At 44.2% G+C, this 71,822-nt stretch overlaps 3 protein-coding genes and 1 long non-coding RNA gene across 6 annotated transcripts; 3 read left to right on the top strand and 1 right to left on the bottom strand.

Annotated features, from left to right (window-relative positions):
• The first annotated feature begins 20,544 nt into the window (after nucleotides 1-20,544).
• LOC106605138 (rhomboid-related protein 2-like) lies at nucleotides 20,545-28,167 on the top strand. Of its 3 annotated transcripts, none has more exons than XM_014200487.3 (8): nucleotides 20,545-20,607; nucleotides 22,099-22,353; nucleotides 23,587-23,735; nucleotides 25,946-26,058; nucleotides 26,464-26,564; nucleotides 26,668-26,728; nucleotides 26,856-26,917; nucleotides 27,678-28,167. In XM_014200487.3, the coding sequence occupies exons 2-8, from the start codon at nucleotides 22,117-22,119 to the stop codon at nucleotides 27,852-27,854; spliced, it is 900 nt and encodes a 299-aa protein (XP_014055962.2). In that variant the 5' UTR covers nucleotides 20,545-20,607; nucleotides 22,099-22,116; the 3' UTR covers nucleotides 27,855-28,167. The 3 variants fall into 3 exon arrangements, with proteins under 3 accessions (XP_014055962.2, XP_014055963.2, XP_014055960.2); XM_014200488.3 differs by lacking the exon at nucleotides 20,545-20,607 and adding an exon at nucleotides 20,615-20,760; XM_014200485.3 differs by lacking the exon at nucleotides 20,545-20,607 and adding an exon at nucleotides 20,711-20,994.
• A 5,192-nt stretch (nucleotides 28,168-33,359) lies between these two features.
• Nucleotides 33,360-34,853, top strand: LOC106605137 (gap junction alpha-9 protein). The gene has a single exon (XM_014200483.3). The coding sequence runs from the start codon at nucleotides 33,360-33,362 to the stop codon at nucleotides 34,851-34,853; it is 1,494 nt and encodes a 497-aa protein (XP_014055958.1).
• Nucleotides 34,854-35,802: 949 nt separating this feature from the next.
• Nucleotides 35,803-52,852, bottom strand: LOC123743121 (uncharacterized). Its single transcript, XR_006769908.2, has 3 exons — nucleotides 52,739-52,852; nucleotides 36,249-36,377; nucleotides 35,803-36,136 (listed from the first exon to the last, which is right to left on the bottom strand). It is a non-coding gene; the product is annotated as an uncharacterized LOC123743121 (long non-coding RNA).
• A 1,203-nt stretch (nucleotides 52,853-54,055) lies between these two features.
• On the top strand, nucleotides 54,056-69,428 carry LOC106605136 (ras-related GTP-binding protein C-like). The gene is made up of 7 exons (XM_014200482.3): nucleotides 54,056-54,479; nucleotides 56,575-56,778; nucleotides 62,483-62,682; nucleotides 64,381-64,495; nucleotides 67,320-67,462; nucleotides 67,725-67,873; nucleotides 68,264-69,428. Exons 1-7 carry the CDS (start codon nucleotides 54,297-54,299, stop codon nucleotides 68,413-68,415), a joined length of 1,146 nt encoding a protein of 381 aa, XP_014055957.1. The 5' UTR covers nucleotides 54,056-54,296; the 3' UTR covers nucleotides 68,416-69,428.
• The last annotated feature ends 2,394 nt before the right edge of the window (nucleotides 69,429-71,822 follow it).

Raw genomic sequence — 71,822 nt, 5'->3', positions numbered from 1 at the left:
CAGTCTCTAGAAAGAGAGTCAGCCATTAGACCAACCTTTGAAACTTATGATCAGACAAACCAAACAGAGAGCAACCATCCAGAGGAAAAAGACGGAGGACACAACAGAAGCACTTGTGGACAGGAGACGGAGCATCAAGAGACTGAAAGAGAAAACGTTGAGGACAGAGAACATTTTGAGAACACAGAAAACGTTGAAGATGGAGAAAACGTGAATGTGTCAGGAGACTTTTTCGAACTCCGTGAGGAGCTGGCTACCTTAGCAATGTTATCCATGACAAGGACAAAGAAAATGGTGGATCCTCAACGGACCGACAAAGGCAACAAGAAAGGAAGATATCTGGTTACCAAGGACAACATAGAGAGGGAAACAGACTTGTCTACAGAGACAAACAAGAAGACCGAAGAAGGAAAAGGATACATGGTGAAGACATATAGGAGAAGTGTGATCGTCTGAGAGGTGAAGGAGAAAATGGAGGATGGGTATTTGGAGATGGAGATCTCCAGCAAGAGTTTGATGTGGTTGATGAGGTCCACCAGACGTTTGGCTACGCCGTGACTGAGGAAGAGGAGGAGATGGATCTAGAGGAGATGCATCCAAAGATGTATCCTGATGCAGGTAAATAAATTTGAACCTGAATCAGTTTGAACCTTCCTTAATTTTCACTTTTGAGCAAAACATACAGTGTACAAAACATTAGGAGCCCCTTCCTAATATTGAGTTGCACCCGCTTTTGCCCTCAGAATAACCTCAAAGCATTGACTCCAATGCTTCCCACAGTTGTCAATTTGGCTGGATGTCCTTTGGGTGGTTGCCCATTCTTATTACACACGGGAAACTGTTGAGCATAAAAAACCCAGCAATGCTGCAGTTCTTGACACACTCGAACCGGTGCCCCTGACATCTACTACCATACCCCGTTCAAAGGCACTTAAATATTTTGGCTTGCCCATTCACCCTCTGAATGGCACACATACACAATCCATGTCTCAAGGCTTAAAAATCCTCCCCTTCATCTACACTGATTGAAGTGGATTTAACAGGTTGACATCAATAAGGGATCATAGCTTTCACCTGGTCAGTCTGTCATGGAAAGAGCAGGTGTTCCTAATGTTTTGTACACTTAGTGTAGCAGTAGATAGCTGCTTGCAGTTTCTTTTCATATTTTAATCTAGTTTGAGCTTAAATAGTGTTCAGTATTTTACCTCTTTTAAATGTTTATGGGTGTGCCCTCTTTCTTTGTAGCTTGGCAGGAGGTTCCCGGCACCAGAGAAGTGGACCAAGCGAGTTCCGCCATGGCCAGCTTCAGAGGCCTCACCCACGACCACATCCCTCAGAAAATCAAAATGGCGACCGCTGCCACCAAGATGGCCGACATGAGTCTCCCAACCCCTCAGGAGGCAGAGCCTTCCACGATCACATCATCACGAAGGGTTCACCACAGGAGTAACAGGAAGCTGGGAGCCAGAGGAGGAAGTGGAGGTGGACGTTCTTGAGTGGTCACCGGACATGCAACCAGGAGTGTGGGGGGGCGGGGCTTGAGCAAGGAGTCACAGAACTGACCGAGGAAGACGAGATAGACGTGATGGGAGAGGAAACGGACTGGTAAGTGGGATGGTGTACTCTTAGGGACGTGTTAATTTTGAGTCCATAAAAAAAAGAATACAACGTTGTCATTGGAGAATGCATATGTGAATTCTTCAACATAAAGGCTAGCTTTCTATGTGTGTGTCCTTCATTGGAAACAAATTATTTGCAACAGATTCTTAAGTGTGTTTTTGAGAAGAAAGGCTACCATTTCTATGCATGATGAGACTAACTCACAAAATGAGGGCGAGTCTTGCTATGAAAAAACCTTTGTTGATTGTGATATTTAGTTGTTTTTGTTGTACAGTTCTTCAGCAGAGAGCCTTATGAGCCCTAGACTAGAGACTCTGCAAACGCAGCTACTCTTTTGTTACATTTCAGGGCCCGTATTGACAGCGTCTCAGAGTACAAGTGCATATCTATGATCAGTTTTGCCTTTTAAATCATATTGAATAACAGGGGCATGCCTACTCTGAGATGTTTTGTGAATACTGGGCCCTGGTGTCCATGCTGGTTATTTTTTGTACCTTCAGGAACAACACACGTGTATGCCTCCAAATCTGAAGGTTAAATAAGCTGGTGGTCAGGTGTGTTTGTTGGCCGCTGAGAGTGATAGTTTGGACGGTTCGATTTTGGAGCGAGCTCAGTCTGGAGCCGGCACAACGCAGACATGGACCCAGAAAATCACAGCAACTGGTGGCGGAACTACAAGTGGAAATGATGGCTGATCGGTAAGACTGTACAATCGGTAAGACTGGCTAGCTAGCAATGGAACATTAGTTAACTTGTTAACGTCATTTCTCCACTGAAATGCTATAATGTGCTAATTACAGTGTAACATGCTAATAGCATTTGCATGTAGCTAGCCAGCCTAATGACCTTAATTAAGACTTTCGTGTTTATTTTTCTTGCAATGGTGGTCAGATAAAAGCATCATGTTAGATGGATTTGACTACATTGATGTACATGCATAAGCAAAAACAATGTGAAGATCTTCATCATTACTTAGCTAGCTAAGTAAGTAATGTTATTAAGAGCTCATTCAAATGGAACTGATGAAAATACGGATATACAGGGGGCGGAGATTGGTGTGCCTTGTGAGTGGATAACCCGCCTCTACCATCCATTCTATTGGCCAACGTGCAATCACTGGAAAATAAACTGGATGATCTCTGTTTGAGAATATCCTACCAACGGGACATTAAAAACTGTAATATCTTATGTTTCACCGAGTCCTGGCTGAACGATGACATGGAGAATATAGAGCTGGCTGGGTTTTCCGTGCATCGGCAGGAAAGAACAACTACATCTGATAAGACAAAGGGTGGGGGTGTGTGTCTATTTGTCAATAACAGCTGGTGCGCAAAGTCTAATATTAAAGAAGGCTCGAGGTATTGCTCGCCTGAGGTATAGTACCTCATGATAAGCTGTAGACCACACTATCTACCAAGAGAGTTTTCATCTTTCTTTATTCTTTATTATCCCTACTCAACTCCTCTCCGTTCCCATGGATGCCAGCGCACTGGACGGCCGTTCCATTGGAAGAGTCACGCACAGCACAGTTCCCATTAATTTGTGGGTATCTGGAAACCACAGTGTGTCTATACAGCTTCTCCTCATTGAGTCTCCTCACATCCCTATTGTTTTGGAATTTTCTTGGCTCCAGAAGCACAACCCCTTATATTGACTGGACCACGGGCTCAATACTGGGTTGGAGCCCGTTCTGCGATTCACATTGCCTAAAGGCGGTGCAGCCTTCCCCGGAACGTCTGCCTCCAGGGTTGAGTACGGCCTTGGATCTCTCTGCCGTTCCCGCAGAGTACCAAAACCTCCTGGAGGTTTTCAGCAAGGCTCATGCTACCTCCTTTCCTCAACATCGTCCTGACGATTGTGCTATTGACCTCCTCCCGGCACCACACCGCCTCGAGGCCAGCTATATTCCCTGTCTGTTCCTGAGACCAAGGCCATGGAGGAGTACATCGAGGACTCTCTGGCTGTTGGGAGCGTTCGTCCTTCTGCCTCTCCTGCTGGCGCAGGATTCTTCTTTGTGGGGAAGAAGGACAAGACCCTGCGTCCATGTATTGATTACCGGGGCCTCAATGACATTACGATCAAAAATTGGTACCCTCTACCACTCCTCTCCTTGGCTTTCGAACCTCTCCAGGGGGCTACCATTTTTTCCAAACTGGACCTTCGGAATGCCTACCACCTTGTGAAGGAGATGAGTGGAAGACGGCTTTCAACACTGCCAGTGGACACTATGAGTACCTGGTCATGCCGTTTGGACTCTCCAATGTGCCCGCTGTCTTCCAGGCCCTGGTCACCAATGTGCTCCGGGACATGTTGAATCGTTTTGTTTTTGTCTACCTCAACAAAATCCTGTTTTTCTCTCGTTCTGCCCAGGAACACATTCTCCATGTTTGACAGGTCCTTCAGCATTTCCTGGTAAATCAGTTGTTTGTAAAAGCTGAGAAGTGCGAGTTCCACTGCTCCACCATCTACTTTCTGGGATACATCATCGCTGAAGGGAATGTTCAGATGGATCCGGAAAAGGTGAGAGCTGTGGTGGATTGGCCCGAGCCCATGTCCAGGGTGCAGCTACAATGGTTTCTGGGGTTTGCTAATTTCTACTGGCGTTTCATTCGGGGCTACAGCAACCTGGCGGCTCCCCTCTCTGCACTCACCTCTCCCAAGGTACCGTTCACATGGTCTCCAGCAGCGGACAAGGCTTTTGGGGATCTAAAGCAGCAATTCACTACTGCCCCCATCCTCATCCATCCAGACCCGACTCGTCAGTTTGTGGTTGAGGTTGACACTTCCGACATGGGCGTAGGGATTGTCCTTTCCCAGCGATCCGTTCAGGACCAAAAGCTTCATCCCTGTGCCTTCATGTCCCATCGTCTCAGCCCTGCGGAAAGAAACTATGACGTTGGGAACCGGGAACTCCTAGTGGTTAAGATGGCTCTGGAGGAGTGGAGGCCCTGGTTGGAAGGGGCGGAACATCCATATTTTTGTTGTTGTTGTATTTTTCACCCCTTTTTCTCCCCAATTCCGTGGTATCCAATTGGTAGTAGTTACAGTCTTGTCTCATCGCTGCAACTCCCATACAGACTTGGGAGAGGCAAAGGTCGAGAGCCATGCGTCCTCCAAAACACAACCCAACCAAGCTGCACTGCTTCTTAACACAATGCCCATCCAACCCGGAAGCCAGCCGCACCAATGTGTCGGAGGAAACACCGTACACCTGGCGACCGTGTCAGCGTGCACTGTGCCCAGCCCGCCACAGGAGTCTCTAGTGCGCGATGAGACAAGGATATCCCTGCCGGCCAAACCCTCCCCTAACCCGGACGACGCTGGGCCAATTGTGCGCCGCCCCATGGACCTCCCGGTCGGGGCCGGCTGCGACAGAGCCTGGACTCGAACCCAGAATCTCTAGTGGCACAGCTAGCACTGCGAGGAACATCAATTTTTAGTACAAACAGACCATAAGAATGTAGAATGCCTTTGCACTGCCAAGCGCCTCAACCCAAGGCAAGCTCGTTGGGCCCTGTTATTTACCAATTCAATTTCACCATCTCCTATCGCCCAGGGTCCAAAAATGTGAAGCTGGACGCTCTCTTCCATCTGTACAGTTCCACTGCCACTCCCTCAGTCTGAGACCATCCTCCCTGCCTCATGTTTGGTGGCTTCGGTTGTTTGAGTATTGAGGCTCTGGTCCGCAAGGCACAACGGACCAGAGGGGTCTGGCTAACTGGATGTTCGTTCCGGATTCAGCCCGGCCTCAGGTCCTGGAATGGGCTCACTCATCCAGGCTGACCTGTCATCCTGGTGCTCGTCGTACCTTGGCTTTCCTCCGACAATGCTACTGGTGGCCCACCATGGCTACTGATGTCTTGGCCTTCGTCGCCACATGCGTGGTGTGTGCTCAAAGCAAGACTCTGTGGAAAGCTCCGTCTGGTCTCCTTCAGCCACTCCCTGTCCCTCATCGCCCCTGGTCCCATATTTCCCTGGATTTTGTCAGTGGGCTTCCCTCGTCAGATGGTAACACCACCATTCTGACGGTGGTGGATAGGTTTTTGAAAGCCATTTCATCCCTCTTCCCAAGTTACCTTCAGCCAAGGAGACGGCCCAGCTGAAGGTGCAGCATGTCTTCCGAATCCATGGACTCCTGGTCGAAATGGTCTCGGTTCGGGGTCCTCAGTTCTCATCCCGATTCTGGAAGACGTTCTGCATCCTTGTCGGCCAGTCTGTCCTCCGGGTTTCATCCCCAATCACACGGCCAGTCGGAGCGAGCCAATCAAGACGTGGAGACGACACTTCGGTGTCTCGTTGCTAGTAACCCTACCACCTGGAGCCAGCAACTGGTCTGGGTGGAATATGCTAGGAACACTCTTCCCTGCTCTGCTACTGGACTCTCCCCCCTTTGAATGCTCCATGGGGTATCAGCCTCTGTTTTTCCTAGAGCAAGAAGTTGAGGTCAACATACCTTCAGCCCAGATGTTCGTCCACTGCTGTCGGTGTACCTGGAAAAGAGCTTGGGTGACTCTTTTCAAGACCACCTCCAGATATCGTCGACAAGATGACCGTCACCGAACTCTGGCTCCCCGCTATCGGGTCGGGCAGAGGGTATGGTTGTCCACACGGGACCTGCCCCTCCGGGTGGCATCCCACAAACCTTCCCCCCATTTTATTGGTCCTTTCCCCATGTCTAGAGTCTTTAGTCCCACTGCTGTTCACCTGCTGTTACCCCGTACCCTCCATGTTCACCCTATTTTTCATATGTCCAAGATTAAGCCCTTGTCTCACAGTCCGTTGTCTTCTGTTTCTAGGCCCATCCCTCCCCCCGTGTCATTGACGGTCAGCCAGGGTACACGGTGACACACCTCCTGAGGGTTTGACCACGGGGCAGGGGTTTCCAGTACCTGGTTGACTGATATGTGAGACGTATTAAATCTAATTTAATTTGTCACATGTGCCGAATAAAACAGGTGTAGACCTTACCGTGAAATTCTTACTTACAAGCCCGTAACCAACAATGCGGTTCAAGAAATAGAGTTAAGAAAATATTGACTAAATAAATTAAAGTTAAAAATGTTTTATAAAACCAAAAAGGAACACAAGAAAATGACATAACAATAACGAGGCTATATACAGGGGGTACCGGTACCGAGTCAATGTGCAGTGGTACAGGTTAGTTGAGGTAATTTGTAAAGTGACTATGCATAGATTGTCAAACCCTAATCTGTTTCACCTGACTCTGTGCTTGTCTCCACCATCCTCCAGGTGTCGCCCATCTTCCCCATTAGCCCCAGTGTATTTATACCTTATATCTGTTTGTCTGTTGCCAGTTCGTCTTATTCGTCAAGCCTACCAGTGTTTTTCCCCTTGCTCCTGTCTTTTTCTAGTTCCTGTTTTCCGGTTTTGACCATTCTGCCTGCCCTGACCATGAGCCTGCCTGCCGTTCTGTACTTTGTCACACCACCCTGGATTATTGACCTCTGCCTGCCCTGACCCCGAGACTGCCTGCCGTTCTGTACATTTTTTACTCTGATCTGGATTACTGACCTCTGCCTGCCCTTGATCTGTCGTTTTGCCTGCCCCCTCTTCTAGTAATAAACTTCTGCTACTTCAACACTGTCTGCATCTCGGTCTTCTCTGAAACATAATATAGATAAAACAGCGAGTAGCAGCAGTGGAAAAACAAATATAAATAGTCCGGGTGGCCATTTGAGTAATTGTTCAGCAGTCTAATGGTCCTAGACTTTGCACTCTGGCACTGTTTACTGTGCAGTAGCAGAGAGAACAGTCTATGACTTGGGTGACTGGAGTCTTTGACACATTTTTGAGCCCTCTGACATCGCCTAGTATATAGGTCCCGGATGTCATGAAGCTTGGCCCCAGTGATGTACTGGGCCTTACGCACACTACCTTCTGTAGCGCCTTACGGTCAGATGCCAAGCAGTTTCCATACCAGGCGATGATGCAACCGGTCACGATGCTCTCGATGCTGCAGATGTAGAACTTTGAGGATCTGTGGACCCATGTCAAATCTTTTCAGTCTCTTGAGGGGGAAAAGGTTTTGTCATGCCCTCTTCACAACTGTCTTGGTGTTTGGACAATGATAGTTTGTTGGTGATGTGGACAACAAGGAACTTCAAACTCTCAACCTGCTCCACTACAGCCCTGTTGATGTTAATGGGGGCCTGTTCAGCCCGCCTTTTCCTGTAGTCCACGATCAGCTCCTTTGTCTTGCTCACATTGAGGAAGAGGTTGTTTTCCTGGCACCACACTGCCAGTTCTCTGACCTCCTCCCTATAGGCTGTCTCATCGTTGTCAGTGATCAGGCCTAACACTGTTGTGTCATCAGCAAACTTAATGATGGTGTTGGAGTCGTGCTTGGCCACGCAGTCGTGGGTGAACAGGGAGTACAGGAGGGGACTAAGCACGCACCACTGAGGGGCCCCAGTGTTGAGGATCAGCGTGACAGATGTGTTGTTGCCTACCCTTACCAGGTGTTTAGTCCCAGGGTCCTTAGCTTAGTAATGAGCTTTGTGGGTACTATGGTGTTGAACACAGAGCTGTAGTCAATGAACAGCATTCTCACATAGGTGTTCCTTTTGTCCAGGTGAGAAAGGGCAGTGTGGAGTGCGATTGTGTCATCTGTGGATCTGTTGGGGGCGGTATGAGAATTGGAGTGTGTCTATGGTTTCCGGCATGACGGTGTTGATGTGAGCCATTACCAGCCTTTCAAAGCACTTCATGGCTACCGACATGAGAGCTACAGGGCTGTAATCATTTAGGCAGGTTATCTTTGCATTCCTGGGCACAGGCAGTCTTTTTGAAACATGTAGGTATAACAGACTCAGTTAGGGAGAGGTTGAAAATATCAGGACAGCCAGTTTGTCCACACATGCTATGAGTATACGTCCTGGTAATCCGTCTGGCCCCGCTGCTTTGTGAATGTTGACCTGTTAAAATGTCTTGCTCACATCGGCTATGGAGAGCGTGATCACACAGTCATCCGGAACAACTAGTGCTCTCATGCGTACTTCAGTGTTGCTTGCCTCGAAGCAAGCATAAAAGGCATTTATCTCTTCCGGTAGGCTCGCGTCATTGGGCAGCTCGCGGCTGGGTTTACCTTTGCAGTCCATAATATTTTTCAAGCCCTGCCACATCTGACAAGCGTCAGAGCCGGTGTAGTAGGATTCAATCTTAGTCCTGTATCGATGCTTTGCCTGTTTGATAGTTCTGAGGGCATAGCGAGATTTCTTATAAGCGTCCGGATTATTGTCCCGCTCCTTGAAAGTGGCATCTCTAGGTCGTATACTCATCAATGCCATTGGATGAATCCCGGAACCTATTCCAGTCTGTGCTAGCAAAACAGTCCTGTAGCGTAGCATCTGTGTCATCTGACCACTTCTGTATTGAGCGAGTCACTGGTACTTCCTGCTTTAGTTTTTGCTTGTAAGCAGGAATCAGAAGGATAGAATTTTGTCAGATTTGCCAAATGGAGGGTGAGAGAGAGCTTTCTATGTGTCTCTGTGTGTGGAGTAAAAGTGGTCTTGAGTTTTTTTTCCCTCTGGTTGCTCATGTGACATGCTGGTAGAAATGAGGTAAAACGGATTTAAGTTTGCCTGCATTAAAGTCCCTGGCCATTAGGAGCTCAGCTTCTGGATGAGCATTTTCCTGTTCGCTTATGGCCTTATAAAGCTTGTTGAGTGCGGTCTTAGTGCCAGCATCGGTTTGTGGTGGTAAATAGACGGCTACGAATAATATAGATGAGAACTCTCTTGGTAGATAGTGTGGTCTACAGCTTATCATGAGGTATTCTACCTCAGGCGAGCAATACCTCCAGACTTCTTTAATATTAGACATGCAGTTATTGACAAATACACACACATCCCCACCCCTCGTCTTACCAGACGTAGCTGCTCTGTCCTGATGATACATAGAGAAGCCAGACAGCTCTATATTATCAGTGTCGTCATTCAGCCACGTCTCAGTTTTTAATGTCCAGTTGGTAGAATAGTCTTAATCGTAGATCATATTACGTTTCAGGTAAGACTCAGATGCAGACAACGTCGAAGTATCAACAGTTTATTAATCTAACAGGGGCAGGAAAAAGACAGGTCAAGGGCAGGCAGGGGTCAGTAATCCAGATAGGTGGGGCAAAGGTACAGGACGGCAGGCAGGCTCAGGGTCAGGGTAGGCAGAGGTCAGTAATCCAGATAGGTGGGGCAAAGGTACAGCACGGCAGGCAGGCTCAGGGTCAGGGCAGGCAGAATGGTCAACACCAGGAAAACAAGAAAACAGGAACAATCGAGTGACAGGAGCAGAGGGAAAAACGCTGGTAGGCTTGACAAAACAAAACGAAATGGCAACAGACAAACAGAGAACACAGGTATAAATACACAGGAGATAATGGGGAAGATGGGCGACACCTGGAGGGGGGTGGAGACAATCACAAAGACAGGTGAGACAGATCAGGGTGTGACAGATCATCCAGTTTTTTTTCTTCAATGATTGGATGTTGGCCAATAATTCGGAGGGAAGTGATGGTTTACCTACTCGTCGGCAAATTCTTACTCACCCTTTTCCTCCATCTTCACACTGTTGACAGAGTTTTGGGCCTTGTCTTGACAAAACAGTATATCCTTTGCGTCGGACTCATTAAAGAAAAGATATTCGTCCAGTTCGAGGTGAGTAATCGCTGTTCTGATGTCCAGAAGCTCTTTTCGGTCATAAGAGACGTTAGGAGCAACATTATTTACAAAATGAGTTCAAACAATGTGAAGAAAAATAGCACAGTTGGTTAGGAGCCTGTAAAACGGCAGCCATCTCCTCCAGCGCCATTATAGTTATGCAAAACAGGCGGGGGGAAAAAAATATATATTTTTACTAAACAGGCGGGGCTCAAAACAGGTTGGGCTCTGCCAGACATGCCCTGAATGACGGGTCACCACTGGTCATGTTGTCACATCCTGACCATAGAAAGCTTTTATTTTCTATGGTAGAGTAGGTCAGGGTGTGACAGGGTTTTGTCTAGTTTATTTATGTCTATGTTGGTTCTAGTTTCTTTTTTCTATGTTGGGGGCTTTGTCTAGTTTATGTATTTCTATGTGGGGTTCTAGTTTCTGTATTTCTTGTTTTGGTGGGGATGATCTCCAATTAGAGGCAGCTGGTCATTGTTGTCTCTAATTGGGGATCATATTTAAGTTGTTGTTTTTCCCACTAGGTTTTGTAGGAGATTATTTTGAGGAAGTGTATGTTGCACCTCTTCGTCACGGTTTGTTGTTTTGTTTATTAAGTTTATTTGTATGTCTTGCATAGATTCACAGTTTAAATAAAATGTTCAGCAATCCTTCACATCCCTTTAGCTGGAACTGCTATGCCTTTCTCCTTATTTAGCTACTGAAATTAAAATACAATTACAGCACGCATTATGTTAACAAGCTTTTAAGGGAAAATATAATAGTCATATTTTCAGGGTCTACTTTAGGTGCTCTCATTTTTGACTAATTATTGATGGGAATAAATGGGAAAAATATAGTTTAAAAAAAATCCATTGCTTCGTTTTGTATCACATTCCAATGATAAAATTGGTGGGGACAAAAATGCAATTTTAGAATGTACCCCCCATCCTCAGTGAAAGTTGCGCCCCTGCACAGTATTATACCACGACTACCACAACTAATATAATCTGGTCCCTGTGTAAATATAACATCTGAATACTTATGTAAATATCACATTTACATACGTATTCAGACCGTTTACTCAGTACTTTACTTTATTGAAGAACCTTTGGCAGCGATTAGTCCTGTGTCTGGAGAACAATCACCTACCTCTGGAAACACCTCCGCTGCTACCTGACCTTGTAATGCAGGTATAAAGGACACACACAGACACACAACTTATATAATCTGGTCCCTGTGTTTATTACACAGTATTATACCACAACCACCACAACTAATATCTGGTCCCTGTGTTTATTACACAGTATTATACCACGACTACCACATCTAATATCATCTGGTCCCTGTGTTTATTACACAGTATTATACCACGACTACCACAACTAATATCATCTGGTCCCTGTGTTTATTACACAGTATTATACCACGACTACCACAACTAATATCATCTGGTCCCTGTATTATACCTCGACTACCACAACTAATATCATCATGTCCCTGTGTTTATTACACAGTATTATGGGTGCAGCTTTGGTAATGTCCCCCCCTCCAGTGAAAGTTGTGCCCCTGCACAGTATTATACCACGACTACCAAAACTAATATAATCTGGTCCCAGTGTAAATATAACATCTAAATACTTACGTAAATATCACATTTACATAAGTATTCAGACCATTTACTTACTACTTTATTGAAGCACTTTTGGCAGCGATTACAGCCTTGAGTCTTTTTGGGCATGATGCTACAAGCTTGGCACACCTGTATTTGGGGAGTTTCTCCCACTCTTCTCTGCAGATCCTCTCAAGCTCTGTCAGGTTGGATGGGGAGCGTCGCTACACAGCTATTTTCAGGTCTCTCCAGAGTTGTTCGATTGGGTTCAAGTCCGGGCTCTGGCTGAGCCACTCAAGGATGTTCAGAGACATGCCCCAAAGCCATTCCTGCATTGTCTTGTCTGTGTGCTTAGGGTCGTTGTCCTGTTGGAAGGGGAACCTTCGCCCCAGTCTGAGGTCCTGAGCGCTTTGGAGCAGGTTTTCATCAAGGACCTCTCTGTACTTTGCTCTGTTCATCTTTCCCTCGATCCTGACTAGTCTCCCAGTCCCTGCTGCTGAAAAACATCTCCACAGCATGATGCTGCCACCACCATGCTTCACCGTAGGGACGGTGCCAGGTTTCCTCCAGATGTGACGCTTGGCATTCAGGCCAAAGAGTTCAATCTTGGTTTCATCAGTCCAGAGAATCTGGTTTCTCGTGGTCTGAATCCCTTAGGTGTCTTTTGGCAAACTCCAAGCAGGCTGTCATGTGCCTTTTACTGAGGAGTGGCTTCCGTCTGGCCTGATTGCCATAAAGGCCTGATTGGTGGAGTGCTGCAGAGATGGTTGTCCTACTGGAAGGTTCTCCCATCTCCACAGAGGAACTCTGGAGCTCTGTCAGAGTGACCATCGGGTTCTTTGTCACTTCCCTGATCAAGGCCCTTCTCCGCCGATTGCTCAGTTTGGCTGGGCGGCCAGCTTTAGGAGGAGTCTTGGTGGTTCCAAACTTCTTACATTTAAGAATGATGGAGGCCACTGTGTTCTTGGGGACTTTCAATACTGCAGACATTTTTTGGAACCCTTTCCCAGATCTCTACCTTGACACAATCCTGTCTCGGAGCTCTACGGACAATTCCTTCAACCTCATGGCTTGGTTTTTGCTCTGACATTCACTGTCAACTGTGGGACCTTATATAGTGTCATGACACTATCCTTGGTGAGGATCAAAAGTACCCATCAGTGAGGCAAATGTTTGAGGATAGCCAGACCCCCATCCCCCCTCTCTCCCACAGGAGAGGAGAGGGAGGGAGGGGGAGTTTGGCCTGTTTTATGACTTAAATACCTTGCAGAAACTCTCCCTTTGGCTCTGCAGAAATGGAAGGCTGAAAATCCTTTGTCACACAGAGAGACTCTAACATCCAAAAGTGGATAATGAAACATTATTTCTGACATTAACCTGTCTGGACTAGGGGCAGTATTTTCATGGCCGGATGAAAAACGTACCTAATTTAAACCGGTTACTACTCTGGCCCAGAAACTAGAATATGCATATTATTAGTAGGTTTTGATAGAAAACACTCTGACGTTTCTAAAACTGTTTGAATGGTGTCTGTAAGTATAACAGAACTCATATGGCAGGCAGAAACCTGAGAAAATTCCAAGCAGGAAGTGGAAAGTCTGAGAATTGTAGTTCTTCTTTTGATTCTCTATTGAAGCTACAGTGTCTGTGGGGGACGTAGCACTTCCTAAGGCTTCCATTGGCTGTCTAAAGCCTTCAGAAAGTGTTTTGAGCATTTTCCTGTCACTGGGCAGATAATAGGATCTCAGTTACTGAGTGGTCTGCCTGGCAACAAAGGGATTAGATATGCGCGGTCACACGAGCACGCCATTCCTTCATTTTCTTCTTGAATGAATATACTATTGTCCGGTTGGAATATTATCACAATTTTACGTAACAAATACCATAAAGATTGATTTTAAACAACGTTTGACATGCTTTTAACTACGGTAATGGAACATTTTGACTTTTCGTCTCTCGTTCCGCGCTCGCGTGTTATGCCTTTATATAAGTGATCTGAATGCATGAACAAAACGGAGGTATTTGTACATAAATATGGATTATTTCGAACAAAAACAACATTTCTTGTGGAAGTAGCAGTCCTGGGAGTGCATTCTGACGAAGATCAGCAAAGGTAAGAGAATATTTCTAATACTAATTCTGAGTTTAGGTTGCCCCGAACTTGGCGGGTGTCTGAATAGCTCACCGTGATGGCTGAGCTATGTACTCAGAATAATGAAAAATGTGCTTTCTCCGTAAAGCTATTTTAAAATCTGACACAGCGGTTGCATCCAGGGGTAGTCTATCTATAATTCTTAAAATAAATGTTATGTCAACGTTTATGATGAGTATTTTTGTAAATTGATGTGCACATTCACCGGACGTTTTGGTGGGAATACATTTTCTGAACATCACGCGCCAATGTAAAATGCTGTTTTTGGATATAAATATGAACTTTATCGAACAAAACATACATGTATTGTGTAACATAATGTCCTAGGAGTGTCATCTGATGAAGATCGTCAAAGGTTAGTGCTTCATTTAGCTGTGTTTTAGGTTTTATTGACACATGTCCTTGCTTGTGTCAATAAAGAGTAAAGAGCAGGAGCAGACGTGACAGTACCCCCCCTCTAGAACAGCTAGATTCAGGCAAGAGTGTCCAAGGTGGTATTGAATGTGTCACTGTCAGTCACCTTGATTACTCAAAATGCTCTTGACCTGTGCACCTACGTTGTAAACTTTAATTCATAGGCTAGGTTGTAGCAACCTCATGATGGGTACAGGGAACATTTGAATTGAATTGAAGATAGGGAACTGCATTTGGCTTTCTGCCTCACGGATGATGCTCTGGCCTGTTTGATATTGATTAGCCCCGAGGACAGACGTGATTATGGGGCTTTAGTGGGAGCACTGAGAAGGAGCTTGGACAGTGTATACAGCCCGGGCTGCTGCGCTCCGAACTGAGTAATAGACGCAGGTAGCCTGTAGAGCCACTACGGGTGCTATCTAATGACATTGAGAGCCTCTCTCGGCAGGCATATGCTCACATGCCCCCCTCCGTGCAGAGCGAGCTAGCGCGGGACCAGTTCATACAGGCGCTCTCTCCTACGGAGCTGCTCATACAGACCCAGCTGGCTCATCCTGAGTCATTGCAGATAGCCTTGGAGATGGCTTTAGAGAGGGAGCTGGTGTGGGCTGGGGCTTCAGCTGGGGCTTTGGTGGGGGTGCAGGGAGACAGACCCACTGTGCGGGCTGGGGGGCAGAGCAGCCCAGAGATGGAAAAGCCTGCATGGGTGGCTGAAATGACTGAACTCATTCGTGCGGTGTTGCTACAGGCTGCACGAAACACACGCCCAGGTCCCAGGGTCTGCTGCGGGTGTGGCCAGCCAGGCCATCTGCGCCGGGATTGCCCCATGTCCCCCAGAGCTCAGGGAAACTGCTCAGGGTCCGCATAGACCGGGGAGTGCGGACCCCTGGCTCTCTTTCCCAACCACCATCATCTTCAGGAGGAGCCCACCGGCACAGACGGCAAGGCTCCACTTCCCCCAGAAGCAGACGAGGGCAAGCTGATGTGTGTCATGTGCCTGTCACTGTGGAGGGGGTGCCCTGCTCTGCCCTGGTGGACACTGGGTCCACAGTAACCCTGGTGAGGCCGGATATTATGCCAGGTTGGACTCAGTTTGAGTTCACAACTGTGCAGCTCCATACAGTCACAGGCAAGCTGGCAACCATGAAAGGGAAGATTGACTCTGATAGTAGGGGGCAGGTCTGTGCGTCATCCTGTGTGGGTGTTGGCTGTGCAGGACCCTTGTATCCTGGGGTTAGACTTTCTTAGGAGCACAGGCTGCCAGTTAGACCTAAATGGGGGCACAGTGAGCTTCCGGCAGTCACCATGCCCCCCCCCCCCCCCCCCCCCCCCCGAATGTCACATTCACTCAACCCAACAAACCCTTTACTCCAACAGTTAAAGCAGCCGAGACTAATGGCTGCCCCCCCTCCCCCACATTAGTGTGTGACTTTCCCCAGCCCCTCTGTCACCTACGGCTGTGTGTTACATTCCCCCAGCTACCTCCACGACACATCCCTCCGTGAGCCGGGCCGCGCCCCCCCAGCCCAGCTACCCCAGATGGGAGAGGAGAGGACACTGTCTGCAGTGAGGGAGATGTGGGTAGGAACTGTGTTGGTCTTGACCCCGAGCAGCAGGAACGGTTGTGGCAGTTGTTGTTGGAATTCAGAGACAGCTTTGCGCTGAGTGAGGAAGAGGTGGGTCAGACTCATCTGGTGCAGCCTGAAATCGACACAGGTGATGCTCGGCCCATCAAGATGCGTTCCCGCCATATCCTGCTGGCACGCCAGGAGGCAACAGACAAGGCTGTGCTGGAGATGCAGCGGGCAGACTTCATCGAGCCCTCAGACAGCCCCCAGTCGTCATGGTTCCTAAGAAGGGGGGCAAGCTGAGGTTCTGTGCGAACTACAGGCGGCTGAATGAGATAACCAGGAAGGACTCATACCCCATACCCCGTATCGATGAGTAGCTGGACCTGGTTAGGGGGTCCTCCTGGTTCTCCTCATTAGACCTCAGCAGTGGCTACTGGCAGGTGCCCCTCTCCCCAGAGGCCAGAGCCAAAACTGTGTTCTCTACCAACAGAGGAAACTGGCAGTTCAAGGTCCTGTGCTTCGGCCTGTGCAACACTCCAGCTACTTTTCAGTGTTTCATTGACAGGGTGCTGGATGGCATCCCCCGACAGCAGTGTCTGGTATACCTCGATGACATCCTGGCCCATGGCAGCTCCTTCCAATCAGCCCTGGGGGCGCTACGACGTGTGCTGGAGCAGGTGGCCGCAGGTCTGAAGCTCCACCCCGAGAAGTGCCACTTTATGAGGAGAAAGGTGTCCTTCTTGGGCCACCGAGTTGGGAAGGAGGGTATCAGCACCATGGAGGACAAGGTGGGGGCTATCCGAGACTGGCCCACCCCCACCGAACAGCATCAGCTGAAGAGCTTCCTGGGCCTGGCCTCGTACTACACGAGGTTTGTACGGGACTTCTCAAGCGTCGCTGCTCCCCTGAACCGCCTGCTGCCGAAGGACAAGGCCTTCACTTGGACAGTGGAGTGTGAGGAGGCCTTCAACACCCTCAAACGTGCACTGATCGGGACCCCGTGCTCGCCCCCCTGACCTCACCTTGCCCTTATCCTGGACACAGACACGAGCAATGTGGGCATGGGTGGGGTGCTGGCTCAGGTGGGACCAGAGGGGGAGAGAGTGGTGGCACACTTCAGCAAAACATTTGACAAACATGAGCGCCGCTACTGTGTCACCCGGCGGGAGCTCCTTGCTGTTGTGGCTTCCATCAAACACTTCAAGTACTACCTGGGTGGCCTGCCCTTTACTGTACGGACTGACCACTCTGCTCTCCAGTGGCTCATGTCTTTCAGAGAGCCAGAGGTGCAGGTGGCACACTGGTCGGAGGAGCTTCAGCCGTACGACTTCACAGTGGTGCACAGGGCAGTGGCATGCCACTCCAATGCTGACGCCATGTCCCGTCGGCCCTGTACTGCAGACGGGTGTGCGGAGAGAGGGACGTGAGAGAGAGCTGTGTGCAGAGGAGGGGGTCTGTGCTACAGTGTGTTGGGTGAGTGGGCCTGTCTGCTGTGAGCTGCAGACTGTCGATGTGGCTGAATGGGGCAGCAGCAGGGACAGGACACAGACCTACAGCCGGTGCTACAGTGGGTAGTGGCGCAGCTGAGGCCACTGTGGGAAGAGGTGGCAGCGCTCTCTCACTGGCGACCAAAGGGTTGTGGTCAAAGTTTGAGAGACTGCGGCTGGCTGATGGCGTGCTACAGCGGGCATGGAAGGAGTCAGTTACGGGAGAGGAGAGGTGGCAGGTGGTGGTCCCAAAAGCACTGCAGGAGGCTGTGCTCCAGAGTAATCATGGGGGGGGTGGGGACTGGACACTTTGGGGTCACAAAAACACTCCGCCGCCTCCGTCAGGGCTTTTACTGGGGGCAGCACAAAAGGGATGTGGAGGACTTTTGCCGCCGCTGTGACAACTGCACAGCGAGAAAGGGCCCCCCAGGCTGCTCTCATGCTCAGCTCCAACAGTTCCCAGTGGGGGCTCCCATGGAGAGGGTGAGAGTGGATGTAGTTGGGCCGTTCCCCACCACAGACAGTGGAAACCGCTGGCTGCTCACGTCCATGAACTATTTCACAAAATGGCCTTGAGGCCTATGCCCTGCCTGACCAGGAGGCAGAGACCATCGTCGACGCCCTGACAGCGGGGATGTTCAGCAGGTTTGGAGCTGCGGAGTCCATCCACAGCGACCAAGGCAGAAACTTTGTGTCCCGTGTGTTCACCACCATGTGTGAGAGGCTGGGTATTCACAAGACCCGCACTACTCCTCTCCATCCTCAAAGTGATGGCCTTGTGGAGCACTTCAACAAAACGCTTGGACAGCAGCTGGCCATCGTCTCTGCCAAACACCAGTGTGACTGGGACAATCAACTGCCTATGGTCCTCATGGCATGCCACTCCGCTGTCCAAGACTCCACCTCCTGCACGCCTGCCCTCCTCATGCTGGGGAGAGAGATCCGCACCCCTGCAGAGATGGCGTTTGGTCGGCCCCTGGATAAGCCTCATGTTCCCCCGGAGCCAGAGTATGCCCGCAGACTCCAGGACTGCCTGGAGACAGCCTACACTTTCACCAGAGAGCAGCTGGTGAATGCCGGTGTGAGGCAGAAGAGGAACTATGACGTGCACACCCTTGGAAGGCACTTTGTGGCTGGGGAGCTGGTCTGGGTCTACAGCCCCCTAAGAAAAAAAGGCAGATGCCCCAAGTTGGACAGCCACTGGGTGGGACCCTGCAGCGTCCTGGAGAAGGTAGAGAGGGGAGGTTGTTTACCGGGTGCAGCTTTCTCCCAGAGGGAGAAAGGTGGCACTGCACCGGGACAGGTTAGCCCCATACAGACGGGCCTCTTCTTCCCAAACCCCAGGGACCCCCACAATTCCCCTCTCTGGCAATGACATTCTCCAGGCACCCACCCAGAGGTGCTGCAGACAAGGCTCCAAACAGCCCACTCCCCCAGTCTCCCTCCCTGTGTCACCGCATGGTTCCCCAGAGCCAAGGATTGTATTACCTGTTCCCACATCCTTGTCCCCCATATCCCTGCCTTCATCCCCTGGTTCCCAGAGGGGCAGCCCACTGCCACGGACGGAGCACCCTGTTTCAGATCTGGACACTCTGCGTCCATCACGGCCACGCAGGCAAAGGAGACCTCCGGGTCGCTTCAGAGACTTTGTTTGTTCCCTCGGGGACGAGGGACTTTGTGGTGAGGGGGGCTGTGTAGCGACCTGCACAGACAGCTGTGTGTTATGTGTTAGGCTATTAGTTGGTTGTTGTGTTGTACTTACCAGTACCCAGTGTTCGCGGGGTCCGACATGCCAATCAACCCTTTCTGCCAATCACGGGAATGCCTGAGCATTGGAATGTTAAGACCAGGTTTAGACATTGTTCTCTCTCTTACGTCTGGCCTTCACAAGAGAAGGTCACGGTTGTTTTATTGGGTGTACTTCATTTATTTGGCATGGGCTATGGCCAAACAGTAGCCTGTGTGAAGTTGGGTTAATAAACCGTAAATTCGTAAACTCAATCCACTGTCTGGACAATTGTTCCTTTATGATCTAGCCAGGTCATTACAATAGATTAAAAAGTTATACTTTAAATGCAAATGTTTAATAGCATTCTTTTTCATAACAAATCAATGCATTTTTAAATACATTGTGGTTAAAGTAGAGTATGATTTCATGTAATCAATTAATTAGAATTGTTTTAACACCAATCATAGTCAAACTATTGCAAACTGTTTCACTTGAAAAAATACAAAACATATTTTTTTAAAGAGCCGTTTGGGAGCCAAAAGCTCTTTTTGGTGAACTGAGCCGAACGAGCCCATCACTATTAAGGGGAAGTGTGTCTGCACTCGTGCGACAGCGGCAGGTGCGCGAGTCAAAACTTTACCAGCGTCATAGCATACATATCCGTGAATCGTTGTGACATATCGAATAGGATTGCTAGTGTAATCAATGTGTAATGACTACGTAAAAAATGTATTAACGTGTTAAATTATTATGTGACGTGCAGTCATATTCAGGTCCTGATTGGTGAACGAGCTCATTTGACATGTCAAATAGTGTTATTTGACGTTTATCTTTTTTGACAAGCGGGTCTTTGCGTTCCATATCCGAATGCATTGTATGACTTGAGTAGTTATCAGGTTGGGGGTAACTATTGTGACAATTCCAAAATGTCTAATTTAACACTACTTCCTACCCCCATGGGCACTTATGAAGTTCTGAGAGGATTGGTGTATATGTGAAAATCAACAAGCAGCCCAATAGTCAGTACATGTAAAACTTCAACAACAACAAAAAATTATTATGGGTGTCTCTCTTTTGTAATGGTCTCTTATACCCTCTAGTGGTACAACTCGTATTGTGCAGAAATTGCATTGAGAGGATGCTTGACAGTACAAGCTTTTCCTTTGGAACAATTAAAATATTTGAACACCAGAATCGTTGATAAACAAGTATATGACTCGTTTGTCTGTGGTCCACGAAACAACGATGCATATCACACTTTTAATAATATGTTGTTGATGGAGGACATTTCATCAATGGGGACCTCCAGCCAAAGCCTCAAGCCCATGATGGCGTCACCGGTCTCAGGTGTTACCGGAAGCGCAGGTGAGTTGTTGCAAAATGTCTGCGAAATTTGCGCTACATTCAACTTTTTAGATTTATGAAATGAGATTCAGTAGCCTATTCGTTTCATGTGGGGGTGCTTCAGTTGTTTGTTTGGAAAAGGAAGGAAGTTCGTAACAGGAAAAGCGAAGGGAGGTCTGTAATTATCTCAAGTCATTTATCAGAATTGACGGTCATTTTCCAAAGGACAGTAGTCAGGATTTTACGCGCCTTGGAATGTCCGGACTGTTTTAGAATTGCTTGAAAATATAAAACAAAAGAAAAAGTATCAAAGAGAAACTTCTACAGTAATTGATGTATTTTAAGATGCTAGTGGAAAGGTTGAGTTGAATCATTTTACACGACAGCTCTACCAATCAGTAACGTTACGTAAGTTACTTCTAAACTTTCTAAACACCATTGCCTGCTATATAGGCCTCTGTTATTATGGGAAATGTGTAGACCAACTTCTGTACTGAATGGGACATGATCATATGTGTGTGGGTTAAGTTTACATGGTTCATATACAGGTAAATTGGAGAAAAAAAAGCCACGTTGTCAAAAAAAGGGCTTAGGAAAATTCACTTTGAAATTGTATTGACCGCGCTTGTATTTCTGTCATTCATATTGACCCTACAGTGGCAGACTCCAAAGTAGTCCAATATATCAGCCATTGATGTATTAGGCCAGGGTTCCCCAATGGGCGGTCCGAATGTATTTGCCCCCCCCCTTAAGTTTTCTGAGAAGGTCTATATATATTGTAAAAATTGTAATTTAAAAAAATCTGTTACCAAGTATTCCCACACATTAATAGAGAGGCATATGTGATTGTATCCCAATGTAATCAATGTTTTAATTATTGTTTTTGCCAAATACTATATCTGTTTGGGATTCTTGCAGTACATTTTCCCGGCCCCATGACCATCAGCTCAAGGAAAAATCGTCCCACGGCTGAATGTAATTGGGGACCCCTTTATTAGGATAATTCCAAAAAGCATCTGCTCTGTGTTCCAGGAAGATTTGTATAGCTACTGTAATTGTCCCTAGAGACAACAATTGTATACATCAAAGCTGAACTTCAGCTCTTTCTCATGTTTATCACAGCATTAAATACCTCACTAATGTGTCGTTAACCCTGTAGCTACTCAACCAATAATTCAGAAGACAATATCTCACCCTTTGTTTTGTTAATCTGACGCAAACCCAACCCATTTAACACAACATACACTCTTAACAAATCAATTACTGTTACATTGAATGGTGCATTCCTCACCTTTTTATGGTTTTATTCCCCAAAAAATCCTCTGCCTATGGTCTAGTTTCCCAGACACAGATGAAGTCAAATTTAATCAGTGTCTAGGAAACCAGCCCTCAATGTGTGTCTATCGACACATACTGAAAAGACAATGACATACTTTCATAGAGATCTGAAATGTATCGTGTTCTTCCTGTCAATTAATTTGACTGTAGGACTCATCCACTCTATTTGTCTAGGCTACGATCTGAGGAGTGATGGACATAGACATTGAAGAGCAGGACCCCCTCGCTGTAGACCCTGTAGACAGAGATGGGAGACAGATGGGGGATACAGGACGTTATGATGACGGGAATAGGAAGGTTGGATGCTGCGAGAGGTTCCATCGCTCCATCTCCAAGTGGATGCTTCCGGAAGAACTCCACGAACAGTACCGGGAGCGAGCCAACTGCTGCCCCCCTCCCATCTTCATCATCCTCATCAGCATCGGCGAGGTGAGGGTTAATACGCATCATGGTTAATATGCATCCTACTAATGGCAGCGCAGCATTGACAACAAGTAGCCTCTTTTGCATGTGCATACGTTGTTATGATTGTGTTGTTATACCTGAGTGAATTTTCGTTTTCAGGAAATGCTCTGGACATGGTATTTAAAGAGAGAGGTGCAGCTGATATTATACATCCACCATGGTTCATTGGACGAAGCCTATGGGAAAATGAATGTTTTTTTATTTTTATTATAAATGCCAGAAATAAGGTCTGTGATAAACACAGGCTTAGGAGATCTTATACGTTTTGTTCTATAAGATAATCTTAATCAGCTAACGTCACTTTTTGTGAATTTTGAAGCACATAAAGCACAAAGGCTTCATAATTCATAAAGGTCATTTTAACTGACTGATATTATCTCATAGAATAAAACGTCTCTCCTAAGCCTGTGTTAACCTCAGACCTTATTTTCTATGTTTATCCCAAAACCCTATTCTTTCCCCATTAATTTCCCCCTTAGGAATGGCTGAACGAACCAGAGGTAACTCATTTCCGTTTTTTTAGGACTACAATCTGGCGAGCTCGATTAAATGGCCAAACATTGGTATTTGTGTATTCAAACTCTCTGAGTTTGGATGTGGCTAAGGTCCAAACTGAAGAGCTCTTGTACCAGACATTCCTCTCTCTCCTTCTGCTGTGGGAGGTCTCGGCCAGCTTATCCATCTCAATGTCTGAATTCATCCAAGATTCTTAGAGCAATCCCTAGACCTATGCGTTGGCTCAATGAAAATAGAGTTTGAGCACAATTAACATTGGGACCAAGGTTTAAGGTTATCCTCCCAAGGAATGTGATTTTAATCATACACCACGTACACTGTGTCCATGACATTTCAGATATTTTAGTAGTATGGTGAGCTTGTTATGGCAAAATAATTGAGATGTGTGTTTGATATTAAAGGTGAAATGAGTTTGTGAGTAGAAAAATGTGCGATGTCTACGCAGTTTGTTAAAGGAATTTGTCTAGGGTTCTCTCTGCTCTTCTCATTAACTTTGTTGCCATTGTGTGTTATCAGTTTGAAGTATGTTTGTATTTTACTATAATGGTCTGCTCTGACCATACTGCAACACTATGTAAAAGGCTGACTAATGGCTACATTTAAAGCAACTGTTTAGCCTTTCAGGACCCCTCCTGTCATTATGTTACTAGTCACTGATCTAATCTGTGTCTGTCTGGACAGTTAGCAGTGTTTATCTACTATGCGGTGTGGAAGCCCCAGAAGCAGTGGGTCACCCTGGGCGAGGGCATCTGGAACAGCCCTCTCACTTACAAGTCTGACCAGCGGGAGGAGGCGTGGCGCTTTGTCTCCTACATGTTTGTCCACGCTGGGTAAGGGTCACTTCACCTCACACAGATGCCCAAGCCCACTGGAGATTTACCATTGACCAAACTTTTTAGTTCAGGACTAGGCTTAATCCACAGGAGGCTGCTGAGGGGAGGACGGCTCATAATAAGAGCGAATGGAATGGCATCAAACACATGGAAACCATGTGTTTGAAACCATTCCACTGATTCTGCTCCAGACATTACCATGAGCCCGTCCTCCCCAATTAAGGTGCCACCAACCTCCTGTGGCTTAATCTGTGTCCAAAAGAGTAGAGCATTGCAGATCATTCTACTTGCCACATCTCACTGAAATGATTCACTCTCTCCCATATCATCTGTTTATACAACACTTGGCCACTGCTAAAGCAGTTCTGGGTTCTTCAGAGTTTGAGGTCACGATTCAATCCAAGTGAAAGGCTTTAAAAGGCAATTTCCCAAATGTTCATAGAGCTTGCATTCACTGTAAATGCTGTGGATGTTGGCCCAAGCAAAAATGACCTTTAAAAGTTAATTGCAGTGTGCACGTTGTTTGTGTTTCTTTGAATCCTGGCCTGAGTCTTTCCACAGGTTCTGATTCATTGGTAAGACATTCACTCGCCTATCCACTCAATCATACTCTCACACTGGCGGTGCTAAGGGGTAGCAAGACAGTGGCGGAAGCCCCCTCTAGAATAGGCCTATGTTTTAAATTGTCAATATATAACAAAAGTTAACATATTTCATTCAAATCAATCAAATGTATTTATAAAACCATTTTTACATCAGCCGATGTCACAAAGTGCTAAATCCACAGGATTTCTCTCTCTCAAAATCCTTTTCTCACGAACGAGCTCCAACTGCTCAGCAAGATGGCACAGCCTACATAACGCAGTGCCTCCTCATTGGCTCAGCCAAAATCTCATGAATTTGAGTGGCTGAAAAATCCTGTTAATTGAGATACTGTATATTCGGACTATGTAAAAGTTGCTTATAGCTAGCTATACCCTATGAAAGTCTTGCCTACTTCCTCATGCAAGTCCTGTACTGTTTTTGAATGGGCTTCAATCTTATATTATCAAATTCATGAAAATGTACAATTCTCTTCGTATTCATAGCTTAATTTACTTCTACCTGATGCCTTTTATGAAGATTTTAGATTGTATTTTTTTTCTCCAGAATTGTGGAATAAGGAGTTTTTACCTGAAATAATTTAAGAAGATCTTCTCAGGTAAAATAATGTTTTTGAGGATGTGTTGAAATGTACTTTGCTTGCAAATATGTGCCAACCTAGCCATCAGCTAGCGTTAGCTAAAAGCTAAAGGTTTTGCAGTTAACATTAACTGTGTTGTTTCATATAGGCAGCCTGACCTTACATATCCACATAACATGATGTGGGCGACGAAACAATGGAGCCTCATTTCATTTTTAGTGAAGTGGGCGGGGGGGACAGTTGGGTGACGCGAGGGAGCGTGAACGGGGTGGGACCAAAGTTGTGGAAAGCTGAACTTTATGCATATACTCCGCGATATCCTGTCGCTTTTGACCAATAAAAGCTGACTATAGCTTCTAGCCCCTACTGGATTGGCTGTTGACGTTTGCTTTCTAGTTTTTCTAGCAGCCACATAAGGGTGAAGCTGGTGGTTATTTGATTTAACGCTGATATATCAACAACAAAAATATTTCACCTTTATTTAACTTGGCAAGTCAGTTAAGAACAAATTCTTATTTACAATGACGGCCTAGGAGCAGTGGGTTAACTGCCTTGTTCAGGGGCAGAACGACAGAGTTTTACCTTCTCAGCTCGGGGATTCGATCTAGCAACCTTTCAGTTACTGGCCCAATGCTCTAAGCACTAGGCAACCTGCCGCCCTATTAGATACTACTAGCTGTAAAATATTTAATGCTAGAATGCAAAGTTGTTTTCACTTTGGTTGGCAATTTTACCAGCTGACACTTCTACTTCTGAGATTTTTTTGTGGCTTCAATGTCAATGATTGATTAACTTCTCTTTGACACTGGCCCCAGTGTACATGTATCCCGGGGCGAAGAGGCTACCATTGTACAGATAGTATCTAGCTAGCTTGAATTTTAGCTTGTGTGTACGTACTTCATAGATTGCAAGCACCCCTTTGCAATGACCAAGCTACCCCAGTGAAAAATTCCTGGCGCCACCACTACTCCTAAGTCTCAACTCCCATGTCTCCATCTCCTCTCTATGTCTTCCTTCCCCACAGCGTAGAGCACATCCTAGGCAACCTGGTGATGCAGCTACTGCTGGGCATCCCGCTGGAGCTGGTCCACAAAGGCTTTGAAGTGGGCATGGTCTACATGGCAGGCGTCCTAGCAGGTGGGCATCGACATACACCCCCTTTTTCCATTGACGCACAGTCAGTTAGACACAGTTGTCTTCAAAGGTCTGTTACGACTGAATGAAGTTGCTTTTAAGTTGACTCTGTTTTAGCTAGTGACATGAATAGTATAGCATATGATTGGTTAACCAACACAATGTGCGCGACAGGTTGCCTTAGTTATTATTAGCTCACTTGTTACATACCTCATCTCGATTTTTGCTGATCATGACTGTACAATGCTAGCAACTCACAGGCACAGAGCTGTGTAGATGGTAATCACGTTTCACACTTAAGTCTCTGACATTCTTTCGCTTCACAAAAGTTCGTTTTTTCCTGTTTGGGTTTCATAGCTGAAATGTCTGTAATGCTATAGATGACCTTCTCATGCATGTTGTCCTCAGGCTCCCTGGCCAGCTCCATATTTGATCCTCTCAGTGCTCTGGTAGGGGCCTCTGGGGGGGTATATGCCCTCATAGGTGGATACTTCATGAACGCTGTTGTGGTGAGTTCTGGCTAACTGCTGATTCTACTATTTTAGCAGATGACTTTTTTTCTCTCTCATTATTTCCCTGTTCTTTCCTCTTGCGTGACTCCCTGGCCTACAGAACTTCAGAGAGATGATTCCTCTCCTTGGAGTGTTTCGTATTGGAGTGATTGTGATTATCGGTAGGTCCCTTCCCAGATCCACTCGTAATATTTTCCCACCAGTGCCTCAAGGTTTGCTGTTCCAGCAGCGCCCACGCTTCTGTGGTTGTATTTCAGTAACTAAACGTTCAATGTTTTTTTTCTCAAGTCGGGACAGATGTCGGATTCGCCCTTTACAGAAGGTTTTTTACTCACGACGTTGGCTTGAAGGTAAGACATCTTTTTTATTTTTTGTCCTGCATGCCCTTTCTCTTCTTAAAATGCATGGCATTGAAAGATTTTCCACAGACAGATAAGTATTGTTTCAGCAGAGAGCAATGCTTTTTTAGAACAGTCTTTAGTTCACAACTGGAGAGGCTCTTATGCGAAGTCCAACCCTAGACCAATATAACAGTGAGTAGATCTGGCTTTTATCAGTGTGCCTAAATAGAAAACTAGAGAGAAAAAAACTGCAGTAGCAGTACCACCCAGCTGCATAATACGGCTTACAGTTACACAGGACTGACTAATCTCTAAACCAGATTGCCCTCTACACACTCTGTCACACACACATCCTGTCTGTTCCCCCTGAATTATTGCACCCAAACCATTCCTGTCACTAGACTGTGATGAGTGTGATCCTTGATTCTATTCTCTCTGCTTTAGGAGAAGCTGAGCATGATAAGGGTTGCAGCTGTTTGTCTTTCCAGCAGCTTAACTGACTGGGCTATAAGCTACTAATCTATCACCTGCTTCCACTCTCTCATCTTGCTTTTATTTCATGTTTTCTTAGTCTTTGTGAGAAGTGCGGTTCCAAATTCACTGTCTGCATTTAAACTGGTCCTGCTAGTTGTACTGGCTGTCCACCCTTTGCATACTAACCACAGCGACAGGGCAGAGGATGCTAATTGTAAGGCTGTAGCACAGCATGACTTTGTTGGTTTGAAGGGAAAATTAGACTGAAATTAGACTTCTCCCTGGTCTCCCTCAGGTTTCGTTTGTGGCGCACATCGGAGGAGGGGTGGCTGGGATGACCATTGGTTATGTGTTCTTCAGCGCCTACAACCAGAAGCTCCTGAAGGACCCGCGCTTCTGGCTTTGCATAGTTGGCTACGTAGTCTTCCTCTTGTTCGCTGTGCTCTTCAACATCTTCCTTTCCCCTGCATAATTTCACACTATACAAATGAATGCATTTTGAATAACAGAAATAGGGCATTTCATCGACTTGGAAGGTTATCTAAAAAATGTAAAACCTCTACTGCAGGAGAGAAGAAATTTAAATTGAAAGAGGGATTCCTTGTTGAAGTGTAGTATTTCACTCAGCGCAAATGATCTTTCTTACATGGGTTTTTTAGTGATGTTGATAATGAAATGCATTATTGTTTTGTACCGAACTCAATATACCTCAGTTCATTGGCGTTACGGGTATTTTTTTTCCATATGATGTTTGTCCTGATTAGTCAGTGAGGTAGGACATTATTTCAAGCAGGTCCTTTCCTCTAAGTTTTAGATTGGTCTACAAGTGTGTGTGTGTTTAGGTGTGTTTTTGGGGAATGTTCAAGCCATCAGGAGCAAGTGTGTCATCTGTTGGTGAATGGCGTGTCAATTCGTAAACAAGCCATGACAATGACCCAATGCCAGGTTATTGTTTCACTTCCCTGTTGACAGGATGAGACACTGTCTGACAATAGCACATATCCTTGGCTAAGCCTCTTTCAAGTATAATTTATTGAAGGCATGATTTCAATTTGTGTTTCTCTTTAGCTTTTGCCAGCAGTTTGAATTTATCAGTCAAGTCTGTTAATCCTTTGGTTGTTTATGATGTTTGTGTACAGTGGAACAGTAGAGGGCAGCACTTTCCATTGTATATTAGGCATTGTCTACATCATTTCCATTGTGCCACTGTGTATTAGTCTACGTAACTGTTTAGTATGACAGTCCATGAGGAAAATGAAAAGGTCATTGAAAAGGCCTCATCTTTAGGCCATCTGTATGGCATATTTTTATTGGTGATATCTTCAAAAGCTTTCCTAAACTTATTTGTGGTGATATTTGTTAGTTGGTATGTGAAACCAAATGGCAGTTCAACAAATCTCTAAGAAACCTATACATACTTTAGGTATTTATTATGTAATTACAACTTGTACAATGTACTTTCAAAGTAAATGTCAGGTAGATAGCATAACATTCCAATTGTAAATGACTTGTTTTGTATTTTAAGCTCTTTTTTTTTATCTCCAGACTCAATCTTGTATCTTTTCATCACTTTTACATTAAATAAATGTTATTTTACATTTCCAAAATCCCTTCGGATCTTAGATGTGTTGACAAAGCCATGCATAATCTGATCTCTGTGAAAATGATTGGATTATGAGTTTTTTTGTTGTGTAAACTCTATTTGGTGTTATACGACTAATGTTTTGCCAAGATGAACTATCTTAATTCATCTGGCCTATAGCAAGCCAGACATGGGGATTAGTGAATGGGTACGGAGCAGAATATTTGCTTGACTGATGTCTGACCTGACCTAGGGTGCCACGCTTCTATTATTAGCTAACAGTGGCTTTAAAAAAAAGACAATTGATCGTACCCCAATGACAGCCACCACTCTAGCCAGTTTATGTGGAACATTCCATAGTTCCAGACTCGGAACATCAATACAGTGCCATTATTTAATTGTGTGCTAGTTAGTGCTTCCTTGTCTGTTTTGTGGACACTTAAACCATTGGTTAAGAGGGATAATGAACTTCAGAAAGTACTGATAAATTAGTAATGGCCAAGTTGTCATAAATATTGGTTCTTAAATTCAACAAACTGTTGGAAAATAGGCTAAATAAAATCCTCAAACAAGGTTCACCTAATGTGAATCCCTGACTATAAATGTGCTTGAATCAGACTCATTTGGAAAGTGAATCAATCCCCCTAGTGTTGCCAAATGATTTGACCAATATTCTAAAGAGAGACCATTTCAGGGCAGTACACAGGGTTCTCAGGTGAATGGTATAGTCAGTCTATATTGGGTACCAGTCTGTTTGGGATTGAACAATGATAGCTCCTGTATTAAAGTAGAGTAAAGCAGAACCAGACTGGCACACCGTCTGCTCAGCAATAATCCACCCAGGATTTGGGGTTAAGGTTTTGTACTGAGAACCAATATTTTCACATTTTCCCTTTGTGCAGGTCATTAGTTAGAGCATGACAATCTGGTTTACTCATCATGGGGAGATACTAGTAGAAACTGTTTGGATTTGGGCCAGTAGATATGTTTAAAAAAATATATATATTTTACCTTTATTTAACTAGGCAAGTCAGTTAAGAACAAATTCTTATTTTCAATGACGGCCTAGGAACAATGGGTTAACTGCCTTGTTCAGGGGCAGAACGACAGACTTTGTACCTTGATTTTTCAGCCAAATTTAAAATGAATGAGTGGGAGGTGCTTTGGAAAGTGTTCGAGATAGACATTAGGGATTGCATTTGAAAGAATGTGTTCGAGTACTCTCATGAAAATAATTTTCAGTACGCTCATATTAGTTTTAAATGAAACGGGTTTGAAGGAAAAATGTATCCTGTATGCAATTGGTTGTGCCAATTACTGGATGTTCTGAAACACAACTGAAAAGAAAATGTAATGTATTTTCACTGCACTTGATACACTCCACAAACTATGAACAGAGTTTGAAATTGTGGCAGTGCTTATACATTTAACCGGCTAAATATACTGAACAAAAATGGGAGCCAGGACCTGCCAATCAGAATGGGTTTTTCCCCACAAAAGGGCTTTATTACAGATGTAAATACTCCTGTTTCATCAGCTTTCCGGGTGGCTGGTCTCAGACAATCAGACAAGGTGAAGAAGCTGGATGTGGGGGTCCTGGGCTAGCGTGGTTACAAGTGTTCTGCTGTTGTGAGGCTGGTTGGACGTACTGCCAGATTCTCTAAAACGAAGTTGAAGTGGCTTATGGTAAAGAAACGAACATTACATTCTCTGGCAACAGCTCTGATGGACAATCCTGCTGTCAGCATACCAATTGCACGCTACCTCAACTTGAGACATCTGTGGCATTGTGTTGTGTGACAAAACCGCACATTTTAGAGCGGCCTTTTATTGTCCCCAGTACAAGGTGCACCTCATACGGCTTAATATGCCACACCTGTCAGGTGGATGGATTATCGTGGCAAAGGAGAAATGCTCACAAACAAGGATGTAAAAAAATGCCTGCACAAAATGTGAGAAATAAGCTTTTTGTGCATATGGAACATTTCTGAGATCTTTTATTTCAGCTCATGAAACATGGGACCAACACTTGACATGTTGCATTTATATTTTTGTTCAGTATAGTTACATTTGTAAATTTGATTATTAGTAATAGAATATAAACCTTTAATCTAGTACTCGCGCCCATCCCTAATAGACATCAATTGCACATCACACAGATTGGCAAACTCCTATTGGTGTTAGTCTACATATTGATAGACAAAATTACATACCCATGTAACTGCACTGTGCATTGACCAAAGTCAATTATCAAAATCTCATCGACATCCATTCCTTTGGAAATAATGATAGTATGATCTGGTTAAAGGAAACCACAAAGAAAGTTGTGTTTTCTGACCATGACATGAGACTATATGTAGGCTAACACATACAATGATAATTAATTTTGTAACTGCTTTATAAACACGTTTGTAACTGTTTTCAGGTCGAGTTACAGGACCCAGATTATGCCAACTCCTGGACAAAAAAAAAACGGACAAAGTTTTGATTATTCCCTTAACATCTGTGGTAACCAGGTTTAGGCTCAATTTAAATTGAGGCAGTCAATTTAGAAGTAAACTGAAATTGCAATTCAATGATTGAAAAAGGGAATCTATTTTTCACTACTTCTCAATAAACTGAAAAGGAGAAGCTATTTATGTAAAAAGTTGTAAAATGTTCTGATTTTAAATTCAACTCACTTCCTGAATTGACTGACTTCAATTGCAACAAGCCAGAGTAATTGATTTCTTGTAAATTAATAAAAAATATTGTGTCAACTGCCAGAGACAACTTAATTACAGAGGGGAAGCACCAGAGTATGAAATCGGACATGACCCATTGATTGCATTACAAGAGTAAAAAACTATAGATCTGAAAGAGTTGTGGTACAGTGCCATAGCGTTATGTTGTTTGGGGGGATACCAGAACCAGTAACTGATTTCAAAAGAAACTCCCATCACATTGCCTATATATACCATGATCATCAAACATCAGATAAACTGCACCAAACATCTCTCACGGGGGCTATGGAGTCTCCAACAGCCTATAGAATCTACAGACGGTAGACAAGAGTGAACCTAATAAGTAGGCCATCTGTCCAGTACAACACCTTTCCATGCTTCACTCTTATATTCCTGGCTATACATTCAAGCCAAACTGGACTGTTCAAATTTAAGTTCAGCTCGTCCTTTGGGAGAAGCCAAATATCTTTTTAACCAAGTAAAAATTCCACTGTTTCTTTTTAATTAAGGACATTATTTAACTAACCTATAACCCTGAATCAATAAATGGCAAGCATGAATAGGCTGAAACAATTGCTGTATGGCTATGATTTATGTTGTACTGTATTGGTAGAACTCTGATTATTGATTTTATCTCGCTGATTGACCAGAATCTGGCACTGGCAGCTGTCTCAACTGTTCAGTCATACATAGTGTACTGTCAGCACTGGCAACCCTGGTAAAATTTGGGTCACAGAAGTTCAGGTGATGCGCATCGACAGATGTGGAGGGGGCACAAATGATTTTTTTAAAGCTTTTTGGTGGCCTCATCGCGGCTGGATGACCCTCGGGGATTCAAATCACCGGCAGTCTGTCCATGCTGCTGCAAGGTAAATGGAAATGACTCTGTCATTGATTTCTCCCATTGTTTATAAGTTAAATCACCAAGGGGAATGCCTTTATTTTTGGCAAAGCAGGACTACTGAAAGGAGCAAGAGAGGCAAATAATAAACATGATAATCGATGGCTTGCTTCTTCGTACATTTTGATATCTGCTTTACAAATATGTGATGCTCCATATTCATGATAAATTTACATCTGTCTTCGATGTACATTTCCTTTTTTTCCCCTGATAAAGGTATGTTGCAATTCATTATTTGTATATCAATGACTTAACCAAGTTTAGTTTTAAGTTGTATTTATTGATATGAAAGGACTGATGCATTATTTTAATTGGTAACTCAACCTTTGTGGGATTAAAATAGTCTGTGGAATAATATATTTTTCATAGAGTATTTGTTAATGAAATACAGATTTTAAAACAAACTGCATAGAAAATAACATTTACATGTAATTTTTACGATGTATTTTTGAAGATACTAGTGTATGAAAGTTCAGTTGCTAATTGTTACACACCAAATTGTGGCTTGAAAGTTGGCTGAATGGTTTATATATATAGATATTAATATGAATAAATGTGTATTTCACAAAAAAAACTAAATGCTTTTGTTCATTATTGGGGAGGAATGCCCCTCCAATTAGAATTTCTGAGCAACATTTCTGTCCATTGAGGGGTCTTAGGCTCAAGACCAATCCAAAAAGGCAAAAGTTCCATATAGCTTCTTTAAATGACAAAATTGCCTCAATCCTCTCTCTGCCTCCTAATCACAGACACAACGATGCCCATGTAAAGATGGGGGATTGGAATTTCCTAGGGGGGATATTGGAGGAGGTGCATATCCACTCCACTATGGTGGGAAAGATCTGGCTCACCATCCTATTCATCTTCCGCATGCTGGTGTTGGGTGTGGCGGCCGAGGATGTGTGGAACGATGAGCAGGCCGACTTCATCTGCAACACGGAGCAGCCCGGGTGCCGGAACGTCTGCTATGACCTGGCTTTCCCCATATCCCTCATCCGCTTCTGGGTCCTTCAGGTCATCTTTGTCTCATCGCCCTCGCTGGTGTACATGGGCCATGCTCTCTACCGCCTCCGAGCCCTGGAGAAGGAGCGGCAGAAAAAGAAGGTCCTGCTGCGTCGCGAGCTAGAGCTGGTGGACGTGGAGATGGTGGCGGCTCGGAAAACGATTGAGCGAGAGGTGAGGCAGCTGGAGCAAGGCAAGCTCAACAAGGCTCCGCTGTCGGGGTCCCTGCTGCGCACCTACGTGGCCCACATCATTACCCGCTCCGCCGTGGAGGTAGGCTTTATAACGGGCCAGTACATCCTCTATGGCTTCCAGCTCTCCCCTCTCTTCAAGTGCGAGCGTGAGCCTTGCCCCAACGCGGTGGACTGCTTCGTCTCCCGGCCCACAGAGAAGAGTGTCTTCATGGTCTTTATGCAATGCATTGCTGTAGTCTCCCTCTTCCTAAACATCTTGGAGATCATGCACCTGGGCTACAAGAAGGTCAAGAAGGGCATCCTGGACTACTATCCACACCTGCAAGACGAGCTTGACGACTTCTACTCAAGCAAAACCAAGAAAGACTCCGTGGTGCATCAGACATGCATTGCTTCCTCCGGCTGCAATCCCACCATGGCCTCCGCGCCCAGTGGCTACAACCTCCTACTGGAGCGGGCCCAGGACGGTCACACCTACCCCTCCCTTATCAACCCCTCTGCCTTCCTCCCTGTTCAGGGTGAACTGGCTGGTAAACGGAGCGTGGAAGAACTCAAAGATGCTGCACATAGCCCGACGGAGCACAACTCCAACTCCAATAATACCAGCAGTGACAGTCGCTCACCGCCCTGCGACTCAGTGACCCCGCCAAAGCAGGAGGAGCCAGAGGAGTCTGCACACCTTCCCCCTCACAGCGAGGAGGAAGAGAAGAGGGGGAGCCCAGACTCTCCCAGGCGCCCAAGGGACCCATCTCACGCCTCCTCCTGCCCGACATTGCTAGTAGGCGCCGGAAGGAAAACATGGAGGGTCAATGCTCCCTCAAATTGTTCCACAGTGGTGGAGGGCAAAAGCTCAGACACAGATTCTTATGGGGGTGCTAAGGCCAGTGGTGGGTACCAAGCCCGGACTGCATCAAAATCGGAACCCAAAATGCGTCCCTCCACCCCAGACTCACTGGGGGACTCAAGTTCAGGGTCACAGCACAGTCCGAGACCACCCTCTTCCAATCGCCGACAATCATCCACAAGCAACGCAAGTAGTAGACGAGCCCCTACAGACTTACAAGTTTGAATGCTAAGAGTAAAACCTCATCTTATATCCCTCATCAGACAAAAAAAAATACTTTATTTAAAACACAGGGATCAGAAGAACATGACACGAGTTGTGACATTGGGTTAGGGTTCGGAGGGAGATCTGTTGCAGTAGTCCAGCAAAATGGATAGATGTGTTTTATAAGATGTCACCTCTGTTTATTGCTTACTGTACTGTTGATCTTCTATGTGGTAGTTTATTTTTGTATTCACCAGCTTCAAAGCCTCATACTTTGTGATGACGTAAGACACAGTAGATCAAACATTGGGTGTGGGGACTGGCTATTGGGAATATTGACCTGCTTTTAAAAGTGTTGTGGCTAAGAGAGAAAAACAGTACAGATCACACAGCAGTGACACCGAAAAATGCTTTCTGTAGATTTCAGTTCATTTTAAACACCATTGTTTAGAGAGAAACCATGAAAATATGTCCTCATGGCAGCCCAATTCAGAATTTGGTTTCATTAATTGATTCATTAACAGCTCTGAAAAATATCTGATATGAAAAGATCTGATTGATCAAAAGACCAATTAGTGGAAAAAGATCAGAATTGGGCTGCCTGTCTAAACGCAGCCAAAGTAGCTAATTGACCACTGAAAATAGAGTATGTAGACTAAATAATGTATTTGTATATTGCATGAAAGAATGACCTAATTTCATATTTATAAAAGCTTATATCTAGATTTTTATTTTGCATTAACTACTGTATGTCCATACTATCGTCGTAAAACCATGTACGACGGTTACAATGGCCTTCCATGTTCTTTTAGGCACAGCTTTTCTGTTCAGGGTTGTGGGGTATTTCAGTTTTTTATGCATTTAAGTAACGCCAGCAGAGCCTCTGTGCACACAGTACAAAAAAGTGATATCATGTAAGATTTATATATTGTAACAAATATGTGAACGTGATTAAAAAAGGAAAACACCATTATGTTACTGTTTGTTTACTAGAGACAAAGCATTGGTGTACAGTAGGCTAAGTACACTGAAAGCAGAAAAGGGGGGTTTGCTTTTATGAGAGGGAGACAGTCAAAGGACAAAAGCTATTATATTTCAATATATCAAATATACAAAATAAGTTAAATATTTAAACATAGTAGAAAAGAAAAAAATAAAAGAACAGAGGTGCATAAAATCCCTTGCCTCCAGTTGTTGGTTTCGACTTGCCATAAAAATCTGAGTTTAACAAAATTACTTCAATAAAGCCGAGGCACTTCCTATTCGGCAGCTCCATCCTCTTGTGTAGGCTCATAGCGTTGAAGCTAAGGAAGTGTGTAAAAACAGAGATTAAATGATTTTGTTAGTTTTGAAAAGTTCAAGCCTACCATGTATAGATCATCACACTCAATGAAAAATAATCATAGGCAGGCCTACCCTGTTCTTGAGTCCTTTGTTCTCCTCAGCTCACACCTTTGCTTCATGTCTCTTAGCTCCTGCTGGAGTGCCTCAGTGTCTGCAGACTCCTGGCCAGCCACACCCAAGTGCTGTTTGAGGAAACTGGATCTTAATAAAGAAATTACAGTGTGCTGAGGGAGGAATTCAACTCATTCTCAACCTTAGTCATTGAAAATGTGTTATTTTTATATTTTAGAAAAGCATCCCATCATGAGCTGTGACAGTCAACACTTGTTCTGTCATCTGTGTGAGCACGTCAGGTTGCTAGACCACTAAAGGCAACAGAAAGGTCAGACTCTGAATGGGAGGAGGGGTCTCATCACCTTCCAAAAACATAGCTATGCATGTCTACATTATGTAGGAAATATTCATTACAAAAACTATCTGGCCTCTCACTACAGAGCACCAATAGAGAACACGAGGTATCGTTAGCAGTAAGACTAACTAGTATCTATAGGCTTAGATACTACAGGAGGCTGACTAGGACTCAGAGGTCACTACAGGTTAAGTTAGTAATAGGCCTCTCCTAGGGTAGGTTACTGCACAGGGAAAGGTATACACCCCGGCTGCAAGTAAAAGTTACAGAGTTTAAAAGGAATAAGTAGATCCCACTCAAAAGCCCCACACCCAGTGAGGACAAGCTCAGTAGACAGGACACAGGGAGTAAGAATACAATAAGATGGTAGGTCCGGTCTATCCTACGCCAGTCAGTAATAACATACAGGCTGAGCAAAACTACAGGCAGCGGAGTGACAAACCACACGTGTGCCGCCGGGTTTATTAATTAAAAACGGTGAACTTTCAAACTGTGACATTTGGCGCCCAACGTGGGGCCCGAGTGGAAATCGAAATCTAACCTATAACTGCAGATAAGAGGTATACAAACCAAAGCTCTTGACATCCACATTCCTCATAGAAAGTAAAGCTTCTCACCTACCTAAAAAATAACTATGGCAGAAGGAGGTCCGGAAGATGAGGATCTCAGGGAGCTCCAGCATCACACCTACCGAACCATGTCAGCATCTAGGCTGACCAGCCATAGGCCACACTACCCAGAGACAGGTAACCACCTGGTGACCTCCTGGGCTCCGTGGAAGGAACTAGACAAGCGTTATAGGGAGGCTATTAAGTTGGTAGTGGGCAGCACAGGACGACAGGCGTTCTGGAGTAGCGGAGCACCTCCCGTTCAGTGGTTCGGGAGGTATATAAGAATAACAACAGTTAGGAACTGGACTATCTTCGCGGTAGTACCAGGGCCTGACGAACCAGCCGCAGAACTCCTCGTGGAGGTGGCGTGCCTGACGAGATACATGGGCGTCCACCACCTGGAGTGATGGGGCTCATACCGACCAGAGAGGGTGAGCACTAAGGTTGGTTAGGGAGAAAATGACGAGGTTAGGCCAAGGGAATGGGGGAAATATCTTTGACTCTGCAACAGCTGAGGTGGCCTTCGGGGAAACACAGGAAGAGTCAGGCGACGAGGGCTCAGGCAGCCTAAGACGCTCCCCGTTGGCTAACACCGTTTATCAGCCACGACAGAGCGCAGAGAACCCCGAGACACCATCAGCCCCCCCCAGCCAAACCTGTACCCAGAGTTGACGGCCGTGCACCCGGCCCTGCAACCAGTACTAGACATCATACAAAGTGCCAGGGCACAGTTAAGCCGGCAGGGCACCCTAACGACACTCGGGGCAAGGGCAAGAACACCCCGGCCCGAGCAGGAGGTGGACAGAGAGTCCACAGGTAGGGTCAGCCAAGAGGGAAGCGACCCAGGAGGAAGTGATGCTGAGGAGGAAGAGGTAGCAGGGGGAAGAAGGGAACCTCAAATCCCCGATAGATTCCCAGTGCCCGAGTGGGCACCCCTGCAGCCCCAGCCAGACCATATCAGGCCCTTCCCGGATGCACCACAAACCTTCCCAGGGCCACCAGGGCCCACGGGACTAGACAGTGGGTCCCTATTAGGGTGGGGACCCCTTAGGGAAAGTGACCCCCGGGATGGAGCCCCGGAACCTAGCCCCCACCCACTAGACAGGACCCTAGAGGCCAGGAACAGAACAATCTTCCGCCAAGACCTCGAGGGGGGCACTAGGCTTATCGTTGAGGAGGGAGATATATTCCACACTCCCACGGAAGACCTAGTCAACTCAGCCAATGCCCAGCATAGGCATGGGGGAGGGATAGCGGGGGCCATCACGGCCCGCTCCACCCAGGAGTGGTATGAGCAGGAAGTCATGGAGGGGCGGGCACACCCCATACCCGTAGGGCACCGCGTGCCAGGACCAGTAGACTGGCGGCGCCAGGAGCAGGCAGTAAGACTCCTCCATGCGGTAGGCCCAGACGCCACAGGCAGCGCATGGGAGAAATAGAATTTCGAAGGTTCCTGCACAGGACCTATAGGAGTGTCTACAACTATCTGGCAAGAGACTGCACAATGGCAGTCCCCATGATAAGTGCAGGCCTCTTTGCTGGGAACCTGGGAAACGCCAGGTCACCCCTGGAAATAGCGCTGAGGGCCCTGGCCGATTGGGACCAGGAGCACCCCTCCCCGGGGAGTAGGCATATAGTGATCACCCCAGGAACCCAGGTTACCACGGGGGAGCTAGGGGCATGGACCCAACCTAGGGAGCCGCAGCCCCAGCGGAACTTTAGAAGACCAAGGGCCCCCAGGGCAGCCCTGGCCACCCTAAGCGGAGAGGTATACAGTGACTACCCAGAGTTGGGACCATGGTATGGCCAAGCAACCTACCCGGTAGCAGGCCCCTGGACCACACAAGCCCCAGCGGTGGACCCAGGAACTAGGGTTAGGACTAGGCCAGTAACCTGGTCAAAAAGGGCGGTAACAAGGGTGTCCAGTGCCGTAGGGCTGTGGGACATCCTTTAGCACCCGACCATGTGACACCCTGAAATAATGGAGCCGCCCACTAGGGGCTACACCGCCTACAGGGACATGTTAGAGGAATGCCTTAAGGACGCTCAGGACATGGATAGGGTCAGGTTTACCGACCCCCCCCCCCCCCGCGCCTGAACGACCACCAGTCCCCAGACGGGCACAGACACCCCACGCCTCACCAGGAAGAGGACAGAGTGAGGAAAGAAATAGGGAGAGTGACCTCTCGGGAGGATCCGGTGGATCAGATGGGGAGGATGATTATTACCTCTTCACCCCCCAGACCCCGAACAGAGGGAGAGAGGACTCAGTAAGAAATAGAGACCTGGTAAGACCCAGGGCAGAGCCCCTGGATTATATGACAGGGTCAGCTAGACGAGACGGGTCCGCTGAATCAAGGGGCAGCAGGGCCAGTCAGCAGGGTGGGGCGGATAGAGGTAGCATTAGGTCCCCGTATACGGGGAGTGTTACCTCCGCCCCCTCTGGAACCTCAGTAACTCCCCCAGTCAGCCTGAAGAAAGATCTTAAACTCTTAAAGGAAATGATCCCCAGGTATAAGGACAGGGAGGACAAGAAGATGTATGCACTAACAGTGTTAGAGCAGTGCCATGCATTAGGGATTGACACATCCTCAGGTTCGGTGTTCTGCAACAAAGAAATGCGCACTAGAATGCGAGGGAAGCTTGAAGATGCCGTAGATAACCTGGGGATGAGGAAAACAGGCAGGCAACAGGCCAAAGAGAGACAGAGCCGATAGGGCCTCAGGCCTCCCATGGATGATGTGCTTTGCACACGCAGAGGAGGTAATAGGATCAGAGGAAGCCCCGGAGATCATCCAGGCAGAAAACGCAGAACACCCCTGTGGGGACCAATTAATGACCTTACACCCAGATCTGACACAGGGTGAATGGGATATCCTCTGGAGAGGAATCCAAGCGAAGGAAACAAGACTGAATAGGACTAGGAAAGCAGGCAGAATAGGAAAGAACAGAATAGGCAATCAGAGGGGAGTAGCTCCTCCTCCACCTCTACACCCCCTGCTAGGGAGCGTAGAGAAGGCCAAAGAGACCAGGGGAGGAGAGACAATAGGCCCCCAAGAAGCCCGGCAGCGGCTCAAACAACCCCACCACCCCCGCAAACTCAGAAAAAGCATTGGGACAAGAAGGGAGCGGATAGCGCGCCCCCAAGTCAGGCAAACCCGCGTTCTTAACTAAGGAAGAGTTTGCTAAACTGTCAGAAGAAGAGAAGTCAGCCAGGTGGGAAAAGTTTGCCAAATGGAAGGCAGACAACCCAGATAAAAAATAGGAAGGTGCAAACTGGGAATCAGGAACCTTGGAGAAAAATGTAATGGTAAAATTAGACGGGTTAGACTACTTAATAGACACAGGAGCAGCATCTAGTATGACCACTGAACCAGGGACCCCAGTGGGTAGTGCGAAAGTACTATTTCCTGATGGTAGGATAGTTAAGATTCCAACAGTAGAAAAACACGGGAAAGAGATGTTACTAGGCGCAGAAAATCTCCTAAGCTTGCGGGATGCAAAAGACCTAGTCAGCGAGGGAGTGATTAAAATAATGCACTATAAACCTGTGCAGGTACAAGAAGAAATGGACAGGGTGGAAAGACAATCTGCCCTGCCACCTAGTGAACTATTAAAGGTACTGAATGTACTTAGGAACATACCAATTCAACAGTATAAAAACGACTGCGGAGAGCTAGGCCCAGACTATGCCCATACAATTAAGGGAGGGGCACACAAGGCAGTGCCCCAATATAAAATTAATCAGGAACACCTAGGGGAGATTAGGATAAGCTTAGCAGAGCTGGAAGCTCAAGGGAAAATTAGGGAAGAGCCTAACCCAATAACCAACACACCCATGCAAGTAGTTCCCAAACCAGATGGGACGTGCAGGATGGTGTTTAACTTTATAGCACTAAATAGACTGACAACTGCCCACAAAGGGAGCTACATAGATCCAAACCAGGCTTTAACAGAGATGTCGATAAAGAAGTACAAGACATGCCTGGACTCAGTGCCATTAGCCAAGGAAAGCCAAGCAAGGACTGCATTTACCCAAGATAAGCTTAAGAGCTACGTATTCACGGTTCTTCTAAGGATTTATCAATAGCCCAAATGTATTCCAGGAGGCCATGGGAAAGATTCTGGATGGCCTCCCGTGTGAAATTTATATAGACGATGTCTACATTACGCATGACGACCCAGAGGAACATGCGGAAGCAGTAGTAGCGGCACTCGCACGCCTTGCTGCTGCAGGCATGAAACTCAACTTAAAGAAAAGCCAAATTGGCCAAAAATCAGTACAGTTCCTAGGATTCACTATAGAGGACTATATTAGGACAAGTGATGAGTATACAGATAAACTTAGAAAACTTAAGAGACCAAAGACAGTGCATAACCTACAGGTGGTACTAGGAAAGTTTGGATACATCAGGAACCATCTGAAGGGTTACTCTAGAATAGCCAAAATAATGTATAAAGCTATTGTGCGCAGACCAGACTAGAAAGATTTGTCCCTTAGACGGTTTGGGATGGAACCCATTATATGGGACAAGAAGTTAGGAGGTTGGAAAGAAGGAGGTTGGGAAGAACTAGTCGCCATGATAGAGACAACGACACAGTGAGCATAGAGACCCAACCACAGACTTAGTAATAAGGATAGACATGGAGGGCCCAGGACATGACCTAGATGGGACCCTCCTGGTACATAACAAAGGATCAGTAGCCTATGTTAAGTGCTTCACCAAAAGTTTAAAGGGACCAGTCCAGAAGTACGATAGTTGTGGTCAGAAAATGTCCCTGCTAGAACTATTCTGGAACAAATTGTTGATGATAGCCCAAAGTAAAGGAATAGCCAGTCAAGATAATGAGTTGAACGAACTATGGGCGGCTAACAACACCAAAAAGATGAGGGGCGTTACCACATTTACATGGGACAAATGGAGAAATGTGGTTAATAGCCCAGGGGTAGTGTTCACGCCAGAAAGTGACTCAGAGACCCCTGCTAAAAAAGAGATCCCGGAATAAACAAGGGACATAATACCATTTACAGATGGAAGCCAAAAAGGACAGACGGTCTGGGGTTTCGTAATAAATAATAAATTAACAGGAACAACATTAGTGGAACATAAAGGTACCATAGAAGGGACCGCACAAAAAGCTGAGGTAATGGCAGTACTGGAAGGGTTCCTGTACTGCCACAAACATAACCTTAGGACAATAGAAATAGTTTCAGACAGTCACTACGACGTTCAGGGATTGACATCAGACAAAGCAATCTGGCAAAACATCGACTATAGAGGTGCGCGCAATAAGACATTGATGTATGAGGGTGAATGGAGAAAGATCCATGAGCTACAGGACACTATGAATGTGGTAGCAACCCACCAAATGGCTCACACAAAAGATACGGCAACCGACCTGGACTATAAGGAACAAGGTAATAGGCAGGTCGATAGATTAGTTCAAATGAGGACAATATTCCTGGTAGGGAAGGAGTCAGACAAAATAAAGGGGCTTCACCATGCCTGGGGGCACCCAGGTTACAGGATAATGAAGCGCCTAACCCAAGAAAAAAATAGAAGCAACTATAGAGGTGAAAAGGGTTACGAGCGAATGCGTGGCATGTCAAGAGCAAAAGCTCAGCAATCGAGGCAGGGTTAAGGGCCAAACTATTAAAAATGCAGTATCTTGGACAGAGGTAGCACTAGACATTATGGGACCCATGAGGTTGGGAACCTCCATGGGTCAAAGGTATCATATCATCGCGGTCTGTATGGCTACAGGTTACACTGTCATTATCACTACCAAGAAAGCAACTGCACATCCTGTCCTAATCATTCTTAATCTCCTGGTGATGACATTGGGCCCCTTTGCCTCTAAGGACAGACAATGGGACCCAGTACAAAAATAAGAAGGTCAACAAGTGATGTGAGGAGAGAGGGGTGCGTAGGGTGTCTTCACCTCCCTATACGCCGCAGGCGAATGGGTTGGCTGAGAGGACCATAGGCATGCTGAAAACAACTTTGGGGTTGTGGAAAGCTGGCAAGGATTGGGGCGATAAACTACAGGAGACGTGTAAATCAGTTGAATTTAACGCCAACGGATACAGGACCTAGCCTTAGGGAACTTATGGGATTGCGCACTTTGAGCACAGTGGAGGACCTGACTAACTCTAGATCTCCCCCTGTACCTTGTGTGTTACAGGTGGGAGACTGGATCAGGGTCAGAAACGCTCCAGGTGCAGGTGGTGCGAATCTTGTGATTCCTAAGAAATACGGTAAAAGGGTCTAGGTGACAAAAATAGTTAGTGGTAACTCAGTAGAGACTAGTAAAGAGGATTTGGTGGATATATCACAACTAAAAAAAGTATGTGCGCCCATGTACCGTAATTCCTGGACTATTAAGCGCACCTGAATATAAGCCGCACCCACTGAATTTTTTTAAAGTATTATTTTGAACATAAATAAGCCGCACATGTCTATAAGCCGCAGGTGCCTACCGGTACATTGAAACAAATTAACTTTACACAGGCTTTAACGAAACACGGCTTGTAACAAAAATAAATAGGCTTTAACGAAACACGGCTTGTAAAAAAAAATACAAAATAATTAGCAGTAAACAGTAGCCTACCAAGAATGTCATTGGTCACCATCTTCCTCCTCCTGTGCACTGAAACCACTGAAGTCATCTCCTTCTGTGTCGGAGTTGAATAGCCTCAGAATTGCTTCATCCGATATCGGATCATTTTCTTTGTCGCTCTCGTCACTTTCATCCGGAGGCAAATCCCCCGCTGAGCCCTCTTCAACACACAGCAGTCCAGCCTTATGAAACCCGTTGATGATAGTAGATTTTTTGATAATGCTCCACGCTGTCAGGACCCACAAATTTGAAAGCGGGAAAAATCCATATATTAGCCGCGTCATTGTTTAAGCCGCGAAGTTCAAAGCGTGGGGAAAAAGTTGCGGCTTATAGTCCGGAATTTACGGTAAACCCAACCCTAGATTGGTATATAGGTGATACCGCCAGGGTAGGCAACAAGGTCGTGAGGAGAGATGGTGACATCTGGATATCCAGATGGGTTAGCCCTCTTAGAAAACTAGACCAAGGAAAAATAGGGGCCAACCAGACTAAGGCCCAATGGGAAAAATATGAATTAATGAGGCCCAACCAGGCATGATTTTACTTGAGCAATCTGCCCTGCACAGGGTGTGGCATAGGGACCAGTGAGGTTAGCTACCATGGTCCAGCGAATAGCATAGTGAAACATGTCCAAATGATGGACGATGACTGGGGTGCACCTGAAGGAAGGAGCAGGGTTGGACGCTGCACCTTCTGCAGGCACTGCACAGATTGCCTTGTGCCCAGGTTGCAACTATATGTAGATTACTACCCCAGTCAGTGGGAACCTAAAAAATGTGTCTGCATCTGGCAACACGATGGTCGACTGATGGAAGGGAACTGTGGGACATGCAAACATGCCAAGAGCAGTAGGCTCAGGCTGCTGGCAGGTGGTACCCTTGCCCCAGTAAGAATAGAAATACCACTCTGGCCTGTAAATAAAGAGTTGGCAGACACAGCTGGGATATGTATAAATACGCATCAGGGCCCGCATGGGAGACATGCATGAGAGGACCCAAGGATCCTGCCCTGTCTTATGGCCAGAGGCTAACATATGACGGCCTTTGGGTAAGGAGGGAGAATGGCTCCTGGGAAGGGCTGACGCTTAGGGACCTGTTGAAGGAACAGCTAGGGAACCATGTTGGGTGGATCCAGGTGGACCTGGACCTAGATCAGAATCAGGAAAAATCAGGACACACAGGAATCACCACCAGGGGCTGGTGGGAGAGTAAAGCCCACATAGTTAGGGAATGTCACAATGGGAAGTTCCTTAGGAAACAAACTGAGTATACAGTCATGGGTCGTGCCCAAGAGGAGATCGGGCACGCTCCCACAGGGGACCTGACTAGCAGGCCCAAGATCAAGGTACATGCTGGTTGGCAGCTGTACATAGCAGAACTAAAAGGGGTCGAGTGCGTGATGGCAGCAAATATGCTGGTAGATAGGTTTGCAAAGCCTGGAGAGGGTGCAGTAAACCGCAGGAAAAGGACTTCGCAAACCTCTGTAAGTAAGTATAGAGAAGAAACAGGATCAAAGGAAATGCCTAGGACAATGCTAGGAAAAGTAGCCAACATGTTTAAAATTAGGCCCTCAAGCAATGACCCAGGAGAAGGGCCTAGTTCAGGAAAAGTGACAAATCACCTTTGGGTGCCAAGTATCCTGAAAAGAAAAACGCTAGGATAAAAGGACTAACTCTGTCCCTCTCCTCATTCTCTTAAAGGATGGAGAGGGAGGAAGAGGAGAAGGCCCACAAGGACAGATACCTAAGGTTGTATGTAGGATGGGGATGGTGGCTACTAGGGCTATCCACCCTCATAATAATACCCGCTAGTGTATTTGTAGGAATGGGAATTACTAGTCATCATAGGAGACAGCACCTAGAGCAAATGTCAAACATAGAAGTGAGCCAGCAAGAGTGTGAACAAAATCTAGTAGTGTTTAGGGCCTTCACTAAACGCATAGGCGTTGAGGTGTGGTGTAGTCTGGACAATGGAACAACAGGTAATAACACCTGTGAAGGATGTCTATCGACAAGGCTCCAAGGAAAATGGAATGAGTCATGGGGCATGATTGACAATAGCTCCTGCCCAGATTTTGGGGATAACCAAAACACTTCCTCCATAGGGGGGAATAGCACGGTCTCCCATAACACCACGACCTGGGCTATCCTATGGAAAAGGATAGAAGGACTAGAAGTATACAGATGGAATGTCACTAGTGCTACAACAAAAGTGGTAGTGAACCAAACCTGTTTTAACCTGTTAGGGCTAGGGGGCAGTTTTGACACGGCCGGATAAAAAACGTACCCGATTTAATCTGGTTACTACTCCTGCCCAGTAACTAGAATATGCATATAATTATTGGCTTTGGATAGAAAACACCCTAAAGTTTCTAAAACTGTTTGAATGGTGTCTGTGAGTATAACAGAACTCATATGGCAGGCCAAAACCTGAGAAGATTCCATGCAGGAAGTGGCCTGTCTGACAAGTTGTGTTTCATCTTGGCTCTTTTTATTGAAGACTGAGGATCTTTGCTATAACGTGACACTTCCTACGGCTCCCATAGGCTCTCAGAGCCCGGGAAAAAGCTGAACGATATCGAGGCATCCTCTGGCTGAAACACATTATCGCTTTTGGCAAGTGGCCGATCAGAGTACTATGGGCTTAGGCGCGTGCCCGAGTCGACCACATGCTTTATTTTCTTTCGTCTGTTTACCTAAACGCAGATTCCCGGTCGGAATATTATCGCATTTTTAATGACAAAACTGGCATAAAAATGTATTTTAAACAGCGGTTGACATGCTTCGAAGTACGGTAATGGAATATTTAGAATTTTTTGGTCACGAATTGCGCCATGCTCGTCACCCTTATTTACCCTTTCGGATAGTGTCTTGAACGCACGAACAAAACGCCGCTATTTGGATATAACGATGGATTATTTGGGACCAAACCAACATTTGTTGTTGAAGTAGAAGTCCTGGGAGTGCATTCTGACGAAGACAGCAAAGGTAATAACATTTTTCTTATAGTAAATCTGACTTTGGTGAGTGCTAAACTTGCTGGGTGTCTAAATAGGAAGCCCTGTGATGCCGGGCTATCTACTGAGAATATTGCAAAATGTGCTTTCACCGAAAAGCTATTTTAAAATCGGACATATCGAGTGCATAGAGGAGTTCTGTATCTATAATTCTTAAAATAATTGTTATGCTTTTTGTGAACGTTTATCGTGAGTAATTTAGTAAATTCACCGGCAGTGTTCGGTGGGAATGCTAGTCACATGCTAATGTAAAAAGCTGGTTTTTGATATAAATATGAACTTGATTGAACAAAACATGCATGTATTGTATAACATAATGTCCTAGGTGTGTCATCTGATGAAGATCATCAAAGGTTAGTGCTGCATTTAGCTGTCTTCTGGGTTTTTGTGACATTATATGCTAGCTTGAAAAATGGGTGTCTGATTATTTCTGGCTGGGTACTCTGCTGACATAATCTAATGTTTTGCTTTCGTTGTAAAGCCTTTTTGAAATCGGACAGTGTGGTTAGATTAACGAGAGTCTTGTCTTTAAAATGGTGTAAAATAGTCATATGTTTGAGAAATTGAAGTAATAGCATTTCTAAGGTATTTGAATAACGCGCCACAGGATTCCACTGGCTGTTACGTAGGTGGGACGATTTGGTGCCACCTACCCTAGAGAGGTTAACGGAGTAACAGTTCAGAATTATAAAGGAGGCCAATGGAAAGGTCTCTTAGGGACCCAGGAAGTAGAGGTAAAGTTCATATATGAAGCTACCCAAGAAAAAGAACCCTGGGAAGGAGTTACATGCTATACTAATAACACAGCTAACGGAACGCAGACTGGGAACGAAACTTCATCAAAGGAAAGCACAGGTCGTAATGACACGGTGTGTATGAAAGGGCCATCCAAGATAAGAGTGAGGCGTAAAACAAAAGGGCCCTCAGAAGAACAGAAGTGGTTACAAGATATAGTACTGTACCTGCACCCAGGAAATAGATCTGCCTGGGACACTAGGATGTTCGGTAACCATACGCATGGCATATTAAACCAATATAGCAGTAATAGAACCTACAAGTACCCGGGGTACGAGGTTGGGAAAACGGGCCCAATGAATGGGTGGCATAGATGTGAGTACAGTGTTGCAGGAAATCAGATGCCCGGGGAAAGGGATTGAAATGGAAGGCTTACGAACTATAAGACAAATGGGTGGACCTGCATAATTATAGTAAACACCTCCACCACCGTGAAGCCAACGGTAAATCGGGGTGACCATAGACCTACAGAGCCTGGCAAAAAACATAACCTCGATAAATGGCACTTACCACAAGAGTTTAGTCATGGCTAAAAAACGATGTGGAAAACAACCAAATTGGGAATGGCATCCTAGAGTAACCTATTCCTTAACAAGGAAAGATAGGAAGAACAGCCAGCATTAGTGGGATAAGTGGACTAAACCCCCAGCTAATAAAACGGAGGCATGGGCCAGATACCACTGCCTGGCTGCACATGGAAACCTAAAAGAATCAGGAATACCCCATTTTAACCGATGGTCAGGGTCATACTACCCCACAGTCAGTGAGATGGGCGTAGCAGCGACTCAGAGCACCCCCTCTAGTTACCAGGTAACCTACGGGGTACCCATAGGTAGAGGTACCATACGCCAAAAGGGAAGATGCCTGCCTAGGCACCTAGCTACAGGAAAGATGACAACCATAAGGAACCTGGCACAGTAGGAAAAGATCCCAGACCCAAGAGGTTCTACGAACCTACTTACCAAACCCTGCCCCAGAAAGAACGAAGGAAAGTTGAGGTAGACCTGGTACATGGCCTGGTGGTAAACATGACCCACAAGATGGGGAATCTAAGGATAGAAGTAACCTCTAACCCAGAGAAAGAGCAGCCGGACAAGCCGGGGCAGAGTAGAAAGAAGCAGAGAAAGGGTAGGAAGCACCACTAATCTGTAACCCTCTTGCAACCCTGAATAGGAAGAAGATGGCCTAATGGGCCGCCAAGCTCAGAAACGCTTGGATGAACATTATGATAAAATTAAGAGGACAATTATGTAAACACTCAACCTAGATGGGAGGTGATCCAGGCTAGAACCCCTGGTAATTATTTAAGGGGATGTAGTCAATGTGGCAGAAATTTGGAAGATGTATTCCATGGCATACTGGTACTCCAGTTCCAACCAGTGAAAGCGGTTTGCTACCACTGCTTGGAGAGGGAGACCAAGTGGCCCGTGGTTAAATGCTTTAGGGTGGGGCATGATGGGGAAATAGAGGAAGTGCGCATGGCCTTAAGATTACAATTTAAATATATGGGAGAAATTGTGACTTGGGATAGAGCAACGGGGGTAATTAACCTGAAGGGGGTTACTGGAGAAAGGTACTCTACATCCTGGGTTGATGACCAATTTGTTCTATCCACAGGATCAACAATCCGGGGATAACCCTTCCTGTGGCAGATGCAGAGGGTACACAGAAAGCAAGATAAAATATGTAACTAGAGATGGAGGGTTTAGGGAGGAGGAGAACCTGTGTAAAGGTTGCTTCCTCCTAAACACTAGATCAGGAATGGAAAGGAGCAATTATTCTTCATTTACAGGAAATTGGCCAAGGGACCAATCTTTTAGAACGCTTATGCTTAATGGCGCTATAACCTGGAAATGTAAAACAGCAAATGAATATGTAATCTTGCATGTTATCTTAGCCCATGAGAGGGGCGGAAAAAGATACAATTATGTTATGTGCTTAGACGGGGAAATGGGGACATGTAGGGGAACTAAGTTCCTGGGGGAAGTAAAAAAGAAGAGAAAGAACTCAAATCCTGGAGAGGGTGAGGCGGAACCACCAAAAAAGGATTTGAGACAAGACTTCCTGCCTCCGCCTACGCAGAGACAGCCTGAAGAGGAAGAAGAGCCCGGAAACTATCACACACGGAAACTGGGTGATGAAGCTTGGCAGCAGCTAAAGAAAGATCTGTGCCTAAACTAGCTAATGTACCAGTCATGGACCTAGTGAAATGGATGGTTTAGGAAACTAGCTAACGTATGGATTGGTTAGGAATAGTATAAAAGGAGCTGACTGACTACAGTTCGGCGCGAATCATCGTGAAGAAGGACCCAATTAGTAATATTGGAAACTTTACCACTGATACTACTCTCGACTCAAACGAAACAAACATCGACTCTAACTCATAGACTTATATATTCTCGATTCAAACGAAACGAACATCGACTCCAAGCATAGACTTATATACTCTCAATTCAAACGAAAAGCGACTCTAACGCATAGACTTATATACTCTCGAGATCTTGACAAGCTACTGCGCTTAAACAAGTGAAAAGAGTAACACCGTCTTGGTGGAGTTCTTGACTCGTCTCAAGTAGAGGACAGAGCTATCAGCGGAGATAACATCTAGAGCGTAGAAGTTAATAGCTAGACTTAGCATAAGTGGCTATTTTACCGCCGCATCTAGATAACCATAACCATCCATCTCGACTCGGCTCCTTGACTTCTGATTAAGGTAATTACCTGTGTTTTGTATAAACTGTTATTGCCTATGCAAAGGAGTTAAACGATTTAAGAAAAGTATATACATAGGACTATATAAGGATTGCAGCTCTGCTTGTTATGCTTCTTGGTGTGATAAAAGGAAAATGACGTAAAGTGTATAACTGTTGAAAGCTTAAATAAAAACAGATAGATCAACAACTGCTTTAGGGGCAAGAGAACATCTCGACACTTGACCTGAAAGTCATAGTTGATCTATCTATTAAAACGAACCTTGAAACTATCTGGCCTCTCACTACAGAGCACCAATAGAGAACACTAGGTATCGTTAGCAGTAAGTCTAACTAGTATCCATAGGCTTAGATACTACAGGACGCTGGCTAGGACTCAGAGGTCACTACAGGTTAAGTTAGTAATAGGCCTCTCCTAGGGTAGGTTACTGCACAGGGAAAGGTATACACCCCGGCTGCAAGTAAAAGTTACAGAGTTTAAAAGGAATAAGTAGATCCCACTCAAAAGCCCCACACCCAGTGAGGACAAGCTCAGTAGCCAGGACACAGGGAGTAAGAATACAATAAGATGGTAGGTCCGGTCTATCCTACGCCAGTCAGTAATAACATACAGGCTGAGCAAAACTACAGGCAGCGGAGTGACAAACCACACGTGTGCCGCCGGGTTCATTCATTAAAAACGGTGAACTTTCAAACCGCGACAGTACATATTTTACTCATCCCTTTACATTTGTGTGTATAAGGTAGTTGTTGTGAATTTGTTAGATTACTCGTTAGATATTACTGCATAGTCGGAACTAGAAGCACAAGCATTTCGCTACACTCACATTAACATCTGCTAATCATGTGTATGTGACCAACAACAAAAAAACCTTCCAATTTATTCAGGGTTCAGTAATTAGCTAGTTCATCCATGATGCTGCTAGATGTTTGCTTGCACCATTTTGCCCAAGAAAGGGAAGGAACAATACCCTGTCCATCCATACCTCCCTTGATGTAATCACTGTTAATAAAACATGATTGGACAGGTGACCTCAAGGGCTCCACCACATAGCTTTCACCTGTCCGGTAATTTCTAATCAATGATTCCATCAAGGAATCTAATTCTAGCTTAATGGGACTAGTATGATTGCTAGAAATAGTATAGCCTTCCTTACAGTGTACTGGGAAGAAAAAAAACATCCAAACTGAGTATTGTACCTCGGTAATAAACTAACTTGCTACAGGTTTAGCTAGGCAGCCAGTAACGGACTAAACTCCATGGTGAAGTTTGTTTCTGATTTACTTTACCAACTGAGTGTAGCCGAGACCAGGATTTGAGGTAATCTAGCTCAGACTACATCGATTCGCACAAATTCAATACTTTTAAACTATAAAACTTGTACCCATGTTAGCGTGCCTTTGTTTGCTTTAAATCCATACTTGTCAATAGACGTTAATTCAAATACAACCACCGACTGTTTGCTCATTGCTCTAAAATGGCAACTCATCGCAAATGCGCACGTGCCAATTTAATCTCAACAAGGACACAATCCGTGGTGGTATCAATATTACCCCAATGGCAGTACAATGTGAAGATAAACTAAAACTGATTCGTCAACTGAAATCTCCATCACACTGTATGCTGATTCATGGCGCCGTTAGCTCATGCGTAGAAATACGTTATCGGGTCGAACGGTAGTCTCACGCTGAACTGCGCATGTGCACGCCATCAACCCAAAGGCACTCCTTTAATATAAAGATGTTTTTGACGAAAATTAAAACATGTCAGTTTGTCACTTTCACGAAATTGGACTAATAACATGATGTTCAACTACTTAAGATATTGTCTCGAATCTAGTTTGTGCCTTTAGATTTCAAGAAAATTAACAACTACGGAAAACCTTTTCACTCATCTCATTTACATCCCAAACCCCGGCCTATCCGGTTTGGTCTGTTTCGCAAGCTTTCTCGGAAGTCTCGCGATGTTGTGCCTATGGGTTTGGAAACTGACTGACTATACCCGTGGTATTTGAATACCGTTTATTGAAAAAGTATGATTTTTAGCAAACAAAGAAAGTCACACAACTACAGAGAACAAACATAGGTACACGGTGGGCGTTTAATTATTATTATTTTTAAGTATTGACCTTGAGCGAATCGATGTAGTTGAGACTACATTCCACAAAGCCTGGCTCGGCTCCACTCAGTTGGTGAAATTCATCATGGATTGGAGTTTAGTCCGCTACCTAGCCAGCTAACTAGCAAATGTGTAAAGGGCTAAATTAGCACACTAACGCGTTATAAAATTACATATGGGAACATTTTAAGCTCTCCTACTTGTGGAACAAAGCCCTTTTTGTATTTTACACACATCGTTACTCACGCCAATGTAAAACATTATGTATGCAGTCCACTTACTCTGTAGTGTGCCATTATGAAGTTAAATTTAGGCTTTACTGCTAACACATTCTTACGACTCTCACCGCCTACAACAGGCAGGGTTTTCCCTGTTAGCCGTGAAGTCAACACAAGCACGCTCGTGCTTAGAGCATGCGCCGTGTAGTTTATTGAAATACTTTCTGTACTGTCTTTCTGCCCTCTGCTGGTGATCTTGTAGGCTTCACACAGACAATTTTCACATTTTATTTTATTTATTTCACCATTATTTAACCAGGTAGGCTAGTTGAGAACAAGTTCTCATTTGCAACTGCGACCTGGCCAAGATAAAGCAAAGCAGTTCGACACATACAACAACAGTGTTACACATGGATTAAACAAAAATATAATCAATAATACAGTAGAAAAATCTATATACAGCATGTGCAAATGAGGTAGGATAAGAGGCAATAAATAGGCCATGGTGGAGAAGTAATTACAATATAGCAATTAAACACTGGAATGGTAGGGTGTGCAGAAGATGAATGTGCAAGTAGAGATACTGGGGAGCAAAGGAGCAAGATAAATAAATAAATACAGTATGGGGATGAGGTAAATTGGATGGGCTATTTACAGATGAGCTATGTACAGGTGCAGTGATCTGTGAGCTGCTCTGACAGCTGGTGCTTAAAGCTAGTGAGGGAGGTAAGTCTCCAGCTTCAGAGATTTTTGCAGATCGTTCCAGTCATTGGCAGCAGAGAACTGGAAGGAGAGGCGGCCAAAGGAAGAATTGGCTTTGGGGGTGACCAGTGAGATATACCTGAGCGCGTGCTACTTTATATTTTGATTGAATGTGGATTCATTCCACAGATGGAAAACAATACAGGAATTACTGGAATAACATTGATTGTACAATTTTACTATGAATCAAAGGGATACATCCATCGTGAATTGACCCCCCCAGTCAAAACAAAATAAAACAGTCAAACTATACATTTCCAGCCAAAATAACTCCAGGTGGAAGGTCACAAAACAAACCTGTGCACTAGCAGAGATACTGTATATAATGACGAGATGCTCTTGTCTTTCGCACTAACTGGTGCGAAGGCAGACGGTTTGCTTATCGGTCTCATTGTTGACCCTGTTTAAATTAAGTTCGGTCTGCTTATCGCCGTATTACCGCGGGGACAGATTTTGACGGGAATGGACCCTCTCGCTTCGTTTCTTCCTCTCTGGCACTATTCTACTTGGTCAGCTGACTGCAAAACATCTGACAAGGGTAGAACCAGTCTCGACAGATTGACACCCTGGTTATCCAATTATTATTCGCATCTTATGTACATCGTCCAATTAGATTCGGAGGTGGTTCAAGAGCAGGGTTTTCGGCGAAAGGGAAACATAGGGGACCCGAAGATCTAAAGGATAAGGGAGAATATTACAACACACTCTCGGATATGCAAGTAACATTGGCATAATTGATGCATTTAAACTGTATTTTACGTTTTTATCGGCGGTGTGGAAGGATCTGTCGGTAAAAGCAGGACTGCGTAAAACTAATAGGGTGAGGGGGGATTGGGGAAGCGAGAGTTGTTGGGTCAAAATGTCGATTCAGTACGAAGTGGAACCGTTGGCAGACAGTTACGGGGTTGCGGACTCGTTTCCCAAAGATTTTGGCTATGGAGAAGAGGAGGCCGACATCGAGGATAGCCCAACTCCATCTGACAGCAAACCTAGAATTCTGTTAATGGGTTTGCGAAGAAGTGGCAAGTCGTCAATACAGAAGGTAGGAAGCGATGTCGGCGGGCATGATTCATCTGTCTTTACATAACGCCTTATTTTAGTTCAATCAGCAACTATAGCTATCATCACCAGTTGAGATGGCTTGCTAACATTGCCACAACTTCTAAACATTCCTGAGGTTAATATAGTAACATGCATCCATTCTGAACGCCAGACTTTACTGCTATGTGAAAGACCAGTTGTCATCCTGGTCTGAATAGCAAGTTACTGCTACATGACAAGCAAGCAAACACTTTAGTATAGCTAGCATCAACAGAGATGGTCTGGTTTACAAACTCCGTGGTGTTGCATTCTTTCTTCTAGGCAGTGGTGTAAAGTACTTAAGTAAAAATAATTTGTTTCTAAAGTATTTTTGGGTTGTTGTGGTATCTGTAGTTTACTATTTATATTCTGGAGAACTTTTACCTTACTACATTCCTAAAGAAAATAATGTACTTTTTACTCCATGCATTTGCCCTGACACCCAGAAGTACTCGTTACATTTTGCATGGCTAGCAGGACAGGAAAATGATCCAATTCACGTACTTATCAAGAGAACATTCTTGGTCATCCCTATTGCCTCTGATCTGGTGGACTCACTAAACACATGCTTCATTTGTAAATGTTGTCTGAGTGTTGGCATGTGCCCCTGACTATCCGTAAATAAAAAATACATGTTTTAAATGGTGCCATCTGGTTTGTTTAATATAGGGAATTTGAAATGATTTATACTTTTACTTGCAATTCTTAAGTATATTTTAGCAATTACATTTACTTTTGCTACTTAAGTATATTTAAAACCAAATACTTTTACACTTTTACTCAAGTAGTATTTTACTGGGTGACTTTCACGTTTAACGTTACTTGAGTAATTTTCTATTAAGGTATCTTTACTTTTACTCAAGTATGACAATTGGGTACTTTTTCCACCACTGTTTCTAGGGAGGTTCAGCCAACTATTTCAATTGATGTGAGGTAGCTAGTTGGTTCAGCTAACGAGTTCAAACAATATACAATTAATTCAACCCTATGTATGTAAAATAAACGTTTGCTAGGTTACTTGTTAATCATTAATCAGGTGAAAGCATGTTTCTTGCTCGGCACGTGTGTGTGTGTGTGTGTGTGTGCGCGCGGTGTGATCACTTGTATGGATTTGGCACGTGACTGTCTGCCTGTCTAATCTATTTTCTGGCGTTCCAGATCTTGTCAGACACTCTCAATCAACATTACGTTGCTAAACAACCTCACTCATGACAGCAGAGCTACAGCCACACGCCATACATTTTACAAGGCATATCATCACTTATATGGTTCAATAAGTATGCTCTTTCCAGGAAAATGCAATTCATTCTAGATGCACCATATAACTTTACTCATTAGAGTAAACATTTCCCATCCCTGTTTGCCAGTTTTAGATGTAGTTGTTTTGTAGCAGACTTTTTGGCGTTCTTGTTAAGATGTTGGGGGCAATGCCTTCACCCATTTGATACAGGGAGGAAGAAATCATGTAACCTGAAAGTATTTCTGCTTCAGTAGTAGAAGATACAAGACTCACAACACGTAACGTATTAAAGAGACTTTCTGGTACTTTTGCATACTTTTTAGCCAGTATTTCTGAAAGTAGCCCACCCTGTGGTGGCAAATTGAAGTAAAACAGTAATTCTGCTCATATATTATGCATGTATGAACTATACCTTGACACATCCAGCCCAAGGCGAGAGGTTGAAAAAAATAAAAAATACTTTTAGTCTCAAGTACCAGAGCATGTCTTTTAAGGGCGCCAAACTATTTAGTTACATGGTTTATTTGTGTTCTTCTCATATTTTCATTCATAGGCTATGGTTGTGCAGTGCTACACTGTTGTTGAAGGCCCATCTAAATCCATGACCCTAAGTGCTGAGCCACAGAGTACGTTCTTCCCTTAAGCCTCTTGCTAGTTCAGAAACATGTGATTTGGCTTTTTCCTCTGGTAGTAGTGACCCCAGTTACTACTACAAACTCTCAAAATGGAGTCTCTCTTTGGTATTTTGAGAAGGAAGCACTAGGTCTAGGTGTGGTCATTTTGTCTGAACAGCACTATGTCTAATTTCCTTTTTCAGGTGGTATTCCACAAAATGTCTCCTAACGAGACGTTGTTCCTGGAGAGCACCAACAAGATCTACAAGGACGACATCTCCAGTAGCTCGTTTGTCAACTTCCAGATCTGGGACTTCCCGGGGCAAGTGGACTTCTTCGACCCCACCTTTGACTACGAGATGATCTTCAGAGGCACGGGTGCTTTGATATTCGTCATTGACGCACAGGTGAAAAGATTGAGTGGGAACGTGTATTAAAAACACAATGGTTGACTGACTTACTGACATGTTGAACACCATAATTGATAAATGTCTGATCTCATAGAAATAGAATTACTAGAAAGGGAAAAAGTCCTTCAGACCACAGCATTTGAACAGAATACTCATGTCATGGGTAATGTCTGAACCTGTTCTATGGTCTTTAAATGAAATGAAATGTATTCAAACTGACTAAACTGTATAGTTGATAAACTTAATTTGTGTTTATAGAGAAGTGAATGATATAAGTGTGGGCTAGACTACTTCTACTCTGCAGCACAGGATAAGCTTCTCATGTTGAAACGTTAAATGACCCACCGCTTCAAAGACAATTGATTGTCACAGACGTTTTCCGAAGACAGTGCACATTGTTATCCTAACTGCTGGAACAAAGTGATCTTAACCATGATCTAAATCAAAGCTAATTTAATCAGGGAGGCTACCGTTTATCTCAATTTAATGATCACATTGAAAGGAGTTACCAGTGTCACTACGTTTTCTATTTTTCTGGGTTGTGTTTAGTAGAGCAGGCAAAGAAAAATGCTTTGAAACATTTTTCAACGGAATACGAAATTGAGCGTTTCTCATTGGACGTGTCCAGGTAGTCCCTCCTTGTTTCACTCCATTTTCTTCCATTTGGTACCTAATGAACTAGGGGTATGAACGTTAAAACGTTTAAATGAAATTGGGATCCGTAACGTTAAGAAAAATCCCTAACCGAAAATCAATGTTTTTTTTTTTTACTTAGATGCACAAAGTAACAGCATAGTAGGTCAGTTTCCGCAACTTCGATGCACAAAGTAACAGCATAGTAGGTCACTTTCTGCAACAACTAGGAGGGTTGAAGCGCGAGGATCAACTTCTCTGCTGTTTTGGTGCCCTTGCTACCTCGCTGTGAACAGCGTGAAGCGAACCCGTGCACATGTGTCTATACTGTGTGTGACTGTGAGAGCGAACTGTTGCATCTGGCTCAATATCATAGCCTTTTCATTGATGATAGGCCCTGCTTTACTGAAGTTGTGAGACATTGCAAGATAAGAAATTGTGAGATACAGCTTTTAATTACCGATAGATCGGCCAAGTGCACAGTTCTGTCTGTCTGGTGGCCGACCTGCCTATATTGTGCCCTTCTCTCCATCCCTCGCTAGCACGCTATGAAAGATGCAAGTGTTTGTATTTTCGGAAGTACGGCATCTAATCAGCCTCCTCCGTTCCAAAAACACTGAATCTTAGGAGTGGATTCGTAGCTGAATCGAATCTTGACACAGAAAAGGGAGTCGATGTGGATGGAGTCAAGGAATAAATGATTTTGGAGTCGACTATCCACCACTACGTCATCAGATTAACAGTTCGTAAAAAATCGAATCAAATTTTATTTGTCACATACACATGGTTAGATGTTATTGCGAGTGTAGCGAAATGCTTGTGCTTCTAGTTCCGACCATGCAGTAATATCTAACAAGTAATCTAACCTAACAATTTCACAACAACTACCTTATACACACAAGTGTAAAGTAATGAATGCAAATATGTACATAAAAATATATGAATGAGTGATGGCCGAACGGCATAGGCAACGGCATTATACAATACATGCATGTTTTGTTCAATAAAGTTCATATTTATATCAAAAAACAGCTTTTTACATTAGCATGTGATGTTCAGAACTAGCATACCCACCGAAAACTTCCGGTGAATTTACTAAATTACTCATGATAAACATTGACAAAATACATAACAATTATTTTAAGAATTATAGATACAGAACTCCTTTATGCAAACGCTATGTCAGATTTTAAAATTGCTTTTTGGCGAAAGCACATTTTGCAATATTCTGAGTACATAGCTCAGCCATCACGGCTAGCTAATTTGACACCCACCAAGTTTGGGACAACCTAAACTTGAATTACTATTAGAAAAATTGGATTACCTTTGCTGTTCTTCGTCAGAATGCACTCCCAGGACTTCTACTTCAACAACAATTCTTGTTTTGGTTCCAAATAATCCATAGTTGTATCCAAATACCTCCGTTTTGTTCGTGCGTTCAGGTCACTATCCGAAGGGTAACGCGCGAGTGCATTTCGTGACAAACAAATTCAAAATATTCCATTACCGTACTTGGAAGCATGTCAAACGCTGTTTAAAATCCATTTTTATGCTATTTTTCTTGTAAAATAGCAATAATATTCCAACCGGACAACGTTGTATTAATTCAAAGAGTGAAAAAAAAAAAAATGCCGAAGTCTCGTGATCGCGCATCTCCAGTGTCACTGTCCCCAGGCAGGCCACTTACAAACTCTGCTGCTGTACTTTGCCCAGAGACAGGAGACGCGTCATTCCACTTTCTGAGGGCTTTAGAGAGCCAATGGAAGCCTTAGAAAGTCTCACTTAACAGCACAGATGCTGTATTTTCGATAGAGATGCAACAGAAGGACTACAAATTGTCAGACAGGCCACTTCCTGCCTGGAATCTTCTCAGGTTTTTGCCTGCCATATGAGTTCTGTTATACTCACAGACACCATTTAAACCGTTTTAGAAACTTCAGAGTGTTTTCTATCCAAATCTACTAATTATATGCATATTCTCATTTCTGGGCAAGAGTAGTAACCAGTTTAAATCGGGTATGTTTTTTATCCGGCCGTGAAAATACTGCCCCCTAGCCCCAACAGGTTAACTTCTCAGGGCTACGTGGGACGCTACCGTCCCACCCACTGTTCACACTATTCAACAGCCAGTGAAAAATCAGAGCGCCAAATTCAAAACAACAATGTCATAATTCAAAGTTCTCAAACATACAACTATTTTACACCATTTTAAAGATAAACCTCTCCTTAATCCAACCACATTGTCCGATTTCAAAAAGGCTTTACGGCGAAAGCATAAAGTTAGATTATGTTAGGACAGTGCCAACACAAGAAAAACCACACAGCCATTTTCCAAGCAGGAGAGGGGTCACAAAAACCATAAATACAGCTAAAATTAAGCACTAACCTTTGACGATTTTCATTAGATGACACTTCTAGGACTCAATGTTACACAATACATGTATGTTTTGTTCGATAAAGGTCATATTTATATCCAAAAACCCAATTTTTACATTGGCGCGTGATGTTCAGAAAATTATTTTCCTACAAAACTGCTGGTGAATCAGCACAATTTACAAAAATACTCATCATAAACATTGATAAAATATTAAACTGTTATTCAAAGAATTATAGATAAGCTGTGACAGATTTCAAAAAAGCTTCACGGGGAAAGCAGACTTTGCAATAATCTGAGTATGGTGCTCAGAAAAATACATCATACAATACAGATACCTGCCATTTTGGAGTCATCTAAAATCATAAATAGCATTATAAATATTCACTTACCTTTGATCTTTATCAGAAGGCACTTCCAGGTATCCCAGGTCCACAATAAATGTTGTTTTGTTCGATAAAGTCCATAATTTATGTCCAAATACCTCCTTGTTGTTTGCGCGTTCACTAAGCTACTCCAAATGTAGGAAGCGCGCCGAAAATTTCACGACGAAAAGTCAAAAAAAGTTATATTTACGTTCGTTGAAACATGTCAAACGTTGTATAGCATCACTCTTTAGGGCCTTTTTAACATCAATAATATTCCAACTGGACGATTCCAGTATCTTGAAAAATGTTATGGAACACAGCTACCTCATCACGTGAATGCACGCCACTAAACTCATGTCATTTTCTGAGTCACCAACTTCCCGGCCTTCTTGTTCGCTCTCTGTTCACCGCAAAAGGCTGAAAGAAGGTTCTAAAGACTGTTGACATCTAGTGGAAGCAAAATGAACCCTAAGTCACTGTGTTAGATGGGCAATGACTTGAAAAGACTACAAGCATCAGATTTCCCACTTCCTGGTTGGATTTTTCGCAGGTTTTTGCTTGCTATATGAGTTCTGTTATACTCACAGACATCATTGAAAATTCATTTAGAAACTTCAGAGTGTTTTCTATCCAAATCTACTAATAATATGCAAATATTTGACTCTGGGCCCGAGTATTAGGCAGTTTACTCTGGGCACGCTTTTCATCCGAAATCGAAAATACTGCCCCCTATACCTTGACAGGTTAATGGACCCCCCCCTATTTTTTTCTTTTGCAGTTTAAACATTAAGAAATATTGTCCATTTGTCACATTCCTATAACCCGGAACAGGACACCGTGTCCACATTGCTGGTGTTTTCTCTCAACCTTAATAATAAGGTTGTTAATCCACCCTAAATCACTGTTTATCATAGGAATTGGTCTTAAATAACTATTTTTTTGTGAACAAATGTTTAATTTTGTTGTTTGTAAGGTTGGTAGCAATGTGAAAATTGTTGCGCAAATCTTTTGCAGCTCTAGTCAACTACAAAACCCACAATGTAGTACTCTCTCTGGGCTGGCTGGCTGGCTGGCTAGCTAGCTATCTAGCAAACATAGCTACACACAATAATACCAAAGTCAATATCAGCATGTGAAGTAGCTAGCTGTAAAATTGCCTAAAACGGCACTATCAATTTAGGAGTCTCTCACCGAGTTCGCCTCTCCCCAGAGTGAGTACAGAGTACTTTGCTATAGCAATAATGGCCCTTTCCCACGTTTCCAACAGACACACAGGGCGCATTGTAATATAGTACTTGAAGGAGGAACTGCGTTGAATAAATTTGGTTCACTGTTTGGATTGAGCACATTTAAGTGAAAAAACACTATATACTTTGTCATGACGATTTTTAAATGTATGTATGTGTTCTAGACGAGCATGCCCATACCATCTATTGGTTGATTTGGTGATCTGGAGTGCAGGTAGGCCGAATTGTTTTAAAAGTTTTATGAAATGTCAGTGTGTTATCCCATATCTCCAGTGACGAGAACCATGTAGCTATGACGCGTTCCTACACGATTTTCTGATTTCAGACGGACCACTTAGAAGTTAAATCATGGGGGAAATTGTTATTTTACCCACTGATAGAACATAGGCTTTCACCAAATTGACAGGAGTTTCATGATATTTCTTTCTGTGGGTTGATTATCCCGTTAATGTTGTCAATTATCTGTGAGGTATAACTAGGTTGTAACTAATTAACGTGTCCTAGGTATTGTATGTACAACAAACCTACTGTATCCTTTTGGCAGTTTATTAAGATTTTTCCAGCTAAGTTAAATTTAGGAAGTGTTTGTACAAGCCACTGTACTGAGGCGGAGTGACACTCCATATCTCACTAGTGTTCAGTATCTCTCAGTGCAGATGCAGAATTCGCAGGGAAATAAATTGGCAAGCTTGCTCAACACATCCAATGTTGTCACTCATTTTTGCAGTGGGACTTTGAGATTTTGCAATCTGAAGTATTATGATGGTTATGTTGATCTTCGATTGCTTTAATCTAAAAAGTTGCCTAATTCTCCAGGAATTCTGGCTAACTCTCCCCACCACTGGGACTGGAACAAGTAGGATATATTGGCATAGGGGATTGTAATTTGGCATAGGGGATTGCGTTATGCATGTTGGATAGTATGGATGTGGAAATGTGCATGCAGGCAGCAAGATGCATGTAGTCTACTTTTTAGGCACACATGTACACTACTTTGTTTTAAGCCACCTTTTCTATGTCTCTCGGTCTGTCTGTTTCTGTTTGTGCGTGTGTTCTTCTTTGATCTTCCTTCTGCCCAGGATGACTATGTGGAGGCATTGGGCAGACTCCACCTCACCGTGTCGCGGGCCTACAGGGTCAACCCTGAGATTAACTTTGAGGTGTTCATCCACAAAGTGGACGGCCTTTCCGACGACCACAAGATCGAGACCCAGAGGGACATCCACCAGAGAGCCAACGACGACCTGGCAGACGCCAGCTTAGAGAAGCTTCACCTCAGGTAGATCCACAGACACTCACCCTCAAAGGGATAGTTCAGAAAATTTAACCATCCCTTTAATCCTCCCTTTTGAGCTTACAGTATGCCAAGGGAAAAGCATTGAAAGCCTACAGAAAGAGCAGCTACACTAAACTAATTAGCCTTCTCAGTTTATTACCTTTCTATTGTTGGTTAGTATTCTATTGTAGGCCTAATTCTCTTTTTTTCTGCTGTTCAACCCAGCAATGACCTCATGGGAGTTCAGTTGATGTGCATTTTACTAAAATGTTAGCAGTTTTAGCATTGGTCAGCCATCTTTTTTTCACAACATAAGCTAGTCATCTGTGCTGCCAAGTAATTTCTTGTGGCCTCTTGTCACTTTGATTATTTTCTAAATAGCATGATTGGTTTTGGAATATGGCTGAAATCTGACTGAATCAGATCACACTTGCGATTCCACTGATGTTGATACAGTGAAAATAGATTCAGGTAGTTTTGTGTTAGTGTTAGCCTAGCTGTTATAACGCTCTCACTTTGCATTAGGAATGTTGGCCAGTTTATTTAGGCTTGTAAGATAGGGTTCCCAGAAATGACTTGCCTTACACAACACATGGATGAAAATATTTGCCGCGATGTGGGGCAAAACACGTCCCTTGTTTTGGTCCAACGTTTGACTGTGAGTGGGGCAGTAACATATTAATGACAAGCACACTTGTCAGTGTGTGGTCCTGGATCATAGGGTTTGCTTGTATACTTCCAGCGCGGGGTTGTCATACTCCGAGCATTACTGTCAGATTCCACCCCGGCCTCTTAATGAACAAACACCACAGCAAGTGTTCATGGTGCAAGCTGTCTATGTTAAAGGATCAGAAGGATTACATGTAGCCTATATATCATGTACCGTTGCGCTTATACTGCCTTCAATGTTTGCTATTTTCTCTTTTGACATTGAAACTATAGCCTCAAATTTGAATTCTACTGAAATGGTTGTTTTCTATGGGGATATCATCACATGCCCTGATGATAATTTCCCAGATATTGGCCTAGGCCCTTTAAACATTAATGATACTGAGCCTAGCGAGTCGTTTTATGAAAAGACAAACCGGTTCAAACAAGCGCTGCAGATTTTCAGTACTAGGTTTTTCAATCGGCTGTGTGCTTTTCCTTTCTTGAGATGTAGGCCTATTTTATGAAAGGTGAGGTTGGTGCACGCCAGACAGTTGGATCAATGGTGGATTTATAGTGAAGCTGGGAGGAGGAATCTCATGTTGAGTTGAGTTGTGATGTGTTCTGTTCTCTGCACTGCAAAGACATCTCTGTGCGAAGTCTTCGGATCTGTTGGTTAGAACTGCAGTCTCTAAAGTTTCCCAATTTTCTATTTGTGACAATGAAGTTACAATCACTACTATTATTTATAGAATTCTTTAAAATGTTACGCTACCTTAATGCTTTTGTAATACGTTGCTAATATTTTCAATTCTGCAGTTGGACTGTCCCAAAATGCATCATCATTGTCATTATTAAGTGATAGCTTATCTTTGTGTTTTTAAAGCTGAGAAATGCTTTCAGTTTCTAATGTTCCCTGCTGTTTTGTGATATGATCCAGTCTCACTTTGTGTTTTTACTTGAACTACAGCGCACGAGGAACTAAGTTATCAAATCAGTCTTAACCTGTGCAAACCTATAGCTAACTTCCCTTTTCTTTTAAATATCTTTCAGTTTCTATTTGACAAGTATCTATGACCACTCAATATTCGAGGCCTTCAGTAAAGTGGTCCAGAAGCTTATCCCACAGCTGCCAACACTGGAAAACCTTCTAAACATCTTTATATCCGTAAGTACCAAATTCCCTCTTGATTTAGTTCTCGCTGTTTGATTTGAATGTTTTTTGCATTTCTTTCATTTGTTTTACCTGGGTTGTGTACACCATAACAAAACATTTTTTTTCCAACGGAAAACAGAAAGTAATTTTTTTCATTGGACGAGTTCAGCTAGTCCCACCCTGCTAGTTGGCTGTACCTGCACCAAAACTCCAGTATTTTTCATATCTTGTTCTCCATCTTCTTTTTTAAATAGGAAGACAAATGTTTTCAGCACTTTTATTTCTATGTCTGATCAAAACTTGTTTCCTCATGGCTCCCTCTTGTCCCTCTGCAGCAATATGTGTGGAACATCGAATCGCAATAAAATCCCAGTATTGAATCGCAGTACATATACAATTGTGAGAATTGCAGTACATATAGGATCATGAGAATTACAATACATATCGTATCGGCACTAAAGTATTGTGATAATATTGTATCATGAGTAGGGCTGTTGTGGTGACCGTATTACCGCACACCGGCAGACATGAGTCCTGACTTCACTCAAATTCCACGTGTCCGTTGAGTCACGGTAATTCCACTTATGCACTGTTGACATGCGTTGGTACGTAGTTCCCAACTCGCTAATGACTATCAGGTCCTAATCGCCTGGTACTCAGGGCTCTGTTGACCCTCTAACCACTCTGATATCAATGCAAATGCAATCGAAAATCACATCAAACACTTTTCATCAAAACAGTATCATGCTTTTAAAAACGCACCTCACTGTGATTGACCAATTTTGAAGGAAGAAGTTCAACAACAGGTTGAAACTGAATGGAAAACATGACCATTGTGGATGTTGTTCAAAGCCTTAACACCATGAAATGGACAGCACTTTCTACGGTGACGGTTAATTCAAAACACCCATACTACATATGAACCCCAAAAAAAACCAGAAATAAAATAATGATTGCCGTCATACAATACATAGCCTACCGCATATTATGCACAGAGAAAAACATGGGGGGAAAAACAGATTTAAGATGTCTTTGGTACGTATTTGGTATAGCCTATACTCTAGTAATCACCTTTGACTGTGGACTGTATTATTATGCATACTGGATGGACTGGTTACCTTATGCTGCGCTCCAAACTGCTGTTGAGTCTGGGAGAGAACGTATAGGTCTAGGCGATGCTGTTGGTTCGTTGATTGTGCAGGGTGGCTTACAGAGTTAGCCTACAATTTATAGTGCAGTTGTATAGTTGTTTAGCCTTCCCTGTAGCTCAGTTGGTAGAGCATGGTGTTTGCAACGCCAGGGTTGTGGGTTCGATTCCCACGGGGGGCCAGCACAGAAAAAAAATTATGCATTCACTACTGTAAGACGCTCTGGATAAGAGCGTCTGCTAAATGACTAAAATGTAAAATGTAAATGTATAGCCTAGTAATAGGGAATTGTTTTATATTTTCCAAATCAATTGGCTGACACTACCTTAAGGTACAGACTAGCTCACCACTGTGCGTTTCCTTCTCCTCCCCTCTCTCCTTCATTCTTTTCTCCAGGTGCAGAGAGAGTGACTGTCAGCTTAATGAAATATGTTTTGAAAACATCTTACTATCGATCTTCCCGAACAGATTTCACTTGGGTTTCCCAAATTAAGCACTGGGTAGCTGCAGTAACAGGGTTGGAGAGCCCATGGCATACAGAGGATGCATGCTCCTCAAACAGTGGTTGATGCAGTGTGTAATAACCAGAGTAGCCTACCCGGCATAATTAAAAAAACAAACTGGTGGGAAAGCGTCCTCCGTTCGTTATTCGAGTGCATCCCCTGTTCCTGCCCATTTCATAATGGGGCATCATGCAGCCCATATATAAACATTTTGATTTCTAAGATATTCTAAGGTTTGTATACATTCACAACTAAAGTTGCCAAATAACTCTGAATCTAGCATATAAGACCTGTTCCAAATGATCACTTTTTTATGCTCAACATAGCCATTTCATATGCGTACTCACTTTGGAATGGGGAAAAAATATCCTTCCTGTTTTATTCAGCTAAGTTCAATTATATTATTTTTAGTATTAAATCAAATAATGGCACGGGACTTATAAGCATATCTTGTCTGCTAAATGAACAAGTCTACTGCCTATGGCATGGCACATAGCCAGATAACATACAGTAGGCCAACTCACATTATGTTCTTCTGAAATACATGTTCTTCATATCATAATGTTTCTTTAGACCTGCCTAAAATAAATAATGGATTTATTGTGAGGGTGTATATTAAGTTGATTTATTAGACTTTTTAAAATGTAGGTGTTCCAAAGGCGCTCATCACTGTGCATGTCTGGAGATGCTAAACGTGTTTCTGTTAATTATCAGTCGATTACCGCGGGACCGGAAATCTTTTGCTTTCCAATAACTGTCTGACAAAATGTCATGCACGCCACAGCCCTAACCATGAGGTCCCTGGCAATTCCCAGCCCTAGCAGAAATGGTGTCTGGTGTGTGACTTACATTGTGACGTATGTCATCATCATCGTCAGCCCTGATGACTCTTTCATGCACTGCTTTTATGGTTGTTGTATAATACCAACCTTCCAGACCCCAAAATCTCTTCAATCCCGGTCAAAATACGTTTTACATTGGTAAATAAAATGTATTGTTTTACTTCGTAGTTCAATAATTCATTTGGAAACCCTTGCTTTTGACATGACCTGAAAGAAAGCTCTGAGAGATTTCTGCCAAGCTTGCTTTTAGAAGTACTAAATGGGCACTCATGGCGTTTCTCTGCCCTTCCTCCCCTATACCCATATTCCCCTCATCTCCCTTTTCCCCTTCTTCCATCCTCAGAACTCGGGCATAGAGAAGGCCTTTCTGTTTGACGTGGTCAGTAAGATCTACATCGCCACAGACAGCAGTCCGGTGGACATGCAGTCTTATGAGCTGTGCTGTGACATGATCGATGTGGTTATAGATGTCTCCTGCATCTATGGGTAAGTCCTCTAGAACTGAATTCCTGTCAGATATGAATAGTTTACAGCTGTGTGCGTGCATGTGTTTGTGGTCATTTTTGGGACAACACTTTACTTCAAGCTGACCGGTATAAAATCATACTTTTACTCCTTGTTATAAGCATGTATGCGGCTTTTAATGTCTCATTATAAAGTTTGATATGTTAGGTCTCTGTATCGAACACATTTTCAATTTGAATAAGTTCCTTAAGTTGAATGTTCTATTTTGTGTGTGTTATTCCAGTCTGAAGGAGGACGGCAGTGGTAGTGCCTACGACAAGGAGTCCATGGCCATCATCAAGCTGAACAACACCACAGTCCTCTACCTGAAAGAGGTCACCAAGTTCCTGGCATTGGTCTGCATCCTCCGAGAGGAGAGCTTTGAGCGCAAAGGCAAGCCATCCACCCCAGCACTTCCTCATTACTGCATTAAGCAGTGTCTCTATCAAGTGTGACTTCACGCCCACAAGCGCAACATTCAGACAGATGTCAATGGAAGAGTGGCACAGTCTTATTTAAGGAAGTAATTATGTCTTGAGTCTCTTGAATTTCAAGCTTCTCAGGCGGTAGCATATTTTCTTTGCCATTGTTTTTGTAAATGTTCTTCACACAGGGCGTTATTGGTTTATCTTGATAGGGTGATCCTTTTATTCACGTATTATTCTTTGTTTCAACAATACATGACTTATGGAGTAATCGGCTGAGTGACGTTCAAAGTCTCTAAGATCACAGAAGTGACAATATATTCATACCCTTCTCTCATTGACAAGTATCTCTCCCCAGGTTTGATAGACTACAACTTCCACTGTTTCCGGAAGGCCATCCACGAGGTGTTTGAGGTGGGCGTTTCCACACTGTGGACGGGCTCCCAGGCGGCCGGCACGCCCTGCACCAAGGCTGTGACACTCAACGGCACGCCCCGGAGCACTGTCTAAACACAAATAGACAGACGGAGAGAGGATAGGAAAGGACTGAAAGATAGAAAATAAACATGGGGAGGGATCGTGTGGAAAAGACTAATGGATTGGGGTTTTCAGTAAACCAATCATAACTCTCGCACCCAGATCCTAGAAATCACAGGAAGAGGACTAGAGCTAAAAATTCAAATGAAGAGTCAGGGCTGAAACCGATGCTCAGAGGGTAAGGAGGACTGTGAGCTTACAAAGCTAGGATGGAAGGGAAACTAAATACAGAGATACTAGGAACATTCGTACATTTCGTGTGAATGCAAGGTATTGTTTTCCGCTGTTTGTCACTCTTTGCCACGAGTAAAAACAGCTAAATGAAAGTCCAACAGGACTGGTATACGTAAGCAAAAGCGTATTTGCCATTTTGGGAACTTTCAGTGAGATAGGCCTCACGTGCTGCAAGTCCCAAGAGGCCTGAGGAAGCTTGGTAATATCGTTGTCTGTTTTAGCTGCTGGTTCATCCATGTGAAGAAGTACTTAAAAAAAATATTTAAACGTTGATGTAACCCTCGATAAGGAGAAGAAACTGCAAAGGCTGTAACGGGGATCAGTATAGTTGTGTAACCCTGTGCAGACTTATGGGTCGAAGTCTCTAAGAAATGCTTGGTGTTTATCCAAAACGCACATGGTAACACTTTCTCAAGGCCTTATTTAGATAGAAAGCTTGCAACAGGCAAGCTCAATCACTACTCACTCGCCTGTATGCTGCCCAAGACTTTGCTTCTGGTTTCATAATTTCTGAAGAAAACAGGGTTCCTCAGAGTGCAAAAGGGATTGTAGTGTCCACTTTTTCTGCTTCTGTTCTGCGTGTGTGTGTGTGTGTGTGTCTGGAAAAGAGCATAGTTGGTGATTATGGATTCATGACTACCCCATGTTGATTTGCCACTGCAGGCCCTATGCTCAAAGTTGCTGTAGTGTCATACTGTATAATGCTATGCCATGTTGGAAAACTGAGCTAAAAAATAAACCTGTTACCAGCGGTTTGATCAGTGATGCTTATAGATTCTAACTACAATTTGTTGCAGTTGGATATCTGATTCATTAGAATCTTGCACAGACAAAACATTCTAAATATAGTCTTCTGGAAATAACCCATGGCATGGGCTTATTCTCTTGGTTTGGCTATCAAATTATGTATGCAGTACAAGCACATTCTAGATATATCTATCTCCCTTATGCATAAAGTAGTCAGTTTAGCCATATTTTCTGACACTCAATCGTAATACTGCCCCGCATGGATGCTTGCCATAGACCAAATGCTACTAACAGCCAACCAACTATGCCAATCTTCAACTAATGTGTGCAACTCATACATTTATGACGTCACAAGTTCTTTGAGCATGAACCTTCTCTTTACTGAAGCAGGTGGAGTCCGATGCCATTAGGAATGAGCTCATCTGGTCCCAGATCTCTTTGTGCTGTCTTGCCAAGGCGTGACAATGAATAAAAGAGTTGGCAAGACGGCACAAACAGATCACGGACCAGCCTAACTAGTCTCTGATGGGACCTATACATTCTGGTTGTGTGGCATCAATCGACATTATATAATTTAATGATGGTTATGATAATGATAAACAGAATGGTGGCAATGAAACGCCGGTCACCACTTCTTCAAACCCTGCCTTACGTGACTAGTTGTTTTATTCACTCATCGCACAGGAGCGGCAGGTAGCCTAGTGATTAGAGCGTTGGACTAGTGACAGAAAGGTTGCAAGATCGAATCCCCAAGCTGACGAGGTAAAAATCTGTCGTTCTGCCCCTGAACAAGGCAGTTAACTCACTGTTCCTAGGCCGTCATTGAAAATAAGAATTTGTTCTTAATTGACATGCCTTGTTAAATAAAGGTAAAATTAAAAAGTTTTTTTTTTTTAATCGCGCCGTCTGGCGCATATAGGACAGCAACAACGGCTTTCCACTTCTGGCACTTCTTTGGAAATCTTCTCCACTGTGCTTTAGCTCTGCTGAAGTTGATCAGCATTGTCTATTAGGTCTGTCTCAGAGCCACAAGGAGTTGGGCCATTGCTTGTTTGTCTGAGGAGGTTGGCGTTTTTAATGCATTAGGCCAACAGATGTGGAGTGTTCTTCGCAGACACATTATGTGGAAGGTGAATCGTTTGTTCAGGTCCAGTTCAGTCACTTTCCAGCACTCTGTACCATACAGCACAACACTGGTGGATTTAGAATTGGGTCTCTGTGCTGTTATCTATCATCTTGACTTACAATTTGTTGGAACTTTGTGAAGGTTTCACTTTTTAGCTGAGGGTTCTGCTCAAGGACTTTTGTCAGTTTTATCACAGCAATCCTCACAAAAAAACAAACGCAGCATGAAGCCAATATGAAAACCCATTCCAAGCATGTATGCAATAATGTGTCATCAAGCTAAATTATTCTCAACATAACATTGCTCATTGTATTTCACTGTTGGTAAGGGAGACCAGGTCTAACAATGAAAATGAATCCTGGGAAAAAATGACCAAATTGCATTATTCTGCCCTGAATGCAAGAAAGGTGTTTTTTTTTGCCTGTGTTTGTTTTGTTCATTTGATTTTTGCAAATAGTAGACATTTGGGACTATAGTAAATCCACTGTTGTCAGTTCTGCCAAAGGTTTTATCATTCACATGAAATAAACACTTGCACATCAAAAGCAAATGTTTCTGGTTTTACTTGATGTTTTAGGACATTAGATATTTGTCAGATTAGGGCACAATGATGTATGGTATGAAATCTGGCATGGTATCATAGGCTCATGTGCTGTCTTGCCAAATCTCCAGGCTCTTTTGACACACCTGGAAATTAACACTAGATGGTGCCAAATGACTGTTCTCTTTTTTTCTTTTCATTGTGTATTGCAATTCAGTTGTTTGCCAAACTACCTGAACAATTTCACTATGCATTTCAGGGATGACTACATTGGCTATGATAGACTCGATGCAAATGTTTTAACCCTAGCCACAACCACAGGGATCGAATCAGCAACACTTGGGAGGTGACATGTCCAGGCAGAGATGACTGAGAGTGGTCTCAACTGGTTCGCTGTGAAAGAACTTGCCCCGAACCGAGAGAGATGGAGAACAATGGCCTTCGTCAATGGCCTGTGCTGAAGGTAAAGTCAAGTATATAAATCTGACAACCACGTTTATAATAACATAGGCTAAATACGTTGGCCTACATTTTCAACAATGCTATTATTTGAGACCTTAGCCCCAAAAATGGCACATTTTGTTGAGTTTGCTGTGGTTCAACATTGTGTGGTCTTTTTTTTAAATAAATGTACCAAACCATAAACCCCCACTGGTTTACTGTGCAAAATATCAGTTGAATGGCTCCGCTATGAAAGTGCCTTGCCAGTTAAAATGAGCCTCACAGCCACTG

This window comes from Salmo salar, chromosome 05 (assembly GCF_965601325.2).
Source record: "Salmo salar chromosome 05, fSalSal1, whole genome shotgun sequence".
Taxonomy (NCBI): Eukaryota; Metazoa; Chordata; class Actinopteri; order Salmoniformes; family Salmonidae; genus Salmo; species Salmo salar.
The sequence above is the reverse complement of the archived record's forward strand: the minus strand, read 5'-3'. Positions and strand labels throughout refer to the sequence as shown.

Excerpts from the sequence above, each read along its gene's own strand:
- LOC106605136 (XM_014200482.3), top strand. The coding sequence starts at position 54,297 with ATGTCGATTCAGTACGAAGTGGAACCGTTGGCAGACAGTTACGGGGTT. Across the intron at positions 56,779-62,482 it reads TATTCGTCATTGACGCACAG|GATGACTATGTGGAGGCATT; the intron begins GTGAAAAGATTG and ends CCTTCTGCCCAG. Across the intron at positions 67,463-67,724 it reads GATGTCTCCTGCATCTATGG|TCTGAAGGAGGACGGCAGTG; the intron begins GTAAGTCCTCTA and ends GTGTTATTCCAG.
- LOC106605138 (XM_014200487.3), top strand. The coding sequence starts at position 22,117 with ATGGACATAGACATTGAAGAGCAGGACCCCCTCGCTGTAGACCCTGTA. Across the intron at positions 26,059-26,463 it reads CATGGCAGGCGTCCTAGCAG|GCTCCCTGGCCAGCTCCATA; the intron begins GTGGGCATCGAC and ends TGTTGTCCTCAG. Across the intron at positions 26,918-27,677 it reads CTCACGACGTTGGCTTGAAG|GTTTCGTTTGTGGCGCACAT; the intron begins GTAAGACATCTT and ends GGTCTCCCTCAG.
- LOC106605137 (XM_014200483.3), top strand. The coding sequence starts at position 33,360 with ATGGGGGATTGGAATTTCCTAGGGGGGATATTGGAGGAGGTGCATATC.